The sequence below is a fragment of the Delphinus delphis genome, chromosome 19 (genome assembly GCF_949987515.2).
Source record: "Delphinus delphis chromosome 19, mDelDel1.2, whole genome shotgun sequence".
Lineage (NCBI taxonomy): Eukaryota > Metazoa > Chordata > Mammalia > Artiodactyla > Delphinidae > Delphinus > Delphinus delphis.
In genome coordinates, this window is record NC_082701.1 from 18,606,702 (window position 1) to 18,672,918 (window position 66,217).

The 66,217-nt window shown below is 53.3% G+C and overlaps 3 protein-coding genes across 4 annotated transcripts; all 3 read left to right on the forward strand.

Moving 5' to 3' along the window:
* Positions 1–7,920: 7,920 nt before the first annotated feature.
* Positions 7,921–9,087, forward strand: PYY (peptide YY). Its single transcript, XM_059996926.1, has 4 exons — positions 7,921–7,934; positions 8,351–8,538; positions 8,628–8,708; positions 8,859–9,087. The coding sequence occupies exons 2-4, from the start codon at positions 8,351–8,353 to the stop codon at positions 8,881–8,883; spliced, it is 294 nt and encodes a 97-aa protein (XP_059852909.1). The 5' UTR covers positions 7,921–7,934; the 3' UTR covers positions 8,884–9,087.
* A 7,633-nt stretch (positions 9,088–16,720) lies between these two features.
* Positions 16,721–17,353, forward strand: PPY (pancreatic polypeptide). Its single transcript, XM_059997617.1, has 2 exons — positions 16,721–16,911; positions 17,098–17,353. The coding sequence occupies exons 1-2, from the start codon at positions 16,721–16,723 to the stop codon at positions 17,351–17,353; spliced, it is 447 nt and encodes a 148-aa protein (XP_059853600.1).
* A 17,490-nt stretch (positions 17,354–34,843) lies between these two features.
* MPP2 (MAGUK p55 scaffold protein 2) lies at positions 34,844–60,329 on the forward strand. Of its 2 annotated transcripts, XM_059997431.1 has the most exons (14): positions 35,133–35,180; positions 36,407–36,527; positions 37,441–37,504; positions 42,292–42,410; positions 52,624–52,776; positions 52,886–53,035; positions 53,387–53,614; positions 54,397–54,528; positions 54,623–54,728; positions 54,810–54,878; positions 55,098–55,259; positions 55,879–56,081; positions 56,410–56,538; positions 57,817–60,329. In XM_059997431.1, exons 3-14 carry the CDS (start codon positions 37,474–37,476, stop codon positions 57,991–57,993), a joined length of 1,659 nt encoding a protein of 552 aa, XP_059853414.1. In that variant the 5' UTR covers positions 35,133–35,180; positions 36,407–36,527; positions 37,441–37,473; the 3' UTR covers positions 57,994–60,329. The 2 variants fall into 2 exon arrangements, with proteins under 2 accessions (XP_059853415.1, XP_059853414.1); XM_059997432.1 differs by lacking the exons at positions 35,133–35,180; positions 36,407–36,527 and adding an exon at positions 34,844–34,848.
* Positions 60,330–66,217: the final 5,888 nt, after the last annotated feature.

Below are 66,217 nucleotides of genomic sequence, written 5' to 3' on the forward strand. Positions count from 1 at the left end.
TTCAGGCACCCTCCTCTCTTTGGGTCTTCTGAGTCCAGCTCGCCTCGTCTTTCCTGCATAAATCACAACCACTATCCCACAATCTATCACCTACTCTTTCCAGTTTCACTAAATGGGCCAAGAACTTAAAGACGCGTGTAGGTGGTGCAGTGGTTGAGAGTCCGCCTGCCGATGCAGGGGACACGGGTTCGTGCCCCGGTCCGGGAAGATCCCACATGCCGCGGAGCGGCTGGGCCCGTGAGCCATGGCCACTGAGCCTGCGCGTCCGGAGCCTGTGCTCCGCAACGGGAGAGGCCACAACAGTGAGAGGCCCGCGTACCGCAAAAAAAAAAAAAAAAAAAAAAAAGACGCGTGTAAAGCTCTCCTATGCAGGATCTGCCTTGATTTTTTAGGATTTTCCCAGAATATTTTACAGTTTTCCTTCACATTTAATCTCACATTTCAGCCTTTCCCTTTGTTGAGTCTTTCCAAAGCATTCAACTTAGTTTTCAAGGAAACGACTCTTTATGCACTCATATTTCATCAGTGTGTGTAATATTTAATTGGATTATATAATTATGTGATAACAGTGAAAGTATAACTGGCATAAATTTCAAGAGAACATACTCAACTCACTCTTGGTAAACAGAAAACTCAACCCGGAGGGAGGGGAAGCCCTTGTGTTTTCAGACCATGGGGTTAGCAAACTATGGCCTGTGGACCTGTTTTGGTACATCCTGTAAGTCAAAAATGGCTTTTCATTAAAAAATATATATTTTTAAAATTTATTTATTATTTATTTTGGCCGTGCCGGGTCGTAGCTGTGGCACGCGGACTTCTTGGTTGTGGCATGCATGCGGGATCTAGTTCCCCAACGAGGGATCAAACCCGGGCCCCCTGCATTGGGAGCGTGGAGTCCTACCCACTGGACCACCAGGGAAGTCCCTACATTTTTCTTTTCTTCTTAAAATTGAACTATAGCTGATTTACAATGTTGTGTTAGCTTCAGGTGTACAGCAAAGTGATTCAGTTATACATATGTGTGTGTGTGTGTGTGTATTCTTTTTCAGATTCTTTTCCCTTATAAGTTATTACAAGATATTGAGTACAGAGACTTCCCTGGTGTCACAGTGGTTAAGAATCCGCCTGCCAATGCAGGGGACATGGGTTTGATCCCTGGTCCAGGAAGATCCCACATGCTGCGGAGCAACTAAGCCCGTGAACCACAACTACTGAGCCCGCATGCCACAACTACTGAAGCCCGTGTGCCTAGAGCCCGTGCTCCGCAACAAGAGAAGCCACCGCAATGAGAAGCCCGCGCACCACAGCAAAGAGTAGCCCCCGCTCACCGCGACTAGAGAAAGCCCGTGCACAACAACGAAAACCCAATGCAGCCAAAAATAAATAAGTAAACTTTTAAATAAATAAATGTCTATTAAGAAAAAAAGATATTGAGTATAGTTCCCTGTGCTATACAGTAGGTCCTTGGCTTTACATTTTTAAATGTTTGAAAAAGTCAAAAGAAGAATAATATTTCATGACATGTGAAAATTATATGACATTCAACGTTCTATGCCCACAAATTATATGACATTCAACGTTCTATGTCCACAAAGTTTTATTGGAGCCCAGTCACATCTATTCCTGTTTTGCATAGTTCTATAGCTGCTGTTGCACTATAATAGCCAAGTTGAACAGCTGCAACAGAGACTAAAATATTTAATATTTTGTCCTTTGCCAAAGACTTTGCTGATATCTGTTCTAGGGAGGAGCCTGAGCCTTGGGTATGTACCATGCCACAGGTGTCTGGCCACTGTGTTTTACAGAAGGACCTGCAAGTTTGGGTAAGGGGAGATCTCACAGGAGAACTACTAGCATAAAAAGTGAAAATCCTTTCTTTCTTTCTCGGCATTACTGCCTCGCAAACCTACTCCCAAGATATAACCAGCATCCATGGTGTGATAGTTTGGACAACTCCCGTTCACCCCACTCACTCACCATGGTCCCACTTGTCCTCCAACAGTGATTCGTCCAGGATGGAGGATCATGGGAAATCGAGAGTGCCTCTGCCCACTTCCCTACCGTTTGTCCCAGGAGATGACAAAGCTTCCTGGACTGTGGGTAATACCGCTTTGGAGAGAAATGGCCATTTTTCAGTGGTGTCAACTGGCCACTTTCACTCTCTGCTTCATTCTGTGCAAAGAGCCAGAGAGTTTTTAAGTAAGAGGACATTTATACTCATGACAAAATGAACAAACTTGCACTTCTGTAAGCACCATCACAGGAGCCAATATTTTCCTGGGCTGCAGCCACTAATCACAGTGGCAAAGAGAGTTTCACATGGGCGAATAAACGAGTAGCCTTAACAATCAGAGAACTGACATCCAGCCCCTACTGTAGATATCCTCTGATTTTTCCTCTATCTTCTCCAGCGGATTTTGTCAGCTAGATGAAAGGCTGTCAGTACTGTACGGACATAAATGGAAGTTGTTCTTGGGTGAAACGTGTGGGACGTTTGCAGCTGTGAGGAGTGTGTGTGCGTGTGCATGCGTGCTCTCGTGTGCGCACTTGACCAACATCTCTTGGCGGGATCATAACAACAGGTTCCTAACTGGACTCCTGCTTCTGATTTTGCCCCTCTTCAGTCTGTTCCCAACATAGCAGCCAGAATGCTTCTTAAAAATGTAAGTCATGGACTTCCCTGGTGGCGCAGTGGTTGAGAGTCCGCCTGCCGATGCAGGGGACACGGGTTCGTGCCCTGGTCCGGGAAGATCCCACATGCCGCGGAGCGGCTGGGCCCGTGAGCCATGGCCGCTGAGCCTGCGCGTCCGGAGCCTGTGCTCCGCAACGGGAGAGGCCACAACAGTGAGAGGCCCGCGTACCGCAAAAACAAAACAAAACAAAACAAAAATGTAAGTCATTGTGATTAAGATACACACACTACTATATATAAGACAGATAACCAACAAGGACCTATTGTATAGCACAGGGAACTCAACTCAATATTCTGATAACCTATATGAGAAAAGAATCTGAAAAAGATAAATATATGTATGTATATGTATAACTGAATCTCTTTACTGTACGCCGGAAACTAACACAACGTTGTAAATCTACTATACTCCAATAAAATTAAAAAAAATTAGATTGCAGTGGTGGTTGTACCACTCTGAATATTCCAAAAGTCACTGAATTGTTCTCTTAAATGGGTGAATAACATGGTATATGAATTATATCTCAATTAAAATTGTATCTCAATAAAGCTATCTTTAAATGCACAGACTTATGTAAAAAAAGTATAATAAGTCAGCTCATGTCACTCCTCCAACCAAAGCTCTCATCTCATTCTGAGCCAAAGCCATCTTATTCCTCCCGGCAGCCTACAAGGTCCTACATGATCTGATCCCCTGCTGCCTCCCTGATCTCAGCTCCTTCTGACTCTTCCCATTGCTCACTCCACTCCAGCCATACAGGCCTCCTTGCCATTCCTCAAACTGCCAGTGTACTCCCACTTCAGGGCCTTTGCCCTTGCTCTTTCCCCCACCTGGAACATTCCTCCCAAGGTAGCCTCGTGGTTTGCTTCTTCAGTTCCTCCAAATGTCATCTTATAGGTGAGCTCTTCCCTGACCATCCAACATAAAACAAGTCCCCCGCACCCCAGCATCCTTTATCCTCCTTACCTTGAGTTTTTTCTATGGTACTCACCATACTACACGATTCCTTGTTTATTCCTTTATTTTCTATTTCCTGTGCTGACTTAAAAAAATGCATAATGTGAGAGTTGCAAGTTAAGTTTTCTTTGGGGCAAAATGAGGACTATAGCCTGGGAGGCAGCATTTCAGATAGCTCTGAGAAACTGCTCCAAAGAGGTAGGGGGGAAGGTCAGTATATATGTGATTGTGGTGAAGGGGGAGTACATGCAATCAAACACATTTTTTTTTGCGGAAGGTTTCTGCTAGTCACGAGGAGCAGATGTCCCCATGAAGGATTTTAGTGTTTTTCTAAGTATGAGGAGATACAAGAATTGGACTCATAAAATCGGCTCCTGAAAATATCTAACTCTCTGAAGACCTGTTCTGCCAGTTTTTCCCAGAGCACAGAGTGCCTCATTTCTGCTCTCCACCCTGAGCTCCTTTCAGGGGGTGTTGAAAGTCAGCAGGTGGAGCAGCGCATGATTCAATCCTTGCAGGGGTAGATGGCAAAGTGCCACTGGCAAGTCCCAATTTGTAGATGACACCTGACACTAGAATGTAAACTCCACGAGGGCAAGGATTTTGCCTGTTTGTTCACTGCTCTGTCCCTGGTGCTTAGAACAGTGTCCGGCACAGAGTAGGGGCCTAATAAGTGCTTGTTGAGTAAGGATTGAATCACTCTTGCTGCACGGCCACCTGCTGTGTATAGACCCTTGGGTACGAGGCCTTGCCTGACTAGCGCTGCCCAGTGGATGGTATATCAGAGAGGGGCCTTGTACAGCGGAGGTGGGGGAGGGTGGGCGGGGGGGGGGGATGAAATTAACCCTCTGGGCTACTCTCTCTCTCTCTCTTTTTTTTTTTTTTTTTTTTTGCGGTACGCGGGCCTCTCACTGCTGTGACCTCTTCCGTTGCGGGGCACAGGCTCCAGACGCGCAGGCTCAGCGGCCATGGCCCACGGGCCCAGCCGCTCCGCGGCACGTAGGATCTTCCCGGACCGGGGCACGAACCCGTGTCCCCTGCATTGGCAGGCGGACTCTCAACCACTGCACCACCAGGGGAGCCCCAAGGGCTACTCTCTCTTGATGACTAGGCTTTGAGCCCACTGGGCAAGGGCAATGGTCAACTGGGGTCCAAGCCCATGGCCTCCTTGACCCCTGGGGTGGCCTTGCTAGGTGTTTTGAGAATGGGGATCAAGGGAACCCCAGGGATTCTGTCCCCACTTCCCTTTGAGGACAAGTTGGAGGCAGGTGCTAGTCCCAAGTCTACAATAACAACTATTTTGAAGTTTCTCCCCTCACAGATGTCAGCCCCCCACCCTCCAGACATGTCTCAAAGCGACTGAGTCATGGATCAATAATGGTGATGGGTGTGTGGGTCGGGGGGGTAGCTGAGCCCACTGATCGAGCGCTGAGGCATCCTCAGCAAATTGATAAACTCTTCAGTGAGGCGGTGGTGACTGATGAACCGATCAGCTGGCCCTGTCATTGTGAAGTGGGAGCCTGGCTCCTGGCCCACCCTGAGGGACCTCTTCCGGTCCCCTTTGCTTTCACTCTAAAGGTAAACGGGGAAGCCACTTCTTGAGAGGTTGAACCCTGAATCCGGGCCTTCCCCCGTGCCTTCTAACTTCTCCTCCCATCTATCCTCAGACACCCACTCCCCAAGGTGTGAGGGGGTTCCAGGAATGCCACAAATTCCCTGTGGGCATCTCATAACACCTGTCCTCTCTCTCTGCCTGGGATCAGCATGCTAGAAACCCCAGCTGGTGCTGCAGTGTTGGTAAACAGCCCCTCGCTCAGATGTCCCTGCCCCCTTTAGCCTGCAGGCTCCTTGTCTAGGCTTTGACCCCTGGGAGTATAGCTGTCCTCACCAGTCTCCCGGCCGCCCTCCCCATCCCTAGGGTGATCACCTGTCTTTTGTCTTCCCAAGGCCTCTGGAGGAGTGGAGTGCTTTTATTTCTGTTGTTTCCTCTCCAAACTGACCCAGGCTTGTTCCCCTGTATTTCTCTGTCACTATGTTCTTGGAACTCCTCAGACAGGGGCTCTACAAGGATGGTGCCTCCTCTCTCAGATTGGGGCTCCTCTCACCACAGACTGGGAGTCCCCAGGGATGTGGCCTGGGGTTCCTGGAGAACAGGGTTGTGCCTTGCCCCTCAGATGAGAGCCCCTCTGCTCTCTGAGGATGGGGTCCACGTCCCCTCGTCCTGGTGTCTTCTTCCACCTCCATGCTCGGCACACCGACCTGGCCTTTCTTGGGATGTGGACCAAGAAAGGGCCCAAGTGACTGATAAGCAGTCATTTCCGGAGAGTGCAGGTGACTGAACCCATAAAAAGGTAATTGAGAGAGCCCTGGACTCGCCACCTCCAGAGAGAACTCTAAAAATAACACCCATGGCCATCTGTCCTGGAGGGTGGTGGGGCTGGCCCTGAACTAGGGGCCTGGACAGCCCCCTCCCGCTTGTGTGGGCTGATGGGATGCCTGGAAGCACTGGAGGATCCAGCCAGGCCAGGGAAAGGGAGCTGGAAATGGCTTTATGGGAAGACTCCCCAGTAGCCCTCTCTTTTCCTGCTGGGGGGTCTGATGGGGTTGGCAGACCCCATACTTAGCTTCCCTCCCCCGACTCCCATGCCTGACTCCTAAACCCCATGGTTATCCTAGGTAGTAAGCCTTTCTGTCCACCATGACTGAGTGGGATTCTTCCTGGGGTCTGCCTCAGCCCTTTTGTCTTAGTTGAATCCTGGGTGACCTTGGCTCTTGTCTCCTTATCTCCTAGAGCTTTAGTTTTCTCATCTGTAAAATGGGGGAGAAACTAAGCTCATTGCGTTTTGGGGCCTGAATCATGTACTGCCCAGTACACAGTAGGTGCTTAATAAACAGGAGTCCTTTCCGGTTTCCATCAAAGGCCCTGGCTGAAGATATGTGCCCCTGAGCCCAGTGGAGATTGCAGTGGGCTGGGGATGGTGGCATGTTCTTGGGCAGCCCTGGCATCACTCAATCCCATAAGACACCAGTGCCCTGAGTGATACCTGGATGGAGACGGGGGCACACTGCCTTGCAAGGGATCGCTATGCCAGGCCTGCTGGACCTAAGTCTGTATGTGTCAGGCTGGGTGCACAGGTGGCTGACTCAGCTGCTTCTGGGGAGGGGACTGTCCTTTGCCTCCTCCCGCCCCTCTCCCCAACTCTTTTTTTTAATTTTAATTTATTTATTTTTATTTTTGGCTGCGTTGGGTCTCTCTGCCGCGTGCGGGCTTTTCTCTAGTTGCGGCAAGCGGGGGCTACTCTTCATTGTGGTGCGTGGGCTTCTCATTGGGTGGTTTCTCTTGTTGCAGAGCACGGGCTCTAGGCGCACGGGCTTCAGTAGTTGCGGCACTAGGGCTCAGTAGTTGTGGCGCGCGGGCTCTAGAGCACAGGCTCAGTAGTTGTGGTGCACGGGCTTAGTTGCTCTGCGGCATGTGGGATCTTCCCGGGCCAGGGCTCGAACCGGCGCCCCCTGCATTGGCAGGCGGATTCTTAACCACTGCGCCACCAGGGAAGCCCTCACCAACTCTTTAACAGAGAGGAGACACAGTGGGGTGTCCAGAGAGGCCTCTCCTCCAGGACATCATAAACAGGAGGTCAAGAGCCAAGGTCATAGCTCCCATCCCTGCCTCCAGTAGAGAGAGAGTTTTCCCCACAGGTCCTGTCACTCCTTGGCTCTCCTCCAACATATTACAGAGCAGGGGCTGAAAAGGCTGGCTTTTGGAAGGAGTGGTCACAGGTCCCGCAGGCTGGAAAAAGTGGGTTTGGCTTCCTGCTCCCCTTCCCCCCCGAGCCCCCACCCCCACCTGTGGACAGGCTAGGAAAGATGGAATCTCAGCCCTGATCCTAGGGGGTCATCCCAGGAACCTAGATCCAAATGCTTCACTTCCTCCGAAGGCTAGACCTGCTGTTGGGGGGCTGTAGGGTGAAGATGGGGCTCTGGCTAGGCACCCTATCCAGAGGTACCTTGAGTCCGAGTGTGGGAGCTCCCCCCCTCCCCGGCTCCTTGGAGGTGGAGACATCACGCACTGTCTGGGTGTAAGCTCAGCGATCTGGCCTGGGGTGGAGGGAGGAAGGAAGAAGAGCCCTCCCCCCTCCAGCTCCCCCTCCCTTTTCAGGCCTGGATATAAGCCCCGGAGGGAAAGCCCTGAGCTGAGTAGGCCACAGCCTGACCTGCAGCAGCCCAGCCCTTGGGACTCCTCTCGCCTTCCATCTCCTGATCATCTCCGCCTCTGGAGCTGTCGCTGTGAGTGGCCTTGGACCCAGGAACGGTCTGGTGCTGGGGATCCCAGGCTATCTGGTGGGGAAACTGAGGCTAGGATGGGGGAAACTGGGACTGAGTGGCGGGAAGCTGGATTGGAAGGGGGCCAGCCGACGTGGGAAGGAGAGAGGCGGGGAAGCCCCCATTGCCAGCATAGCCTTCTTCTTCCATCTACTCTTCTGGGTAACACGGGTGGAGGCAGGCAGGGCTTATGCCCCTCTGACAGATGAGGAGACTGAGGCCAGAGACGGTGCAGTGCCTGAGAACACACAGCGAGCAGGTGGCTGACCCTTGGTCGGGTACCAGCCCCAGACAGGCCGCTGGAGCGTGGGCCCCACGGCAGCCTCAGCCTCCTGCCTCAGGGGTAGAGGCTCGGGCTGACTCCAGTGCCCCTTCTCCAGATGGTGACGGTGCGCAGGCCGTGGCCCGCCATGGCCACAGTGCTGCTGGCCCTGCTCTTCTGCCTGGGGGCGCTGGTCGACGCCTACCCCGCCAAACCCGAGGCTCCCGGCGCACACGCCTCGCCGGAGGAGCTGAAGCGCTACTACCTCTCTCTGCGCCACTTTCTCAACCTGGTCACTCGGCAGAGGTGAGCTCGTGCGCGGGGTGGGCGGGGCGGGGTCGCCACTAGGGGCGCGGCCGGGCCTGACCCCGCCCACCTCTGGCCCCGCCCCGCAGGTACGGGAAACGTGACATCTCGGAAGCTCTCCTCTCCAAACTGCTCTTCCCCGATCCCGAGGACCGGCCCGTCAAGTCGCGGTAAAAGCGCCCCACCACACGCCCTGTCTCCTGGAGCGTGGCCTGGTCCTACTGCCACCCTGGCACCGCCACCTAGTACTTTCCCCAAGTCTCGCCTCCCCGGATCCGACGCCGGGCTCCGTGTGATTCTTTTTCCTTTCCCTCCTACAGACCAGAAGGCGCCTACCTGTGGTGAAGACCCCCAAGGCCTCCTGAGAGACACGCTGATTCACCAACCTCATTTGCATGTTTGCTCCTGACCCCGGAACCTGGATTCCTCTCCCGCTTGCTGCGTCTGGGGAGGGTTCGGGGTGGGGTCCTCATTCCACTTCTCGGTACCCTCGCCCCTGGGCTGGAGGGCTGTGTGTGGTCCTTCCTTGGTCCCTAAATAAAGAGCAAATTTCACTGACGTGCAAAGCGTGCGTTTCTATTTCCTTTCCCTTCTCCTTCGTGGAGGTGGCATCCAGGTGGGAGTGGAGGGTGGAGACGAGAGAGCTGCGAGGATAGAAGACGGCACGTGAGACAAAAGGCGCCCCAGGCCAGGGCTGGGGTGGAGTGGTGGTGGGGCTCTCTCTGATCCGAGCTTAGAGAAAACGCTGCCACTCGGCGCGGGGGGTGGATAGCATCCAGACTAGGGTCCTCTGGAACTCTCTAGTCCGGTGGGGTGGGGACAGGTTGGAAGTTCTTCAAAGGGGGTAGAGAGGAGCAGCAAGAATTGTTGCTGAAGGGTGAAGAGTGTGGAAAGGAGCATGCTAGGCAGCCCAGCAGAGCAGGTGGAGACAAAGGTGCCCCCATCCCCCAAAGATGAAGGTGGTTGGGAGCGTGGGCTTGACACCAACACCCCGGTTACCCCGAGGTGGTGTATTACTAACCCCCCCGGCTGTAGTGGCTGGGGGTGGAGATGGGACCCAAGATGGGGCTGTGGAGGGAGAGTTATTTGGGGGGTGAGGTGGGTGTGTGTGCTGGGGGAAGGGGTCATTTCTAACACCTCCGTTCCCTGGGCAGGTGGAGCGATGGGAGTGTGGAGGCTGCCCTTTCTCTCAGCAGCCGCCCTCCCCTTTCTGAATTTACACCCAGTAGATAAGTCACTAAGCATGCCCTCCTTGTGACAAGGCCATGAAGAGGCCCCTGCTCAGACACAACCTGCCTTGGAGTCCCTGGGGCTCTAACACCTACCCTCCCCTGAGCTGCCCTCCGGCCTCCCTGAAGATAGGGCAGAAGGGTGAGATGAAAGCGGGTCCAGGGCCTGGTCAGGTCACAGGCTGTGTGGACTCTAATGCTCTAAGCCCTTGCCCAGGCCACTCCCCCTGCCTGTAGATCCCTTTCCCTCTCTTCAGTCTGGAGATCAGCTTCAGGGTAGTGGCCACCTCATCCCAGAAGCCTTTCATGATTGCTTGGGGGGTGGAGTTAGTTCATTTCTCTGGTTTCCTCTCCCTACAGTATTGCCATTATCTGAGACCCACTTCCCATCACAATTTCCCCTGTCTTCTCTCCTCTACTCTATCCCTTCCCCCTCCCACCCCGTGCCCCAGGACAGGTGGGATGGGAGCACGCAATGGCTGCCACAAGCTTTGGTTCATTTTGTGGTTGGAGAAGTGGGAGGATGTGAATCTGTGTTGGCGTCCATGGTCCCCTGTGTGTTGGTCTGCTTGGGAGAGCCGTGGTCAGTTTGAGGCTAATAGAAGAGAACCCTGGTATCAATTATATGACCACGGACAATTTTTGCCCAGTTTGACGTGTCTGGTTCAGCATCAGTGACGTGGGTTTGCCTCACGTCCACTGGGGGGAGTGTTGAGAGGTGGTTAATCCACTGCTGATCAAACCCAACCAGTGTTGGAGCTGGAGGGAACCTTAGATGTAACATTAATGACGACAATATAAATAGCTACTTTTTTTTTTTTAAAGTGCTTACTGGGAATTCCCTGGTGGTCCAGTGGTTAGGACTCGGTGCTTTCACTGCAGGGGCCCAGGTTCGATCCCTGGTCATGGAACTAAGATCCTGCAAGCTGCGCAGGTGGCCAAAAAAAAAAAAAAAAGCACTTACTTATGTGCTAGACACTGAGCTATTTGTTTTACATACATTATATTGCCAGGGTATTGATGTGGCTTTTAAAATAGAGACAGAATTAAAAATGGCTTAAACAAGAAAGGAGTTTATTTTTCTCCCACATAAAATACGAGTGGCATCTGGGGAGTCGGCATCTCTGCTCCATGGGGGCATCCAACATCCCAGGTTTCTATTCTGAGCCTTCCCCACGCCCTCATCTACACGACTGATGATGGCCCACCATCACCACATCCATGTTCTAGCCACTGGGAAGGGAGAGAAGGAGAAAGAGGAGGTGCGCTTGTTATTACGCTGTGTAACAAGTTATCCTATAACTTAGTGGCTTAAATAACCACTGTATTTACTCATGATTTTGTGTGTCAGGACTGGGAAGGGCTTGACTAGGCAGTTGTCCCTTGGAGCCTCTCATGCAGTGGCTGTCAGAGGTTGGCTGGGTCTGGCAGGTGCTGCTGGCTGTCGTCTGTGATCCCAGCCTGGCACCTACATGTGGTCTCTCCAGCATCATGTCTTGGGGTAGTTGGACTTACACGGTAGCTGGTTTCCCCCAGAATGAATGCTCCAAGAGAACCAGAAGGCGGCTGCATGGCTGTATTAGTTTGCTAAGGCTGCTGTAACAAAGTACCACAAACTGGGTGGTTTAACAACAGTTCTGGAGGCCAGATCAAGGTGTTTGGCAGGGTTGGTTCCTTCTGAGGGCTGTGAGGGAAGGATCTGTTCCAGGCCTCTCTCTTTGGTTTCTAGATGGGTGTCTTCACTCTGTGCCTCTTCACATCATTTTCCCTCTATGTGTGTCCGCTTCTGTGTCTAAATTTCCCTTTTTTTTTTTCTGCTGTACGTGGGCCTCTCACTGCTGTGGCCTCTCCCATTGCGGAGCACAGGCTCCGGACGCACAGGCTCAGCGGCCATGGCTCACAGGCCCAGCCGCTCCGGGGCATGTGGGATCCTCCCAGACCGGGGCACCAACCCGTGTCCCCTTTCCCTTTTTATAATAACAATAGTCATGTTAGATTAGGGGCCTGCCCTACTCCAGTATGACCTCATCTTAATTACTTACATCTGCAATGACGCTATTTCCAAATAAGGTCACATTCTGAGGTAGTGGAAGTTAGGATTTCAACATATGAATTGGAAGGGGGGTAGCAGACCACAATTTAACTCGTAACAATTGCCTTTTATGACCTGGCCTCAGAAGTCACATAGCATTTTCCACTATACTCTACTGGTCCAAGCGGTCACAGGTTTACCTGCATTCAAAAAGAGGGGACTTAGACCTCATCGTAGAACTACTTGTGGGATAGGAAGTATTTTTGTGGTCACTGTTGGTGCCGTTTGCCACAGGGGGATACATCCACTGGTAAAAACAGAATGGCACAAGTCACTCAAATTCTCATCTCATTGCTTAAAACTTAGTCACATGGCCCTACCTCACTGCAAGAACAGCCCAGGAGATGTCTTCTGCTGAATGGCCATGTACCCGCTTTAAACTCTTTTATGATGGAGGGAGGAGAGAGTGGATATTGGGGCAGCTAGCCTAATCTGCTACAAACACCATCTCCTTTGAACATCATCTAGAAATCATTTGATCTTATCTCTTTATTGAGCAGATGGAAATTTCGAGGCCCAGAGAAGGGGAAAGACTTACAGGAGGCCACAGTGTTAGGGACAGAGGTAAGAGAGCCCACCCTGTGCCTGTTCTGATTCCACTAACTGTTAAATCTAAATGCTTCTGCCAGAAATGCAAAACTCCCGATATGATACACACCCCTTCTCCTCTGGTGGCATCTCCCACGATTCCTTGATGTGCGCCCCTGAGCCGCTCAGTCCTGCTGCCACCTCCCTGCTTCTGTGAAATAGCATCCCCTCACCCCTCACCATTCCTCACATCCACCTCAAGCCTCATTTCCTTCGGAACCTTCCTGGTCTGCCCTGAGTATATCTGTAGCCCGAATCTGAGTTCTCACACCAGGAGTTCTTCAAGGGCAGGGACCCCACGGTTGGTGCAATAGCCTCAGGGACAAAAGATCTGGATGTGAAAAAAAAAAAAAAGATCTGGATTTGAGTCCCATCTCTGCCATTCATTGGCTGTGTGACTGGCCTAGTCATTTCATTTCACTGCATTTATTCCTTCACTGGTTAAACAGGGATCCTTACACCTTAAATAATAATAATAGTTCCTGCTTTAAGGCTCAGAGAGGTGAGGTAAGTTGCTAAAGGTCACACAGCTAATGAATGGCAGAACTGGTGAGTAGGAGAGCTGAATCTACAGGTCAGCTCGGCATAGCCTGGCACATGCTTGAGTATCCCCCTTCTTTTCCTTTCTTCTCCTGCTCACTCCTAACCCATCTCAAAACTGCTCTGGCATCGCTCCCTTCCACCCCAAAGGAAAAACTCCCCTCCTTCCACAGCCAGCCCCTACGTTTTTCTTTCCTCCCCATTCATCCATCCCTCTCCCCCAACACTGTATTATATGGATTGGTTTAGCCTTCCTCTTCAGGAAAAATTCCAGCTGACAATGATAGGATTTGCTTTTGCAGGCACTGGGGGCAGGGAGAGCTATTGAGCACTCCTGAGCCTGCAGGGGACCCTGGAGGCAGATGGAGTCTCCAGGGCGGAGGGAAGTGGGGACAGAGCCCGGGTTCCAAATTAGTGACCTGAGCCCTTAGTTGGGCCTGAGTTGGTCCTAAGGGGGTGGGATAGGGGCCCAAGGTGTATGTGAGAATCCTCAGCCCAAGGGGTTTCCCCAGGGAATGGGGGACCCCCTGGGTTCCTGGTATCTGGGGGTGGCCACAGCTTAGCTGTCCCCACCTCTCCTGCTGCCATCCAGTGTGGGAATAAGACATTGGCCTAAGAGTTGGCCCAGGCTGCTCTGGAGGAGCTCTTGTTGTAGGGGGTGGGTATGGAGGGTGCAAAGCTGGTCCAATTCCTGCTCTTGCAGTCCCATATGTGGGGACCCCCGTGCCCCTTGCTACTGTCCACTCATCTTCACCTAGTGACCCCAGGTGTTTCTGGGGTCTTCCTCTCCTCGTCTCATTGAGCCCTTACGCCATCCCCAACGCTGCCCAATGGCCATCGTCCCCGTCCCGGAGACATAAGGTTTGGCAGGGGGAGAGAGATCACTTCCGCCTGCACTTACTCTGTCTGCAGGTAAGTCCTTAGTGCTTCTCCAAGCAGGGCTCCATGGCAAGCCCTGGGAATATACGAAGGTGAGTGAGAAGCATCGCCCGTCTGGACACGGCCATACGGCTTAGAAAGCACATCCACTACCCCTTCCTCCTCAGTTGTCACAACATCCCTGAGAGGACCCAGAAGAGGAATCACTTGTTTGCAAAGGCGAAAAACGAAAGCCGTAGGTTCAGCTGACCTTGTAGAGTAACTGTCATTTCTTAGGCACTGACAAAGCTGTGACAAAGCTATGTCCCCTCTGTGACAGGCCAAAACTATAGATGGCCCCAGCACTTGAGTCAATCCCCAGGTCTACCATCTGTCTGCAGGGGTTGGGAGCTGACCGGGGTGGTGGCCAGAACCGTCCCACAGCACTACAGTCCTGTGGGAGACCAGACCTGTTGAACCAGGGTTGGAGCCTGGCGCCCCCTGGTGGCATCCTGCAGCCTCTGCTGGCTTCACCAGAGGCCCTCCTGGGACCAGCCACTAATTCACCCTTGTTTTACCAAGTGGGATCCCGAGGCCAGAGAAGGGCCAGGGCTAGCGGAGAGCGAACGACCTCTATATTTGCTTTGCAGAATGTAAGTTGTTGTTGGGTGAAGCATTATTGTTCTTCTTGTTGCCAGAAGTCAGAACTGAGAGGAACAAGACAGAACAGTGGTGTTTCCTGAGGCTTCCTTAATCCTCATTATCTTGAGGAAAAGCAAAGCTCAGGTCCCTGCAGCATCACCTCCAGTCCTTACCCCCCCGCCCCCCCCACCCCACAACCAAATCCTCTCCTGACACACTCTTTTGGTGTCCTGATCTGGGACAGCAGAACCTCAGGGGTGAAAAGTCCTTTGCTCCCTACTCAGGCTTCTTTGAGTTATTCAGACAGTCACTTGTGCTCTTTGGCCTGAGCTGGGGAGGGGGCAGGGGGCTGGGGAAGGGACGCTGAGTAGGGGAGACTCAGAGGTTCCTGGGGGTGGGGTGGGGGTGGGGCTGCTGGTACTGGTGGGGTTGGGAATCTAAGCCAGAACTTGAGTCCTGGACAACTGTGTGATCTTGGGCTAGTGTCTTCGCCTCTGTGAGCCTCATGTTTCTCAGCCAAAAATCAGGAAATTATAGCAATATTTTAACAGCCCTACTTAGAAGAGTCCAGATTTTGGAGTTAGACTTTGTTTCAAACCCTGTATCTCCCACTGACTAGTTATGTGGCCTGAGGCTAGTTACTTAATGTCTCTGAGACTTAGTTTCTGAATCTGTAAAATGGGTTGTTGAAGGAACTCACTGAGGTGACTGAGCTGGGAACACTTTGGAAAATTCAAGGCTTTCCAAATGATGCTGGTTTTTATCACTTCCCTGGAATGGGGGAGCTGGGAAACGGCTACTAGATATTGGCAACCCCCTCCCCCCGGGGCACATCAGTTCTCATTCTGCATCCTATACACCAGCCAGGGAGAGGGTTTCTCCCTGCCTGGGTCCCCACTCCTTTCCACATTCCCTGGTTACCTGAAGCATCTCCCCCGTTCCCATCTTGTTCTAATCACAAACTGGAAAGGAAGTCCTGAGTCTCCAGTCTTCGTCCCTGGAGTCTCTGAGCCACAGCCTCCATTTCCGCCCTGAGGGAATCTGTTTGAGGATTTGGGTTAATCCTTGGGAGGCAGGTGGAGCTGTTCCCAGGCCTGTAATCAGAACCTGCCAGTTATCCTGATGTCCCAGAACCCCGTCCTTCTTGAACGAAGCCTGCTCTGGTGCCCGAAGGCAGAGGGGGGCCTACAGGAGACTGTTGTCCATAACTTTTACCCATTATGCGCTAGTGTGGCACCCAGAACACTTCCCTGTTCCCCTCCTGTACCTGGCCCTAGCGCTGTCGTTGTGGGCACCCGGGAGACGGTGGGAGGAGGGGCTGAGGGCTGGGGAGTGAGAGAGGCTGACAGGAGGCGGGGACTCTGGGGGGCTGAGGACTATATAAGGGCTATGGCCGAGGGCAGGGGGATCCATCCAGCCTGAGGCAGGCACCCGCTTGGTCCGGCACCCGCTCCCTCAGGATTTAGGGTAAGTGTGCTCAGCCTGTCCTGAGCTCGGGGTCGGGGGGCTCTGAGGGGCTCGGGCTGGGACGTGGGGAAGGAGCCGGTGCCTTGCAGGGCTGGGGGCCTCCGGAGGCCTGAGGTCCTACGTGGGTCCGGCTCTACATCTGGACAAATCCAGCACCCTGGAAGAGCAGCCTGCCGCTGACTAGAAGACTGCAAATGTGCGGGGGGCAGGGGATGGTGGCTGTGAACACAAGTCCATGCGTGTGGCTGGCCTCTTGCTCACAGCGACAGGGGCTGTGGTGTTCTCTCCAGGACCCGCATCAGCATGTCTACCCCTGGTGGGGAGGCTGGGGAGGGTGGGAGCGCAGCACACCAACAGGCAATGGATTCCTGCCCTTTGGTTCACAAGTTCATTCTGTGTGCCCCCAAACTGCAGGGGAGCGGGTGTGCCCCTACTTCCCAGCAGCCCCTCTGCTCCAACTCCCACCCCGCACCTGCCTCTTCAGAGCCGTCAGGCCCTGGATGTCATGAGTCCTGTGTCTCTTGCCCCACGGCCCCACCTTCTCTGCTACACTTTTCTGCTCTGCCCGGGCCCTGGCTAAGCTCCGCCTGCTGCGCTGCTCCTGAGAGGGGCCGTCGTGCTCTCCAGGGCAGGCTCTAGGAGGAGGGGTGGTCAGGTCCCAGTAGCCCTTTGCTCTTCGTCCCAGGCTTGGAGAAACGGGTGACGGGCTTGGGGCTGGGCAGGAGGGCTCCGTGCTACCACTGTCTCCCTGCTCCTTGCCCCTCAGATGGCCGCCTCTCACCGCTGCCTCTTCCTGCTGCTTCTGTCCACGGGCGTGGCTCTGTTGCTGCGACCACCACTGGGTGCCCGGGGGGCCCCGCTGGAGCCAGTATACCCGGGGGACAATGCCACGCCAGAGCAGATGGCCCAGTACGCAGCGGAGCTCCGCAGATACATCAACATGCTGACCAGGCCCAGGTGTGTGCGAGAGAGGGCGAGAGACCCCTGCCCTAGACCCTTTCACGCTCTTGGGAAAGCAGAGCATCTCTACTGATCTGGCCTGGGCCCCTGTGCCCCGGGCGGGATGGTGCCGAGGGGTGGGCACGAGGCCGGAGAGCTGGCACCCCGGCACAGCGTTGGCCCCAGCTACCTCTCCCCTCCCAGGTATGGGAAAAGAGACAAAGAAGGCGCGCTGGACTTCTCGGAGTGTGGCTCCCCCCACGCAGCTCCCCCCAGGTGGGCTTGGTTCCCTGCCCTGTGTGTCCAGATGCCTGGGGCGGAAACGGGGGTGTGTGTCAGGGGTGGGGGAGAACAGGGGCCTAGGGCTGGCCTGAGGTCTTCCGAGGGCACGAGGACTCCCCACTCATGCTGCCACGCTCTGCCCTCTCCGCACAGGCAGCTCAGCCCGAGGGACTCGTAAAGCCACCTCCTGCCCCTCTGACTCCAGGGCAGTGCCGGCCCAGCTCGCCCTTCCGCACCCTTTGCTCTGGCCGCAGCTTGCCCCCTGCTCCCACGCAGGCTAAATAAAGCACATCAAAGTCATAGGCTCATTCTCTGTGTTTCTGGGGACCCCAGGTCGGGGCAGGGGCAGGCCAAATGCACAGGAAGAAAGGGGGAGGCAAGGGGGAGGCGAAGGGAACAAGGGTGTTAGGAATGATCCAGAACGCCCGTAGGGTCATCAGAGCCATCCAGCTCAACCTCTCCACTTCACAGAGGGGCAAACTGCGGCCCAAGGGGCGGCAGGGACTCCCCCAAGTTCATTCAGCAAGTCAGTGAAGCTTGAATCATCCCGTTTCAGCATCCCTAGACCCTCCTGATCATTGGCTTCATGGCGGCCCTGCCCCCAAATGCACCCCCATGAATGCTTTCCTATAGCCTAGGCAGTAGGTGAAGTGCTCATTTATACTAAAGTGTCCTTGGCATCGGGGCAGGCGCGACAGCCCAGCCCAGAGGAATGACTGGGGTTAAGACAGTCACCGGCTACACCTGTGGCGTCGGAGCTGCCCTCCTCTGGGCAGTCAGAGGCGTGTCACTGTGCGTGTTCGGTCGAAGGGCGCCTCCTCACGGCACGGTGCCCAGCAGAAGCACGGCCAGAGGAGGGGGACATGGTGGGGAGGGGTCTGGAGATGGTGTCACGTGAGGTTGTTGGGAAAAGGAGCCTCTGTGTGCCAGGGGCATTTAACCCTCTCCGTGAGGGGGGAGAAACTGTTATCCTCGCTCTACAGAGGAGGAGACCGAGGCTCAGAGAGGTCCAGCAGCTTGTCCAAGGTCCGACAGCAGATGGCAATCTAATACAGGGATACAACATTGGCTTTAGAGTCAGATGAACCTGGGTTAGAATCCAGGATGTGCCACGTTCCCTGTGCGCTTTGGGGCCAGGACATAACCTGAATGATAGGGTTGTAGTGAGCAGGACGTGAAATAATGCATGTAAAACATTTAGCATGGCCCTTAACCCAGAAAAGTGCTAGCAGACGGGAGCTTCTGCAGGGCAGACTTGCAGCCAACCAGATGCTTCCATAAAGCATGGTGGACAGACGAGCGGAGGGATGGGCTCCGGAAGGCAGGCTTTCCTTGACTATAAGTTTCATCTTTGAAGAACCAGAAAACTGGAAAGGACTTGCCCTGAGAGGTAGTGAACTCCTGGATGTAAGAGCTGTTTAAGTAGTCGCAGGAGGGGAGGCCGCAGGAGGAATTCGGCCTTCCAGGGAGGAGGCTGCATTGGCTGAGCTCTCCGGCCACCTCCAGGAGTCCAGTCAGTGGATTGCACACTCCAGCTCTGGGAGGGTGAGGACCATGATCCTGCCCGGGGAGGCCTGCACTGACGAGGGGTCCCAGTGGCCCTTGCCAGCCCTCGCCCTTCTCAGCCATCCTGAATAGGTGGGGATGGGCTGATGTGTCTGCGACTGGGAGGGAGTGACCTTGTCTCTCTCCTCTTTTCCTGGCCTGGGAGCACCTGTGGACAGGGGTGGGGGGAGAAGTGAGAGAATTCAAACCTTCTTGGTTCCTGGAATGGCTCCTTCTGCCTCCCCTACACGTCCTGCCTGACGAGATGGGGCTTGTGGGTTCGGTGGACGAGGGGGTCCACTTTTCTGGGCTCAGCACCTCACACTGACCCCATGGCAACACACCACACTGTGGTTCCCCTCAAGTCTTGGCTGTCTGGTGTGTGCAAACGACTTGAAAGTGGAACTAGGCCCTGAAAGGCAAAAGGCTGGAGAGGATGCCGCCACTGGGCAAGCGCATGGCTCAGGCTGATTCTTACATCCAAGGGGGTGTCCGGGAGCGGGGCTGGTTTCAGCAGGAGAATAGAGCTTGAGTTTGGATGATGGAGCCTTAAGTCCCAGAATTTTCCCTGGCAGCTAAGGGGATGGGTTCTAGGTTGGGAGAGGTGTAGTTACTTCCCAGGAGCAGGAATCGGGACTCTGCTCAGGACATACCTGAATGTGACAGTTGGATCAGGAAGGGGCCTCTGCCCCTGCCCCCAGGGGAGACAGCTTCTCGGGGACAGGCCTGGCTGAGCTCCTGCCCTCTCCCTGCTCTGCTCACAGCCAGAGGGGCTGAGAGGGTCCCCGGGGGGGGGGGAGGGAAAGCCAGGACCTTAATGCTCTGCACACCGGGGGGCTGCTTGTTCCTGTGCCAACCCTGACCTCCCAGGCTGGCATCAAAGCTGCCTTGCTCGGGGCAGAAACTTGGGGGGCGGGGTCTGGCTGAAGCTCCTCCCCCGAGGTTGCTGGGACCCACTTCTCTCACCTCTGCTCTCCCTCTTGTTTAGGGCCCCCCCGCCGCCCCCTCCCCCGGAGTGGTGTAAGTGTCTTAGGTGGGGGAAGGTGGATGGGTCGCAGGGAGGAAGCAGGGAAGACCCCACAGCTGAGGTCTTTTTCCTTCTACTGTAGCAGCTCCAGGAACCCCTCTCCCCTCTCCAAGGACAGGTCCCTTCTTGCCCAGGGCCCACAGAAGTCAAGGAAGCAACAGAGATTCCGTTTCTCTTTATTGTTCTCACCGGGGCCGGGCTGGGCAGGAGTTGGGCCCCTCTCAGAATATAAAGAGGGTCGGTGGGCAGGGAGACTTGAGTTGGGCTTCTGGAAGTCAAAGCCCAGCCTGGAGAAGGACGTCCCCGGGGCCCTGGATTCCCCCCAGCCCTCAGGGCTTCCTTTCGCTCCCGCCCAACCTGCCCCCAGTTCCGAGGCCCCTGACTGGTGCCAGCCGAGCCCAGCCTCTCCTACCTGGGGCCCCGGGAGGAGGCTGCTGGTCGGGGTTTCGCGGCGTTCCGGGGTGGCGGGTTCGTGGTGTTCTGTCGGGGGAGTTTCGTGGCGTTCGCTGCTAGGGGTTTCGTAGCGTTTGCTGGTGGAGTATTCTTAGGGTTGTTCGCGTCGTTAGAGTTCTTAGCGTTCTTGGACTTCATGCTGGGGAACACGTCTTTGCAGAGGCCATGCGGCTGCTCTGCGAGCCCGGTTCCGGGCTGCGATGCGCAGGGAGTGGGGTGGGGTAGGGTTGCGTAGCGGGGGCAGGTGGTGTCTGTTTCCTCCCCTCCCCCTCCCTTCCTCCCTGCCCACCTGCTGTTGAAGAGCTTCCCTATGTACTTGTTGAACTGGCCGAAGTTGGGCAGCCAACGGGCAGCCCTGGGCCTGAGACGCTGCGGCACTTGCACTTCCCCACGGCCCCGTCAGGTCTCAGCAGCAGCAGCGCAGGCACAGCAGGGCGAATGCGCAGGCGCAGCGCAGAGCCGAAGTCTGGAGCGGGCGGGGCAGAAAGGGGCGGGGCGGTCACGTGACGCCCGGCCCTCCGACGCGTGGCGGGGTGGGCAAGCTGGGGTGCCCAGACGCTCAGACCCAGGGACCCTCAGACTCTGGGACATAGACAGGTACACTACTGCCACAAGGGACTTCCAGGTGCCCAGGCCGAATGGTGCACACCTGGCCATGCACAGTGATGAGCACAAAGCACCAGGTAAACGGGGACCCTGGCGATGGACTGGGAGGCACACCCTGAGATGAACGCACCAGGACGCCATAGAGCCATCGGTCAGCTCCCTAATCTCACTGACTTCCGTGACTCCTTCCTCACCCCACTCTGGCCTCTTTGCTGTTCCTCAACAATGCCAGACATGCCGTTCACTCTGCCTGGAAGCCTTCTTCCAGATATCCGTATGACCAACTTCCTCGCCTCGCCTTCACGAGTCAGCTCAAAATTCACCTTCTAAATGGACCCTACTCTGACGCCCTTATTTAACACTGCAACTCATCCCTTCATCTTGTTCTACTCCCCCCGCCCCCTCGCCGCACCTTCTAACTTACTATATTCTATGCTTATGTTTTCTTGTCTTCATCCCCAGCAGTAACCCCTCCACCGCTCCACCAATGTAAGCCCCATGACAGCTGGGCTCTTTGCCTGTTTTGTTCACTGATGTATCACAAGCACCTAGAACAGTGCCTGACATTTAGTAGGTGCTCAATACTGCGTGTTAAATGAAAGGCTAACACAGTTGCATACAGGAATGCTAGCCCGAGGATCCCCACGCACACCCAGCCGTGCACAGAGAATTTCGTGCTGGCAACACACAGGCACACCCAGTGATTCACATGCTTTGATGCCCGTACACGTACTACCTACCCCCGGAGCCCCTGAGACCCTCAACCCTCTCTTGACCAGGAACGCCTCCCCTCCCCACCACCCAAAGCAGGGACAGGAAGCGCTGGCAGCTGTCTTGGCCATCAGACGGGCAGAGGGGGCTGCCCTGGCCTCATTCATGACCTTAATGGCCTGAGGAGGGGCGCTTGGTGCCAGCCTCCGTCCCAAGCTCCTGGAGAGCACAGCTGACAGGGACCAGCAGACATTCCCATGGTGCTGGGCAGGTGCAGAGCGGCACGGCAGAAGGGTCTCTGGTCAGGACCTCCCAGCCCCTTTACATTCCTCGGCATCCATGTCCCCTTTCCCTCTAAGTCTCCACCTCCTCCTTCTCCTGCCCCTGTGTCATAACCTGGGAGTTGGGAACAGGGAGAGGGTGGGGGTGGAAGCACATGGGCTGCCAGCTGTCCTGACCAGGGCACAGTCCCTGCCAGAGGCCCAGAGGCCTGGGTGGCAGAGGCAGAGGCACTGAGGAGTTGGGGAACTTTTTGCTCCAAGCCTACAGATCCTAGAGAGGAACTGTCTCGGGGGTTGAGAGGGAGCTGTGCTTTCCCCAGAGGCTATTTTCAGGGTTGGGAGGGGAGCTATGTTGAGAGACCAGGCGTTCCTTCCCACCCAGCTGGCTCCAGGGGGCCTCCTTTCCCTGCAGGGCTGCTGTGAGGCCTCAGAGCCCCTGCTCCTGGCTTCTAGGCCTCTGGCGTGGGGAGGGTGGGGGGTTGAAGGTGAGGTTTCTGTCTTCAGGACCAGAGACCTCACTGCTCGTCCTGGGTATTTTCCCGGCCTGCCCTGCCACTCTGGAGCTCCTGATGGATGACCTGCAGAGCCTTCTGAAGGGTGGTGGGTGTTGGCTGCCTGCTTGAGGGATGGACTCAGGCCTTGGGCTGCCTCAGGTCACAGAGTTTTGGCTGTGTGGCCTGTCAGGGCCCCTGTAACGGCACAACATTACTGCTTTTCTGGGGTAAGGTTGTGAAATGTAGGCTGATGCTTCTTCATGCCCATCCCACTCCCAGAAGGGGCACAGTAGGAAGAGCAGGGGCTTCTGGGTAGGAATCCTGACTTCACTACTTCCTGGCTGTGTGACCTTGATTAAGGGACATTATCTCCCCTGAGTCTCTGCAGCCTTGTCTGTGCCATGGAGCTGGTTACACCTAGAGCACAGAGCTGTGGTGAGGATTGAGTCGGATGATGTATCTGAAGCCCTTGGACAGCTCCCGGCACAAATAAGTGATTAGCGTGTGTGAGCCCCTCTACTCCCCGATGCGCTCTTTCCCCCCACCCCCATTCACGCTTCTCCCTCAGGGGAAGGGGTGAGAAACTCAATGTCAATGTCACAGAAGTTTATAGGATGGCTCAGTAGCCAAGTGAGACCAGGACTACATTTCCATGGAGCCGAGAATCTCCAGAAAAAGCAATGAGATTCCTATGATAAAATTCCATAGTACAAGGCGGGAGGAGAGATCTAGGGGCCAGTGTACCTCAAATCCCAACAAATAGGCTATTATTTATCCTACTTAGGCACAAGCCCAGCGCTGATGCCCCCATCCCTGAAAGAGCTCGAATATGTGTCCTCTTGCAGCTTTGGCTGTGAGAACCCAGGCTGCCCTTACAAACCCCTGGGCTCTTCCTCCAGCCCCAAGGGCCCTCAGTCCCTCACTCTTCCGGGCTCAGTTCATGCCAGGAACCATCAAGTTCTGAGGGATGGTGCTCGGCTCCCCTCTTTCCTGGCCCAGAATAAGAGAAAATGCTCGATAGGGTGAGCAGGTTGCAGGAGGAGGCATAAAAGACACAATATTATTATCAATAACAGTAGCTCTGTGAATATAAAGTTATATATTGTTGATAACTGATAATCATCGCAGTTGCTCAGTGCTGGGTACCAGGAGAAGCTTTCTGTTGCAGCATCTGTAATATTGATGACCCATGCAGGCATTGTTAACTCCTCATTTGAGAAACAGCCTCAGAGAAGTTCTGAGACCTACCCTCTTGGATCTGGAGAAACAGGCCCATCTTCTTGGAAAGCTACCCCCAGCCAGTTACATGCCTCTCTGTCCTTCAGGCCTCGGGCCATCTGCAGTCCTGAGTCCCCCTCCATCACCTCCCAGTCCCTTGGTCCATCAACTGCTCTTAACTCAAGCAAGACTGCTGGCCGTGCTCTGCGCCCCTCCCCCACTCCCAGTCTCCTTCCATCTGCTTGGCTCTGTTTCTCCCAGGGACCTTTGCGAGTGAACTCTTCTCCGCCGCTCCAGTCAAGACACAGGCATCAGCATCAGACTGACCTGGGCTCCAAGCTTACCGTGCTGCCTGCTGGCTGTGCATCCCTGGATAAGTCACTTTACTTCTCTGAGCACGGTATCCTCAGCTATGGCGGCCACAGGGTTATTGGGAGGCAAAGCTGAGAGAAGGCTCCTTAGGCTTTCAGCCCCAAATCTGCCTTGAATTCTGTGAGTTGCCCCTGGACCCTTCAGAGAAATTCCCTCTTTTGCTTAAGCTGTCTTGAGTTGGACTTTTACTTGCTACCAAACCAAAGCAAACTGAAAATTCTTTGATTAATAAGCCTCCCATTACTTCCTGGATAAAGCCCAATCTTCTTAGCATGACATCTAAAGTCCTTCGCAATTTGACCTCAGCCTACTTAAAAAAAATAACTTTAAAAACAACTTTATAGAAATGTTTAAACACAAAACTCCGCTCATTTTAAGTGTACAATTGGATGCGTTTTGACAAGTACGTAATCAACCCCACAGTCAAGATACAGAACATTTTCATCACCCCAGCAAGTTCCCTCCTGCTGCTTTCCAGCTCGTCTGGCCAGAACCGGGCATCCCCTCAGGCTGAGAATGTGGCCCAGGATGGAAGGTTCTGGAGGAAACAGTTGTCTGTGGTGACTTAGGAGAAAATGTAGCTATCGTGTTAAGAAATTAAGTAGGTTATACATTGAGCCCTCATTAGTAGACTATTAAAATGACAAGAATGCAAATAATATCATCTTAAATTGAGGCTGGTAAAAGAAATGCTGGTCTGGAAATTACTGGTATTTTGCCTTGCAGGAAAAATGACAGTCAGCTTACTAATTCCCACTCTGGTCTGGCCCAGGGGAGGCCTCCCTCAATAAGAGTGCATAGAACAGATGGTGCAGCCCCTGTGGGAAACAGTCTGGCTGTTCCTCAAAACGCTAAACATAGAATTACCATATGAACCAGCAATTCCATTCCTAGGTGTGGACTCAAAAGAAATGAAAAACTATGTCCACACGTAGCAGTATTATCCATTATAACCAAAGAGTGGAAACAACCCAAGTATATATCAACTGATGGATGGATAAACAAAATGTGGTACAGCCATGAAATGGAATGTTATTCAGCTATAACGGAATTATGTAGTAGAGAACTGAACCTTGCAAAGTCGATTGCTGGTTGTCTAGGGTGGGGCGGTGTCGGGGGATGGAAGGTGAGTGCTAAAGGGCATGAAGTTTCTTTTGGGGGGGGTGATAAAAATACTCTAAAATTGATCGTGGTTGTCAGTTGCACAGCTCTGTGAATGTACCAGAAACTACTGAATTGTACAGAGTAAATGGGTGAATTTTATGGTATATGAATTATATCTCAGTAAAAATTTTATCCCCCCAAAAATAGTGTGAGTGGAATTGAAGCTCCTAGAAAGGGGACTTTGCTGTGTTCACTGGTGTGTCCCAGTGGCTGCAACCCCTCCAGGAGGACAGGTGCTCAATAAATATTGTGCAATAAATATGCCAAGTGACCCCTGGCACTGAAGCAGGGCCCTGAGGACTCCCAGTCTGGAATTTTCCAGACCACTCCCCTTTGCAAAAACAAGAGCTGTTCTTAGAGCATCTGTACCTCCACTCTGCTTTGGGACCCAGCCAAAAGGCTTAGCCAGATTGCGTTGAGGCCTGTGGCCTAAGAGTGAAGGCAAGACAAAGAGGATGGGAGGGACATCAAGAAGATTGACCTACTGTGTCCCAGGCATGGGGTCAGCCCCTCCAGCCTCCCATGGGTTAGCCCAAATACCCACATCATCAAAGAGATTCCTTGGGACGAAAGATTTGAGTCTGAGGCTCTCAGATCCATGGGCTGTGAGGAGAGAGCCAGGCCTGTCTCCTTTGGAAGGAGTCTCAGGCTTGGAGGAAAGGATATTGAATGCTCCAACCAAGCTCAGACAGGAAGAGCCAGGCTCAAGAATTGACTGCCACCATTTCTCTCTGAGACTCTCTGATCCCTCCCCAGATGCTTTGGCCCCATCTGGGGGGTGGCCTGGCCTGCCCTCCCTCATCCCCCTGGGAATGTGCAAGGAAGTGAAATTCACATCCTGATTCTTCATATTCTGTTACTCGGGCAAGATAGTTATCATGTGTTCACTCAACTAACGTCAGGCATCTGTTCTCCTCCAGGCATTGGGCAGTGTTCACGGGACAGGGAGTGAGTAAGGCACTGTTCCCTCTGCTGGAGTTCAGTCTAGCATAAGAGCCAGACGTGGGCATCACCTGCCAGAAGACCCCTAAACGCCGTCACAGCCGCTTGAGCAGAGCAAGAGCCCCAGGAGTCCAGAGCAGGGCAGGGATGGGACCAGAGAGGCCTCACAGAAGAGGAATTGCCAGAATTGGGCCTCAGGGGGGATTTTGCTGGGCAGAGGAGCAGAAAACAGCTCATTCCAGACAGAAGGAACAGCACAAGCAAAGGCAAGGTGTGTGTGTGGGGGGGGCGGGATGTGAGGGTGCAATCCAGGAGGCCACTGGAGTCAAACAGGTAGAGGGTCGGACAGGTACAATGATCAGGAACAGCAGGAAATGTGGCTGAAAAAAGTGGATTGAAATGCAAATGGCCAGAACAGGGGAAAGATAAACAAACTGTGATACATCTCACAAAGGAAGAGTACCACTCAGCAAGAAAAGAGAACAAATGGCTGAGTGGTACTCCATTAACAATATGGAGAAATGTCAAAAACGTGATGCTGAGTGAAAGAAGTCAGACACAAAAAGAACACACTGTTTGATGCCATTTATATGAATGGCAAAACTAAAATAAAATAGGCAAAACTAATCAATGGAGATCAGATCAGAGAGCAGCATCAAACTGCCACTGGCATTTTTCACAGAATTAGAACAAAAAATTTCACAATTTGTATGGAAACACAGGATACCCCAAATGGCCAGAGCAATCTCAAGAAAGAGAAATGGAGCTGGAGGAGTCGGGCTCCTGGACTTCAGACTATACTGCAAAGCTACAGTGGTCAAGACAGTATGGTACTGGCACAGAAACAGAGGTATAGATCAATGGAACAGGATGGAGAGCCCAGAGATAAACCCACGCACATATGGTCACCTTATCTTTTTTTTTTTTTTTTTCGGTACGCGGGGCTCGCACTGTTGTGGCCTCTCCCGTTGAGGAGCACAGGCTCCAGACGCGCAGGCTCAGCGGCCATGGCTCACGGGCCCTGCCGCTCCGCGGCATGTGGGATCTTCCCGGACCAGGGCACGAACCCGTGTCCCCTGCATCGGCAGGCGTGGACTCTCAACCACTGCGCCAGCAGGGAAGCCCTGGTCACCTTATCTTTGATAAAGGAGGCAAGAATGTACAATGGAGAAAAGACGGCCTCTTCAATGGGTGGTGCTGGGAAAACTGGACAGCTACATGTAGAAGAATGAAATTGGAACACTCCCTAACACCATACACAAAGGTGAACTCAGAATGGATTAAAGACCTAAATGTAAGGCCAGACACTGTCAAACTCTTGGAGGAAAACATAGGCAGAACACTCTATGACGTAAATCACAGCAAGATCCTTTTTGACCCACCTCCTGGAGAAATGGAAATAAAAACAAAAATAAACAAATGGGACCTAATGAAACTTAGAAGATTTTGCCCAGCAAAGGAAACCATGGACAAGATGAAAAGACAACCCTCAGGGTGGGAGAAAATATTTGCAGATGAAGCAAATGACAAGGGGTTGATCTCCAGAATTTACAGGCAGCTCATGCAGCTCAATGTCAAGGAAACAAACAACCCTATCCAGGAATGGGCAGAGGACCTAGATAGACATTTCTCCAAGGAGGATATGCAGATTGCCAACAAGCATATGGGGGAATGCTCAACATCATTAATCATTAGAGAGGTGCGAATCAAAACTACAGTACGATGTCATCTCGCACCGGTCGGAATGGGCATCGTCGAGGAAGCTGCAGATGGTGAGTGCTGGAGAGGGTGTGGAGAAAAGGGAATCCTCATATTGTTGGTGGGAATTTAAAAAATAATAATAAATTTTTTAAGTTTATTTTTTCATGTTTAATGTGAAAATGAAGATCTCATGAAGTTTACTTATCACAGTATTAGGCATTACTTAATATCAATTTTGATAGCTATAGTAACATCATCTAAAAATTACATGACGATTGGTGGCACGTTATATGCTTTTCAAAACTGCAGTAAAACAGAAATAACGTGAATGCAAATACATATTGCCGAGGACCTAGGGATCACACTCAAATGACTGGATGGCAAACTTTACATGTTAGCAAGATAAAAAGAAATTGCTAAATCTTTTTTTCCCCCTGTATTGAAATAATGAGTCTTAGATGACCAAATAACAAGATCCAAGATACCTTAAATCAAAATATTTACGAAAAGTTCAATAATGTTTTAGAGCAAACAAAAAACAAAAAGGTGAAATTAAGGAGATCATTTGTATTCTAAATTTAATTTTTTCTGTTGGTTCTTAGTTACAAGCATTTCGAAGACTCTTTAAATAATACTTTTAAACTCCTAGTTAAAATAAAATGAGGTGAGGTAATATTTAATTAAAGCAACAAGTTATACCAGTTATGTAAAAATATCTTCCTGTTAATTTCAGAGCTATTTTGTACCATTCAACAAGGAAGAAACTTGAGCAATTATCTCAAGATAATGCTGCGTCATCAGCGGAGCAGTGGCGAGATGCGGTCGTGCGAGACTCCTGCAGACTCGTGCAGGGAGAGGGGAACGGGAAGGAGGTGTTTTTTGTTTTTTTTGTTTTTTTTGCAGTACACGGGCCTCTCACTGTTGTGGCCTCTCCCATTGCGGAGCACAGGCTCCGGACGCGCAGGCTCAGCGGCCATGGCTCACGGGACCAGCTGCTCCGCGGCATGCGGGATCTTCCCGAACCGGGGCAAGAACCCGTGTCCCTTGCAACGGCAGGCGGACTCTCAACCACTGCGCCACCAGGGAAGCCCAAAGGAGGTGTTTTGACTGAAGTTTTGCTGGCAGGGAACTCCCTCCTGTCCCGTGATCCCCAGACCCAGGAGGAGGAGGACAGCTCCCTTATCGTGGTATCACAAACTAACAAATGCCTAATGTGTCCCTTTCCCAGCTCCCCCCTCCAAATGGGGGTGCCTCTAAGAGGGATGTTAGCCTCACATCAGACCCAGGAGAAGCAGGAAGGAATTTGACGTTGACTTAATAAAAGTGTCTGATGAATAGATAAATGACAAGGACCGACTCTATAGGGAACTACGTTCAATATCTTGTAATAACCTATAATGGAAAAGAATATATATATATAACTGAATCACTTTGCTGTACACCAGAAACTAACAGAACATTGTAAATCAACTGTACCTCGATTAAAGAAAAGAAAGAAAAAGATGTCTGATGAAACATTATATACATATATATAACTTAAAATTCATAAAAAGAAACATCTTTCATCATGCGGATCAGCTGTTTTTGCATGTCCCTGTGTAAGGAGAGGACCGTCTCTCCCCTGAGTGAGGGGACGGAGCTGACTCCTCTTGAGGGCATCAGCTCTGCCCCTGCTCTCAGAGGCTGTGCCAGGGACAGCGAGGACCAGAGACCCTGGAGCCCCCAGCTGGGCGTGGCCAGGGGCCAGTCATGGACCTCTCTGGGCCTCCGCGTCCTCAGACACCAAATGGAAGCCCCCTTTGCAGGGTGGGCACTAGAGAGCACAGATGGGGCCATCAGTTCTTGGCGGCCTCTTCTCTTCCCTTGGGTGTGAGGGCACATTCATCTGCTCTCCTCTGGGTTCCCTCAGCTCTTCCTGCTGCCCTGAGTCCATAGCTACCTTCTCAGGCAAGAGGCCTTGGGGGTTGTCTCTGCATCCAGCTGCCCGGCAGTCCTCACCTGTCCACGCCCCAGCCCCAGTCTAATGACCAAGGGCCTCAGGCCACATCTCCTGCTGACGATCCCTTACATGCACTTATTGCCAGCCTTGGCTGTCCGTTGGAATCCCCTGGGGAGCTTTTCAAACTTCTTTTGCATGGCCCCGCACCCAGAGCCTGCACCCGTGTTAACCAGTACCCACTTGATGACAGGCGCTGCGCTAGGTGCTGGAGTTACAGCGGTTAATAAGATATATTCACCGTCTTCAAAGAACTTCACAGGTGTGGAAATAGGTATTTATTTAGTGCAATAATGAACATTTCAAGAAATATCTATCAAGAGGTTATCTCTTGGATATCCCTGTTGGCAAGAAGGTTTTTATCTCCTTTATGAGCAGAGCGGAAAGTGGTCTCCTGAGATACACAGATTGATGGAGTTGGAAGGGAATTTAGTTAACTAGTCCCTGTGCCCCAACCTCCCATTTTACAGATGAGGAAACCAAGGCCAAGAGGCTGAGTTTTCTGTGTGGGAGGAGGAAAGCGGTCTCCGAAAGCCAGAAGGCTCTTGCATTGTGGCATCCCCCGCCAGGTGCCCTTGACAGCTGCTAAGCTGTTCTCAATCCAGTATCTGATGCCAAGTGAATAAAAGATTTAGGGCGCATTAGTAAAAGTATTTTAATCAAGTCTAGATAAATTCAAGATTAGATTAAGCTGTGATGGATAACAGCTAAAGATTAGCAAGAAAGGTTACAAATTGTTTCTAGGTATTTATTTCTTTTAAGGCTGATGATTATATGTATAATCTTAATCTAAGTCAAATTTACATGTTATTTAAGTTCAGCTGTTTTTGTGAGCTATCATATTTTTGTAAGTTGAAGAATAATTGATGGAAAACTAAGCAAATCTCTTTACTAACCAAACCTACTAAGCCTGGCTCTGCCACTAGCTTGCTGGGTGATCCTGGGCAAGTCATTGAACTTCTCTGGCTTTCAGTTTCTTCATTTATAAAATGAAGCTAATAATAGTAGCTATGAAGTGAGGTGCAGCATGTATAGCAGAGCCCGAGGCCAGATGACCTTGGGTCAAATCCCAACTCTACCACTTAGCGTAATGCCTTTGGGTAAATTGCTTAACCTCTCTGCACTCAGTTTCTTCATCTGTAAAATGGGGTGATAGTATTCCCCGCCTCAACATGCAATTATGAGGCTCAAACAAATTAATACATGTAAAGAGACTGGAACTGTGCCTGGCAGTGTGCTTACAAATGGTGGCTCTGGTGGGGATGATGTTTAGAGCTCAGAGCATCAGCCCACAATTGTAGGATAAAATTTAAACTATGAGCAAGGTCTCTGAAAATCGAAGAATGCAAATTTAACCAGTGGGGTGAACTGTGACTAAGCAGATGCTCTAGACTCAGGGGAAAGAAAAGATGCCCTGCATTTATCCTAACCCCAGCCTCCTTTCACTCCTTCATCTTTGACCCTCCCCCCATTCCTGCCCTGTCCAGGGTCTATAGGGGCACTCAAAGGCACTGTTGGCGTCTCCAGCAATGGACACTGGGTTTTGGGGTTGGCTAGCAGGACTTCCTCCCACTCCCAGGGTCTGCACTGCCTTTTGCGAGCTCGTCCTCACTCTAGTGATAAGCTACTTATTCCTGGGCCCCTTACATGGTCCCCACAGCAAAGTCCTTGGCACCTTGGTTGGGCACTGGAGGAAGAGGATAAGAGAGGTGGGTGGCACAGATAGGGCTTGGCAGGATGCCACTAATGGGTGTGTGGGCAGCAGGAAGGGGACATGCTTTCTGCACCAGATACCTGGGGTTTCAGAAGCCCTGGGGTGAACCACCGCCTTCCCCAGGAGGACCTGAGGCCAGTTATGGGTACATCAGACAGCCAGAGACAGAGGCGAACCACCCACTTCCCAGCTGGCACCTAGTGAGAGCCTACTCAGACCTACTCCCAGAAAGGAAGTACATTTATGGGGCACTTTCTGTGTGCCCGGCACTGTGGCAGCCACTCTATGTCCTCTCCCAAGGTGGAGGCTGTTATCCCTATTGTGCAGATGAGGAAATTGAGGCTCAGAGATGTTATGTAACCGGCCTAGGACACGTACACCACGTGGCGGAGCCAGGATGTCAGCACAGAACCGTCTAGTTCCAGAACATCCCACCCCATGGGGTTGTGGCAGAGTAAAGCAAGAAGGCAGAGCAAAGTGTGACTGTTGGGCCAGGGGTGGGGAGTGGAGAGAAGGGCCAGGAGGCTGCTTTCGGGAGAGGTTTTGCACCTCCAGACCAGCAGTCTAACGTGGGTGCAGGGCAGGTTGTTGTGTGTCTGGTGGTGGTGGTGGTGATGGTGGAGGACGTTTCAGGCTGTCTTGAGGTTGCGACGGGAGCAAGTGGTCAGGACACTTGGTCCTCCAGGGAGGGTTTGGTTTGGTCCTGGAGAGGAGGCAAAGCTACCTGTCTAGATGCCCTGTTGAGACTGGGATTGAAGAGAGGGTAGGGGCGCAGCTTTTTCTTTAGAAATTTGGTTTCCAAAGTGGGGAATGCACCTAGGGGTGCATCAGATGATCCTTTAGGGTGTGGTAAGAAAATATTGGAACTTCTATTCATAGTTTAAAAAATAATCCTGAAAAATTTTTGGTGCGTGAATGATTTTTAATATACATATTAGTTCAATAGCATAAATATAATACATAAACATAAATATACATACAGTGACGGTTCCAAACTTTATTTATTTATTTTTTTACTGAGAGCTACAGCCAATAGAAAAGGCTTCCAGAACAAGACTGGCGAGTTGCAGGGGTCGGGGAAAGAGATCGGAGTGGGTGGGTGTAGAAACAGAGACTGGGGATAGCTGTTGGCGGCCCCTGCTGGTCACCACCGGAAGTGCAACATCACTCAATACAGCATCCTTCAGAACACCCACTCCGAGTTTTCTTTCTTTCTGTGCCTTGAATCCCAAAGCCTTGGAATGAATATCCACCAGAGGAAAACCTTGATTTTAGGGGAAGCAGAGACACTGCCTGCACCCTTGTGACCTCTGGGGCGGGGGCAGGGAGGAAGACAGAGCTAAATACAGACCCCAGAGGGAGAGGACTCTTTCCCCTCACTCCCCCCATGCCCCCCGCCCAACTCCCCCACTCCCCCTTACTCCCCCCCACTCCCCCATCCCTCGGCCAGAGGGGCAGCCCCTAACTGCCATGGGATGCACTGTGGACCCCTCAACCCTGCTTCCCGCCCCAGCAATTCTATTTCCCACTAGTAGCACCCTCATTCCTTTGGGGCCCTGCTTAGAACACTTACTGCACCTCTGTTATGACATTCAGTTATACCGCCAGAAAGTGATTTTTGTGTCTGACACCACCCCTCCCCGATCTCCACCTTCAGGAATCACTGACGCTGGCGCTGAAGCTGGTATCTGACTCACTATCACTGAAGCTGGCACCCTATCTAGAACAGAATAAGAGCATCCTGCTCTGTAGCAGGAAATGTTTCTCCCTTCTCTGTAACCTCATGGGGCTGTTGTGAGAATCGAACAATATATCAATTGTAAGATTCTGAACAGATGTGAGGAGCTGGCATTCTATAAGGCCCTTATAAGGGAGATGCTTGTTGACTGACTAATGGGGGGAGGCAGCTTGTAAGGGTAACGAATTGGGCTCCAGCTTCCTAGAGGGCCAAAATCTGGGATCCCACCTTGTCCTGGTGACCTTGAGTGAAACTGAAAGTTTGCTGTGTGTTGCTATGGGGTAATAGTCACGTGACTGAGAAGAAGTAATTAATATTTTGGAGAGATTCAAGATCCTTCCACTTCCCAACCAAACGCAAATAGCCAAGTGCTTCACTGCCCAGAGGTGGACAGGTGAGAGTGGACAGTAGCCTTCATAATGGGAAAGGGACTTCTTCCTGAATTGAATTAGGAGGATCTTCTGGCTTGAAGGCAGAAGAGAGGGCTGGAAGCATAGTGCTCCAGCAAGCTCTTTGGTTGGAGACAGAAGCCTGCAATTCCAGTCCCCGCCATCTGGGGTCGCTAACCAACGTTCTTCTCCTTCCTCAGTAACAAGGGCAGAGAGCACCAAAAAACATCAGGGTTTTCAGTCGAGTTTGGCCTGGTTCTGTGCCTCTTCCTTTTACCGATACCCAAACCTCTCCGGAGCTCAGGGGCGAGTTGAGTCTCCTGGACCCGGGGATCAGTCCCATTCTTCCAGGATGGATTTCCAAGTCAAACCCATTTCTGAGATTTCCAAGCAAGTTTCCAGGATGAAGTTCATTTCTGATCTTAGGAGCCCTGCATGTTCTAGAGGGCAGCTGGAGGGGTTGGGTGATACTGCGGCCAGAGTAGTACCGCGGCTGGCCCCGAATGCTCCACGCACTTAGCGAAGGGTGGTCTTGGGGCTGAGCCTCCTGTATTCCAAGGCCAGAACTAAGTGCAGGTCTAGGGTGGAGCCAGAAGCCGGGCGAAGGCGAGCAACTGGATTTAAGTCTTTCTTTATTTCTTGAGATGGCACTCTGAGCAAGGGTTACCTCGTTCTGTACTCCGTAGACAGAGGTGTGGACCAGCTCTCCGGTCCAGGCTTGAAATAGGGTCTCGACGTTTCCCCCTTTTTTTTGCAAATTCGCCGAGAGGATCTGGGATCCAGGTAGCCACCACTGAATCCTTAAAAGTTGCCCCTGAGCCCGAGGCCCTACGGGGGTGCATCTCTTGCTCTTTGGGGGTTTCCCTAAACTCCTCCTGCTCCCTTATCCAGTTGGGAAGCAGGATAATGAGGAAAGGTGAGGCACGCTTGGAACTGGAACGCAGGTCTAAGCTGAGAGAAGGGGGCGGGTAATCTTTCACCATCGCCCTTTTAAGGGATCGCTGGGCGCCGAGAGTAGGTACAGGTCCCAGTCCTTGCTTCCCCGAGTAGAAAGCAAGTTGGGGAGGAGGGTGGATCCTGGACTGTGCAGTGTCTCCCAGACCACCACCTCCCGGCCTACCCACTAGCTGCTCGGAAAGGCTACTTTCCTCGGAGTGGTCCCGCGGCATCTATATCCCCCTCCCCTCCTCTCTCGGTCTCCGCCCCTTCGCGCAGAGAAGGCCTCGCCGCTTTAAGACCGGGGGTTGCGATTGACAAGCAATAAACGCGGAGCGCCGGGCTGCGCTGGAGCAACCCCGAGCTAGGGGCCTCTCGGGGCGCAGGTAGGCGCCCCCCAGCCCCCGAGCCAGCACCCACCCGAGGGCCCTCTTCGTCCTGGCACGGCGCTTGGGGCCCTTTCTCTGAGTCCCACCTCCCCTGGCCTCTTCCCTCAGGCCAGTCCCCTCCCTCTCACCCTCCCGCCCTCACCCCCCTTTCTCGGGTGCTCCTAGAGAGAGACCAAACCCCGCTGCCCATTTTCGCTGGCCCCCGCCCCCGCGGCGAGGGCTCCTAAGTGACGTCAGGCACAGAGCTGGTGAGCTGTGAGGGGCCCGGGCGTCCGGGCGGCTTCTCTGGGGGCCGTGCGGATTCTGGGGACTTCGGAGCCAGGCATTACGTAAGAACCGCGCTGTTAGCTCTTCCGGGGTTGGGGGCGCAAGACAGAGGTTGCGTTGGTCCCCTTGGCTCCCCTGCCACCTTGGGAGGCCAACACCTTAATCTTTCCTGGGAGGGGGTCCTGGGAAGGGGGTGTGATGCTTCTTCGCTTCCCAGGTTGTAGAGGGGGCGGGTCTGGGTCGGGGGGCAAGGCTAGGATCTGGAGACCTGGGAAGGGATCGGTGCCAGGAGCGAGGACCCAGGGCCAGAAAGTTAGGTCAACTAAGGTGGGGGAGCGGGGGGAGAGTGAGGACGGGGTGGGGGTGGGGGCGCAGCCATTCAGTGACCTCATCCCCTAGTCTCCAGCGGGCGTGCAAGCAAAGAGCCTACTTTGATGGCTCGCAACACACCCCCCTCCTCCCAGGTCCTAGCGCCCAGCGTTTTCGGGCTGGGCTCTTGGAGCGGGGTGGGGCGGGGGGCGGGGGCGCTCTGATAGTCGGTGCTTGCAGACCCGCCCGGCCACCGAGACCCAGTCTGTCTACCCCTCCCCACGACCTGTCGGTCTTCGAAGTGCCTTTGTCAGACCTTTCTCCTCTCCATCTCTTTGTACGGGTATTGACGGAGCTTGGAGGAAACCTCCCCCTTTCTCGGTGGGCCCACAACATCTACCGACCCTGGGTAGTGTGGATAGCCTGGACGTAGGGGTGAGAGGGCTCCTGGGCCCAAGGTTTTGGAAGCTGAGGTGCGGGTTCCCAGATGCCTGGGCTCCGGACCTTGGCTCAGAGCCAGGCTGGCTTGCCTGGCACTGCGTTCTCCTGTGGGCACAGCCGGGCCCCGCCCTCTCGGAGGCTTGGGTGGGGGGAGGGCAGAGCTAGCCGATGCCGTGGGAACCGACTCCCCAGAGGGAAAACCCAGGCAGGCTAGGCAAGACTTCTGGGGACAGGATCCTCCCTGCCTCTTCCCACCTTCCACCCTCGGGGGAAGGAGGACATCGGGAGTTCTCTTTGCCAGCAACCGTCAGGGAGATTAGCTCCAGCCAGGAGAGGGCTGCAGGTTCCAGGTCCTTGGGACCTGGGAGGGGGCAGGAAGGGAGCCCTCCTCGATACTGTCTAGGAATAGGACAGCAGGGTTTGGCGCCCGGCGCACTAACTGGTACAGTGGATCCTGGGCATTGCTCCCAGCCTGGGTGCTAGCCTGACAGGGGGTGCCCTTCCTCTCCCTGAAAGCTCCTTTCTTCCTTGTTCTCAGGGGCAGATGCAGGAGGAAGGGGAGCCATCCTTCCACTTTTGTAATTTCTGCTACTTGAGCTCAGATGACCAGCTCAGGCCTGGGAAGGTGATAGGAGGAGAGAAGATTTTATTAAAATCAGGTAGTGGTCCCTCTAGGGACCTTTTGGTGGGGGAGGTGAAGTTGTGGCTCCCCCACCCCCAGGGCCCAGTAGCATTCAGTCCTAAAGTGGGCACTGCCAGCTGCTTCCCTGCACTCCCCCACCCATGCTGTGAGCCACCGCCTCCTGTTGTCAAGGCAACCAGGAATTAGGGTTTTCTCCAGCAGCACAGGCCTAGGAAGGCAAAGTGAGGAAGAATGGTGGGTTACCCACCTGCACCCTCCCCTGGAGAATGAGGGATCCAACCCCAGCTTGGGGAGGACCTGGGATGGGAACTGGGTCTGTAAACTCCATGGCTGGTTCTGCCCAGAGCCCCTGCTCTCCTTGTCCCAGCTCCAGCTAAGAAGGGGCAGGGGGAGAAAGAGGAAGCAAGAGAGGCCTTGGGGATGAATGACATCATTTCTGTCAGACAGATGGACAAACGTTTGCGGAGCATTTACACCGCACTAGGTCTGGGATCCAGAGGCAAAAGAAAACTGATGCGGTTCTTGACCCATGGAGCTGCAAGTCAGGGAACACCCATCTTTCCTGCTTTTGACTCAAACTGGACTTTTTCCCACCCTTTCTCTCTCTCTCAAAAAAAAAAAAAAGACAGATGGTAGGCAGAAACAATTTTTTTTGAGTCATAAAACCTGGGTTTTCATTGTAGCTCTCTTTATTAGCTTTGTGGCCTTGGGCAAATCAACTAACCTCTCTGATCCTCTGTCTCCTCCTCCTTGGAGAAATGGGCATGTAATATCTGCTCTTCCTGCCTCCCAGGACTGTGGGATCATTTAGTGTCAGGGCAATGCCCTCTCCCCTACCTCGCTGGGTGATCCTGAAGGCGAGGCCCTTCCTGATTCCTTCCCTTGCTTTGCCCTCGTGACTTCTCAACCTCCTGTCTCCCCTCCTCCAGGAGAGCCATTTCAGAGCCCTTGCTGATTTCACCATGCCAGTTGCCGCCACCAACTCTGAGTCTGGTAAGAAGGGAGTGGGGATGTCAGTGTATATCAGTGGTTCAGAGGGTGGGGAGCAGCAATCAGGCACTCCCACAGCTCCCCTGGAAGAACAAACTACCCCTGCCGCAGCTGCTCCACCCAGCTGCTCGGCCATCTCTTTGGCAACTTCTATCACCCTGCTGCACCCGCCCCAGGGTGGGGCTGGAGACACAGCACAGCTCACCTCCAGGGAGGCCAGGGGAATGCATGCTCTGGAGAAGTCCACGGTGCAGTGCCCACCAGATGGGTAGAGTGGACTGTCACGTGCTAAGATGGGAGTGTGTGTGTGCTGGGGCACAGGAAGCTGTGCGTGGAGAATGCCAGGTCAGGAAGCCTCGACTTAGTTCTATAGGACGTTTTAGGGCAAGGGTGTGGGTCACCCAGACAAGCTAGGAAGCCTCAGGAACAAGCTGCTTAAATTCTTGGAGGCTGCGTCTCTTCTGTAAAGAGGTGTAAAGGCTATGACAGAGAAAGCACGTTACCATTAAGAATATTCAGTTATTATGCTGTGCTGCTGAGTTGTTAACCTGTGGCCCTGAGCCAGTCACCTCCCTTTTAGGACCTAGGTTTCCCCATCTGGAAGATGAAGTGATGGGAGAAGAGCAGTGTTTTTAACTTGTATTGGTCCTGAATCCCATTGAGAATCTGATGAAAGCTGAGGGTCCTCATCATAGACAAAGTCTTCTATGCACAGAATCTGCATTCTACTCCAGGGCTTCAGGGATGCCCCCTTAAGTGCATTCAGAGACCCACCAGGTGAAGGGCCCTGTGCTAGAGGCTTTCTAAGGGCCCTGACAATTGTAAACTGCTCTTGTATTGCTCTGATTTCTCTGAATTTTCCCCTGCCTGCATGCCTCCTACCCATGTAGCCCCTTCCCTCCCTCTAGGCTCTGCTGCTGCCTCTGCAAGATGTTTCAGGCCCCCCAGTTTGGTTAGATTGAGTCGCCTGTTCCTCTCCTCTGACAAACTGAACTAGGAAAGTGAAGGCTGCTGTGAGTGGGCCAGAGCCTAATCTGTGACACCCTTGTCCCCCAGGAAGGGCCTGTTCTCCATGCAGTGGCGGGACTGTACCAATGTCCCCCAGCTTCTGCAGTCTTGGAGGGCTCAGTGCCTCCCCCTGCTGCTCCAGCCTCCCTGGGCCCCTGTGTAAGCTGCTTAGGGGTTAATTAAGCCCATCCCTGAGCCTGTGATTAAAGGCCTCCCAATCTGGGACTGTTCAGTAAACCCATTAATAGTGCCTGGGAGGGGTGTAGAGGGAGGGGAAGGCCCAGCAATTTAGTTTCCCTGCTGCAGGCCTCTTGATAAGCCCTGGTGGGGTGGGGGACAGGGCAGGGAGTGGAGCCCGGTGGGGGGGTGAGGGCCTGCTTCCTCTGAGGACTCCTGGGGCACCTGCTGCCTTGGGTCTTGTGCCATGGGCTGCTTTGCCTTTCCATATGCAAAGGAAGAAGGATAGGAGCAAGCTGCTTAACCTCTTGGGGCCTGTGTTTCCTCCTCTGTAAAGAGGTGATGGGAGACTCAAAGCATAGGAGTCTTGTCTTTCCCTCAGGTGGCCCTCTGTGCCTGCCCTGGGGCTGGACTTGGCTCCTGGCCTCGAAAATCTAATGGTGGGTTCTGCCCCTCCTCATTTGGTGGTCATTACACTTCCCATGGGCCTGATAGACAGCTGCGCCCCTGCCTCTAAGGTCAGGTTCACCCTCCCCGGCCCCTCTGCCTTCCCCCAGAGGTCCTTGCCTTGGGCTCTGCAGAGAGTGAAGCTAGCAGGGTCTTTCTACCCTTACCTACGTGTCAATATGGCCACTATCATTGTGGAGAGAGGGAGATGGTGTGGGTGTATTCCTCTAGCAGAGGGACCCCAACTCTATTTCTAGTAAGGTGGAGGAGTCCTTTTCCTGAGGGTTGGAGATACATGGGTGTTGGCATGGGCTGAGAGTTTAGACAGCTTACCGCTGGGCTCCAGTCCATCAGCTCTGCCCTCTCTTCCCCCTTCAGCTGGTTCCCTCCTTTCTTTGAATCAAGGCTAGGATGTGGGGCTTTCAGTTGGAGCTGTCCCTTTAAATCTCTGGGTTAGTGTCCTAGTGTGTAATCCTGCTTGCTGCCATGGCAACCATGGGTGTGCTGTGACCTGGTGTCACTCCTCAGGGAATGGCAGTCTGGTGGCAGCAGCAGCGCCTAGTGGTGGCTTCATGGGTACAGGGTCTCAGAGGAATGAATGGTGGCTCTGGGCTGGGGTAACTTTCAAATCCCCATCCACCCCCTCCCCCCCGGACCCCCTGGTCTCTGCAGCGTGAATGCTTCCTCACCTTTTCCCTTCCCCAACCCCAAGATGCCTGACTTGCCCACGGGCATCACCCCCTTAAGCAAGGGGGAGCGCAACTGGGAGATGGGGAGGGAGAAGCTGCTGCTGAGATGTGGGGTCAGAGGGCTTGGGGCGCCCTTCCCTGCCCACAGTGGTGTCACCCCTTTCCCTCTTTCTTCTCCCCCTCACCGCTTCATGGCTAGCAGCTGGGGGAGGCATTTGGGGCTTGAGGTATTTGTCCCATGCCACAGTGGTGCCGCAGCCTCCTGGCGGAGGACCGAGAGTCGTTCTTGGTGGCTTCCTTAGATCCGGAGGGGGTCATTGTAAAGGAAACTGGGCTTAGAGAGGGGACTGAGAGGTGAGGTCGGAAGGCTCAAGAGGAGGTGGCATGGGGTGTAATAGAGGAGGGACTTGCAGGAGGCGGGGCGGGAACAAGATGGGGCCAAGTCCCCACCCACCTTGGGTTTCTCACGGCTGGGCTGGGAGGGGAGGGTCTCTGAGCACCGCTCCCGTCCTGAAGGGGCTGCACGCTTAACCCCTTCCCCCTGCAAACCTTCTCTTAGCCGCCTCCTTCCCTTTTAGTGGTAGGTACTAAAACTGGGGGATCCTGCCACCCGTGGGACAAGGACCCTCCCACCGCCCCTTCCCCGCCTCTCTGCTACAGTCGGGGCTTTGGCCAATCAGCAAGGCGGTCAGCCAGCTGAGCCTTGCTATTGGCTGACCCTGCAGCGGGCGCTCTCTGAGTCCCGCCTCCTCCAGCGCTGCCAGCCCCTGACTGGGAAGGCGGCGGCGGCGTGGAGGCTACTCCGGGAACCCTGGGCCGGGTCGGGGGCAGCCATGGCCGGCAGCCCGGGCTGCGGGGCCTCTTTGGAGGGTATATCCCTGGGCTCCTCTGAGGAAGCCGAGCTCCGGAGGGAAGGTAGGGAAAGGCGGGGTGGGGAGGCTGGGGGCTGGTCCTGCGGGCTTTGGGGCATCTGGAGAGAGTCCCTAGGAGCGGGCTCTCTGGGAGCCTAAGGGTCTGGGGGCGCGGCCCTCCGGGAGCGCTGGCCTGGGCTGAGGGCACCAACTACCCTGGCTCAGTCCTCCCGTTGGCTGGCAGGCTGGGGAATCTCTGTGTGAGGATGACTGGAGAGGGAGGGTCCCAGGATATCCTGGCAGAGCGGGAAGGGTCCCTGCCCTGGCCTCTTTCTGAGCCCACTAAGGGCCTTGCAGGTGTCTGACCAATGCCAAGCCCAGGCCTGAGCAGAAGGGGTCTGGAGGGCAGGTGTGGGTGTCTTTTCTGGAGAAGGTGGGAAGGATGAGGGGGAAGAGGTTGGGAGGCCGAGAGTCCCTGGACAGTAGCTGCTAGCTCCAGTCTCAAAGCCTCCTGCGTCCCACCCCCATTCCGTCCTGGAGGAGGGGGGCACGGCCGAGAGCCGTGAGAGTTGCCAGGGACTGTACCCACTACCCCTCCTCCTCCCCGGTTTGGGTGCTGTTATGCAGACGTAGGCGTGGGTAGCAGGGTGGCACAGTAATGATACCCCCTGCCCATCTCTGCCCCCAGCTGGGCACACTGTGCTTCTCCCTTCCTTCCCCCAGAACCTGCCACAGCCAGGAGCTCCCACCTCTGCTGGTGAGGGAAGACAGCCCCCACCTCAGACCTCAGCAGTGGCCCAGCTTCAGGTGTTCTCATGCCCTTGCTTATGTCCCATCCCAGGCTGAGGGTTTGCTGATCCCTGGGATGACTTGGTCTGCCCTCTGCCCTTGGGTGTCCACAACCATCCCAAGCCCCAGGGTGCCTGTTTCCCCAGCTCCTACCAGTGTTCCGGGCCTCAGCCCTGGCTTCCTATGACCTGTATTAAGTTCTGGGTCATTGTCTTTCAGAGCTGAAGGGCCTGTAGATAGCAACCAGTTTAATCCACCCATTTTACAGGATGGAAACACTGAGGCCTGTGAGGGACAGTGACTAGTGCAAAATCACTCTGAATTAGTGGCGCAGCTGGTACTGGATACTGGGTAGGCTCTGACCTCCTGCATGGTTGCCTGCTTGACTTGCACTCAGGGACGTGCTCTAAGCACTGTTTCTCATCCCTGAGCCCGCCACGTGCAGGTGGCTGAGTCCTGTGGCTTCAGCCCATCCAGAGGTTGAATGATGTGGTTCTCTGGTTTAGGGCAGAACCTGGAACCTGACACCTGCTTTCTTTTCTCCCCTCCCCCCACCTCAGAGTCCACTTCCTGGTGCCTGGAGCCTTCCACCTGCCCAGGCTAACATTACCTAGGGCCTAGAGAATGGGCCAAGGAAATTGCCCCTCCCTTCTTAGGGCCCCTGCCCCAGGCATTCAAGGAGTCCCAGGAGTGCCGGGCAGGGAAGTATGTGCTGCCGGGGAGGCGCTGTCTTCTGTGGGATGTGGGGTAAGAAGGGCAGGGTTTCTATGGTGTGTTTGGGTCCCCTGTGCTCAGCTGGTGTGTCTCACTGCCTGCTCCTTCCCTCCAGCCATGCAGCAAGTCCTGGACAACCTGGGATCCCTCCCCAATGCCACAGGGGCAGCCGAACTGGACCTGATCTTCCTTCGAGGCATTATGGAAAGTCCTATAGTGAGATCCCTGGCCAAGGTAGAGTGCTCCAGGGAGGCTGACACAAGGGCACTGTGCCTGGGGAGGCATAGGGTGTGGGGGGATGTCAGCCACAGGGGTGCTGGGAATGGGGCACATGGCACCGGAGACCCCCAGAGGGGGGAAAGCATGGACATCCATGCCCAGGTGATGAATCTGAGACACTGCAGGCAGGGAGGCTGCCCCCACGCCTGACTGGTGAGTGTGTAGATGTGCCCACATGGATGGGTGTTTGGTGACTGCCAACTTGTAGAGGGTATGATTGGTTAGGGGTGAGCATGCCTGTGCTTTGGAATCTCCAGAGTTCATCCTGCTTAGCTTTCTGCCTTTGGGCATTTTGTGCGGCCATCTATCTAAGGTCACCTGCCACATATCAGGTGGGGGAGAGACTCACTAAAACAGAAAGTTATAAAACACTTTGGTAACAGCAGTGATAGAGGCAGATGCGCTAGGCGTTTGGGGAGTGTAAGGGACGGATGCCTGAACCAGCCCAGGGCGGGTAGGGAAGACTTCCTGGAGGAAGGGCCATTTGTGCTGAGTCTTGAAGTATGAGAAGGAGGGGCAGGGCATTCCATGCCATGGAATGTTGCTTGAGCAGAAACAGAGGTGAGAAAGAGCCAGGGGTGTACAGGAGCTGCAAGTGTCAGCGTGAGGCCGGAGCTTTAGGTGTGAGACAGGGAGTGTGAGCTGTGGAGATGGCGGCTGGTGCAGGGCCCTGGGGGCTATGCCTGGGGCTCGGGCATCGTCCTGTGATGTCCTGTGAGCAACTTGGAGCCTTTTGTGGGTTTTAAGCATGGGTGTGGTGACGGCACACAGGTGTTTTAGGAGCATCGCTCTGGCAGCCACAAGGAGGATGGTTGGAGGGGCATGGCTGGAGTTGGAGAGACCAGCGTCAGGGATGGCCCTGAACTAGACCTGTGGTAACAGGGCTTGAGGGAGGGGAGGATGAAAGAAATATTTAGGAAGTAAATTGTCAGCACTTGATATTTGGGTGTGGAAGGTGAGGGGTGCGGGTAGCCACGCACCTGGGGTTCTGCACAGGGCAAGTGTAAGGCTGGTGCTGCCTTCACGTGAGATAAGAAGCAAGGACAGACTGGGGAGGGGGCGATCCTTCGCTGCGGAGGATGAGGAGGACTCCCAAGGCTGGGAGCCGCAGGGAATCATGCTAATGGCTCAGATTTCTCCGGGGAGGCGGGCAGTCTTCAGCTGGCCATCAGGGGTCAGGGGTTGAGTGGAGCGGGGCGGAGACGGGGATTTGGAAGTGAAGGTTCAACTAATTAATAACTGAAGGGGAGAGAGGGAACTCACCAAAGCCGGGGAGCGGGATCGACAGGGCTCCAGACTGTCAATCCCAGGGTGGGGGTGACTCAGGCCAGAGACACAGAGGGTGGCTCTGGTCCAGGGCTTGTGCTGGGTGGGGGCTGTGGGAGGCTGAGATGCAGGGAGAGGTGAGAATGGTCCAGAGCATCACCTCTGGGGCCGAGGTTGGGAGGGGAGGGGAGAGTGGCCAGGAGCAGACAGAGGGGCAGGGAGAAAACGGAGGTGAAGGCCTGGGGGCTCTCCAGATTTGGGGATAGAGCGTATAGCTGGAAGAAATGAAGGCCGAGGTCAGAGAGAGGGTTGGGAAGTGAAAGATTTCCAAGGAGGACAGTTCTGGGGGTGACATGACAATCTAGGATGTGGCTGCAGTGGACGGGAAGGTCATCGATGTTAAAGAAGTCTAGGAATTGGGACTTCCCTGGTGGTCCAGTGGCTAAGACTCTGTGCTCCCAATGCGGGGGGCCTGGGTTCGGTCCCTAGTCAGGGAACTAGATCCTGCATGCCGCAACTAAGAGCCTCCAGGCCGTAACTAAAGATCCTGCATGCCGCAACTAAGACCCGGAACAGCCAAATAAATATTTTTTTAAAAAAGAGACATCTAGGAATGGAGGGCTCATGGGATGGGGTGTCTACACAGGTGTTGTGGCGGGGGGAGACTAGAGGCAGTCCCAGGGTCTCCAGTGAATGGTGGTGAGCGTAACCAGGAAGTTGGCAATGACAGTGATGGCGGGGAGGGGGAGGGCGGTACAATCAGGTGATGGGTCTTCCACAGGGTGAGGGTGGGGACTCTGTCACAGGACAGCTGTGGTCGGCCCTGACATGGGGCGTGGAAGGGAACTAGGCCCCCTTGCTACAGGGGATGCTGTGTCCCGGGGACACAGCCCGGTATGTTATCATCTGTGGAATGGCTGAAGACCAAGGGCAGTCGTTAACGATGGAAGATGAGACGGGTGAGAGGGTCGCTAGTGGGAGGTTCTGGGGAAGAGAAAACTGAGCAGATTGTAGGGGACTGGAGAAAGGCAAGCTGCTTCTCATTCGGTGGTCAAGGATTGGATTCATGTGTTAAAAATCAAAACAAGGAATTACGCATGTTTCATACAGAGAGATTACGAGCTCCTTGAGGACAGGGATGTCTGCTTGATTTGCTACTGTATCCCCAGAGCCTGGAACAGTGCCTGGCACATAGTAGGTGCTCACTGAATATTTATTGAATGAGTGAATACAAGAGAGTGTGTAGAAAAAGCACATAACAGACCTCTGAGTACCCACCTCCAGGATGTGAATGCCGGCCATGTTTGCTTTAGTTCCTGCTCTTCCTTTTTAAGAAATAAAAGCGTGATCCAGTGAATGCCTCTCCCCTTTTCCTCATTTCCGCTGCTTCCCCTGCCCACAGGTGACCCCTGGCTTGAGTCGATGATGCTGTTCCCCTGAATGTGTGCCTGTCTTGCCTATACACATATTTAGATATAAACAACGTGCCCCTGTTATATGTGGTTTTAAGCTTTGCGTAATGGAATGATAGCGTAAGCAGCTGTGGTTTTGAGATTTCTAGTTCATATAAGTAATATAGTTATTGACATGCGTAGAGATATAGATTCATCTGAACTGCTGTGTGGTATTCCAGTAGGTGAATAGAGCCCAGTGTACTCATTTACTGGTTCCCCTGCTGAGAGACAGGCACCCTGTCGCTGACTTGCCTCTGTAAAGCGCAGAGCTGCCGTGAACATCCTCATATCCATCTGCTTCTGCACGTGGGTGAGAGTTTCTCTAGGGTGGACACTGGGTAGTGGAGTTGCTGAGTGTGCACATCTGAACCTCAACATCTGTAACCTTCCAAAGCTGACTTCACGGTTGGATTTATTAAACCACATCATCTCTGAGTCACTCTAGCTATTGCTTCTACAGCGGGACAGCCAGTGAAATAAGGAGGGGCTCTCGGGATGCAGAACCTCTGGGTTAGAAGATCCTGTAGCCAGCACCCTGCAAGGTGTGACCCTCCCACCCCCACCCCCATAGCATTCCTCTCTGATGGCCTTGTGGAACCCATTTGACAGCTCTCCAAAGATGGGATTGCTGGCCGGATGGCTCTGTCCTTCACTTAGTCACTGTCATCCATCCTCTATTCAACAAATATCTATGGCGTGCTCACCAAGTCCCAGGCACAGAGCTAGGGCTATGGCAATGAACTGTCAGAAAGTTTATCCTTCTCCTGAGGGAGCCTGAGTCTGTCATTTTCTCACTGAGCCCTGCCATGTCCCAGTCCTGGGACCCCTGCCTGATTGAGAAATTACCAATGTGCTGTGTCAGACCGTAAGTAAACTCCCTTCTCCAGAAGTGTCCTTGGGGTAAGCCGGCCAGAATTGCCTCCCAAGAAATTCCTAGAATGGTTCCAGTTGTGCATTAACACAACAGAAGGGAGTGTGGGCACGTCTTCAATGCTGAGACCCCCGTAAGAGGCTCAGGGGCTAAGGCAACCCAGTGACTTCTCTCCATCTAGCTGTGAAACAAACAGGAAGTGAATCTCCATAAAGGCCCATCTGAGCTCAGTAGAAATCTTTCCGATCCCTTCATGCGCGACCCTTTACAATGCAACTTTGCCAGTCTTCCCATCAAAAGGGAGAGTTTCTACTCTTCAGTCTGGGCTTGACTGCGTGACTCGCTTTGGACAACAGAACCTACTTCTTATGTACACACAGATCAATTTCAAACCTATTAGACAAAGTACTTTGATCAAAGGTCCAGCTGCAAAAGCTTGGTGGCCCAGAAACCCACAGGAGCGGAGTCCAGTTGGAACCCCATGTGGTAGCTAGTCACCTCCTTCCCTTACCCTGATGACTCTCCTCTCCAGGGATGTGGCAGATGATGTGGGAGGGGCTACACTGGGTAGATCTGGGACCAGGGAGGAGCAGGTCCCTGAGGGGACAAACCCAGGGAGTTACAGGTTCTGAAGGAAGTCAAATTTGGCAGGCAGATCACATATCCAGAGGGTTGGCTACAGACAGCAGGTGACAGCCCTGGCAGGTGGGTGACATCTGGGAGCTCTGACATGGACCCAGTAACAGGTGTTCCAACAACGGACAAGGCCACGGCGAGAAATCAAAGGCAGATGACAGTCAGAAATTTAGGTAAACTGTTACCAGTGGGGACATCTGCCAGCTGGGAGGCCTGTGAACTAATCCACATGAGATGAAGAAGAAAAAGCACAGAGTTTGGAGTCAGAAGATTCGCTGGCTAGCTGTGTGACTTTAGTAGGTCTGAGAACCTTTCTGAGCTTCAGTCATTTCTTCTGAGAAACAGGGATAACGATGCTTACCTCTCAGAGTTGTGGTCGGGATAGGGGGAGGTCATGGATGTGGAAGCATTTTTAAACCATAAAGAGTTGTTATAATGCAGTCTTGGCCATTGGACTAGAGTTCATAGGGAAGACTCCAGTCCTGTGGCAAGGGGGAGGTGAGAGAGCTGGCAAAGCAAGGCAGGGCCTTACAAGAATGAGGGGCCAGGAGGGTCACTAAGATGGAGACTCTGACCAGGGGACATGACAAACAGAGGCTACAGTGGTGGGGAGCCCAGTGCATCAGTTAGCTTTCGCTGTGTAACAAACCACCCCACAGCACCGTGGCTTAAAACAACTTTGATTTATGTCTCATGATTTTGTGGATTGGTTGGGTGGTTTTTCTGGTCTGAGCTTGCTCAGTTGGGATGGGGTAGTCTAGGATAGCCTCAGTCACATGTCTGGTGTCTCAGCTGGGAAGACTGCAATGTTTCGGATGGTGTGGTCTCTCATCCTCTAGGAGGGTGGCCCAGGCTGCTTCACATGGTGGTCTCAGCAGCAGTGGAAGACCAGCCCCCAATCCCAGGCACTTTCCAAGCCTCTGTTTTGCATCACATTTGCTATTGCCCCATTGTCCAAAGCAGGTCACACGGCCAAATCCAGGTTGAAGAGTCCCTTTCCTTTCTGGCTCACCACACTCTGGACTTTCAGATTTTGAACTACTTAATTATGAGCCTGGGCTTCAAATGAGAATTCTGTCTCCTGATCAGAGAGGTTGGAGTGGGAAGGCAGAGGGAAAAAGATTTTCAAAGAAAAGCTGTGTGGCATTTCTGCATCTGCAGTTTACATCCGGCTCTGGATCGGGAGCTGAAAGATCTGGGTTTAAGGGCCGGCTCTACCATTAGCCAGGTGTGAACCTGGCCCAAGTTTCTGGTCTATAAGGAGCTTAAGCCCCTGCTGTGCTGAGGGTGATTTTTCAGAGCCGAATTAAGCAAATGGTTACCACAGAAATTCAAAACCACTCTCCTGGCTGTGGGGCCTTGTGCCTCCAATACTGTAGTGTGTGTTGTACAAGAGCACGCTTTCTAAAAACAGGCGCCCAGATAGTGACATCACAGCTGTGGGGACGCTCAGGAAACTTCGACAGGAGTCCCTGCTGTACACCCATGAGCTGTGAAAAGGAATTCATTTTACCCATTAGAGCCTCGGATACTTTATTGGGAAAATGGCCTTGATACTATTAATCTCACAGGGTCATTGTGACATTTAAGTGGAATGTCTGTCAAGTGTGTTATTTTACCATCAAACATGTATATACCCCCTGGCCCAGCAATTCTGCTCCTGGGAGAAACTCACATGTGCACCAGGAGACATAGACTGGAACGGTCATAGTAGTACTGTTTGGAATGGCAAAAACCTGAAATGACCCAGATGCCTTTCAAGGAGAGAGGAGATGAATCAGATACGGCATAGTCACACGATGGACTATCATACAGCCATTAAAATGAATGAACTAGGACTTCCCTGGCGGTCCAGTGGTTAAGACTGCACGCTTCCACTGCAGGGGGCGCAGGTTCAATCCCTGGTCAGGGAACTAAGATCCTGTATACTGTGTGGCATGGTCAAAAAAAAAAAAAAGAATGAACTAATGTGATATGGGAAAAAAGAATGAATCTTAGCAAAATAACATTAAATGAAAATTAATATTAAGTGAATATGTGTTCACCTAATATGAAAAATAAGAGTAAATCTTTGCAAAAAAAATAGTAAGTGAAACAATTTTTCACTTAATACTAAGTGAAAAAAAAATCAGGCCTCCAGGAATCATATATAGCACAATTCCCTTTTTTAAAGGTTAAAATAACTAAAAACAGTATTTATTTTAGGAATATACTGAATACATATAGATACAATAAAACTATGTAAAATGAGAAGCCAGGGCGTGATGAACACAGGGAATCAAGGTGGTGGTTTCTGAGCGGGAGAGGTGGGTGGATGGGTGTGCGGGGCATGTGATTAGATGTAGGATATGGTCAAGATCCTCCTTTATGATTTAAGTGGTGGCCACTTAGATCCTTGTTGTATTATTACAAAAGTACCTAATTTAATACCAACCAACTAAAAGGAGGCCGTGCACAAACCAATGATGAGAATACGTCATGAGCCAAAGGTATGATTAATCCAATTCTGAGTTCCCAAAGTCCCTGAAAAGTATGTGGCAAATCGTGACACATGTTGGGTGTTCTCAGTATTGGTCAATCAGCTGTTTGGGTCAGCCTGCTGCTAGTGTTTCTTTTGTATTTGAATGATTAAATGTTTAAAGTTTCCTCTGGCCCATGAAGGTTGAGCTTGGAGAGCTGTGATCTTCCATCTGTGGGTAAGACATCCGGGGGGGCCACAGGCGGAGGAATGGATCGGCCTAGGGGGAGGGGTCATTAAGTCAAAGGTGGGAGGTAAAAGGCGTGGGAGACACACTGGCTTCCTGCTTGGTTAAGTGAGGGCTTCCGGGGAAACTTGTCCTCTTCATCCATGGAGCAGAAGATGCTAAAGCTAAAATGGGCAACCTCGATGCTTCTCACGTAACCTGGGCCAGAGCTAGCTCCCGTCAACCTGAAGGAGCCTGGCCAGGGTCACCATGGTGAGATGGTTGCAAGCCTGAGTGCCTTTCTTTATTCTTGAAACATTTCCTGGGGCCTTGGGCTCTCAGCATTGTCTAGACACTGGTAACGGAGTCAAGCTCTGTGGGCTGTGCTGAGCTTAATGAGTGAAGATCACACAGGGTTTGGTGGAACCTTCTGGGGCATGTCTCTGCCCTCTGGCTTCTGAGGATCATCAAGGCATAACGGGGCTCCGAGTACTACTCCTTTGCCCCTTCAATTGTCTGTCTCCCCAGCAGGGAACCCTCTGCCCAGCCAGACTGTAGGAGTCAGGCTGAAATGCTGCTCCCCCAGCAGAGGATGATTTAGCGACAGTGGGGCCAGTATGCCTCCCTGTGTGGGATGCTGTTTCCCTGGCCCGTTTGGGGAAGAGAAGACAGGAAAGGAGCGAGCCTTTATTGAGCACCTGCTGTGTGCCAGGCACTGTGTCCATCTCACCAAATCCTCAGAGTATCCTTATGAGATGTTATTAAAATCTCCCCATCTCATGGGCTTGAACAACTTTCTATTATGGAAATTTTCAAAAATGTTTCTTGAACCCCCATCATCCATTATCCTACTTCAACATTTAACAACTCATGAACAATCTTGTTTTATGCATACCTCCACCTCCTCCTCCTCTCTCTCCTGAATTATTTTGAAGGAAATCTCAGACATAATTTTATCTGTATTTCAATTTGTATAGATAAAAGATAAAGATTTTTTTTTTTTTTTTGCGGGCCTCTCACTGTTGTGGCCTCTCCTGTTGCGGAGCACAGGCTCCGGATGCGCAGGCTCAGCGGCCATGGCTCATGGGCCCAGCGGCTTCGTGGCATATGGGATCTTCCCGGACCGGGGCACGAGCCCGTGTCCCCTGCATCAGCAGGCGGACTCTCGACCACTGCGCCACCAGGGAAGCCCAAAGATAAAGATTCTTAAAAAAAAACCACACTATCATTATCACACATAGAAAATTAAGGAATAATTTTCTTATGGATTTTTATTAAATGGTATTGGGATATCTGGATAGTCATTTGGAAAGATATCAAAGTAAGTCCATACCTTATACTGTACATGAAAATAAACTTCCAAGAAGATCAGAGATTGAGAAAACAAACCATACACATTCTAGAAGGAAACATGGATCTGTGTGTAAGGAATGCCTTTTAAAAAAACTATGCCTCAAAATTCAGATGCATAAAATGTTAATAAATTTAACTACATTAAATATATATTTTTTGCATTGACAAAAAAACATAAGCTGAGTCAAACGACAAATGACAAACTGGGGGTAAATATTTGCAAGACGTATTACAGATAAAGGGCTTATTTTCCTAATATAGAGAATGTTTAAAAAAGTGAGAAAAAGAAAGAAACAAGATCTGATGGAAAAATTGGCAGAAGACATGAACAGACAGTTCACAGAAAAAGATATACAGATGGCCTTTAAACATATGAAGAGCTGCTCAGTTTCACTCATAATAAGCAAAATGCAAATCAAACCCCACTGAGAGATGGTTTCTTATCCATGTGATTGGCAGACATTCAAAGGTTTGATCACACACTCTGGTGGCAAGGCTTCAGGAAAGTTTCTCAGCTAATGCTGGTGGGATGGCAAAGTGGCACAAGCCCCACGGAGGGGAGTTTGTCAATATCTAACAAAACCACATGTGTCTTTACTGCTTGACCTGAAAAAAAAAAAAAAAAAAAAGCCCTGAAAGACTAAGAGTGATTGGAGTCTGTTCTAGATTAAAGGAGAATAAAAAGATGTGACAACCAAATTTAACACGTGATCTTGGTTAGATTGTAGATCAGAAAAATAAAGCTATAAAGAATGTTTTTGAGACAATAGTGAGCATGGGCATGGACTGTCTTCTAGATAATACTATATTGTGTGTCAGTGCTGAATTTCTTGCGCGTGATAATGGTGCTGTAGTTTATATAGCAGATCTCCTGTTTGTTCTTAGGAGATTCATGCCGAAGTACTTTGAGGCGAAGTACTTTTTTTGGGGGGGGTATGTGGGCCTCTCACTGTTGTGGCCTCTCCCGTTGCGGAGCACAGGCTCCGGACGCGCAGGCCCAGCGGCCATGGCTCACGGGCCCAGCCGCTCCACGGCATGTGGGATCTTCCCGGACCGGGGCACGAACCCTTGTCCCCTGAATCGGCAGGCGGACTTTCAACCACCGCGCCACCAGGGAAGCCCGGCGAAGTACTTTTTGTCTGCAACTATCTTTCAGATGATTCAGAGGGAAAAAGAAGTCTGCATGTATATCCCTGAAATGGGACTCCTTTCTTCCCACTTAACGTAACATAACTCTCCCCGCTGGGCTCGTCACTGGCAAAGGCTTCCTTTTCCCTTTTCAGAGCACCTTGTCATGGAGCCCATGCTCATTGTCATGGAGCCCAGAGTCAGTAGAGCAACAAGGAGGTGCAGGACCTTCTCCTGGTACCACGTACTGATATCTTGTCCCGTTCTTCACTGGGAGCACTGGGCTCAAGGCTTGGAGACCCAAGTTAGAGTCCCTGTGACCTTGGGCAAGCTACTCCACTTCCCCGGCTTCCTTAATCTGGGCTACAGGGTGTCCAAGACCCCACCCAGCCATGATGTCGGTTGGAAGAAGCTGTCCTTGAACTCAGATGCTTATAGGGTTCTGGAGGCTGGGGAGTTTGATGATGTTAATGGTCCTCTGTGGCAAGAGATGGAAATGAAATTTTATCCTTTGGATTCTCTCTTCCCTAAACTGAGTCCCAGTCACTGTCTTGGGGGAGAAAGGAGAAAGCAAGGCACCTGTGCGCACGTGTGAGTGTGCTTGTGTCTGAGTGAGTGAAGCTCTGAGACTGATACCAGGAGCAGTGCTGTGGATGGGGTCTAAAGTCAGCATTTGGCGGTGGGAAGATGCCTGGGAGCTGGTGGGGGGGCACTGTTTGGTACCCCAGGGCTCTTGGGGAAGCGTCGAGTTTCACCTGTCCCGCCCCCGCCCCCAGGCCCACGAGCGGCTGGAGGAGACGAAGCTGGAGGCCGTGCGGGACAACAACCTGGAGCTGGTGCGGGAGATCCTGCGGGACCTGGCGCGGCTGGCCGAGCGGAGCAGCGCGGCGGCGGAGCTGGTCCGCATCCTCCAGGAGCCCCACTTCCAGGTTTGGTCCTCTCCCGGGCTGCTGGGGGGCTGGCGCCGGCAGGAAGTTAGAACTGGGGTGGGAAGGGACCTCTGCCCCATGGTCCCTCCTCTTCCCCCCGCCTCCCCAGTCCCTCCTGGAGACGCACGACTCTGTGGCCTCAAAGACCTATGAGACACCGCCCCCCAGCCCTGGCCTGGACCCCACGTTCAGCAACCAGCCCGTGCCTCCTGACGCAGTGCGCATGGTGGGCGTCCGCAAGACGGCTGGAGAGCATCTGGTGAGGGCGCTGGGCGGCGCCAGCGGTGGAATCTCGGGAGGGGGGGGTTGAGAGTGACCGGCGGGGATCAAGTCTGGTCAGGAGAGGGCTGAAGATGAAGACGGGATCAGCTCTGCCCAGCGTCGGGCGCCAGCACACCCAGGAGACCGCAGACATTGTGACTCTCTCCATTCTGCCCACTTTCAGTCCACTGGTGCCCCTGTAGGTAAAGAATTTGGGCAGAAGATGGCAGAGAAGGTCGCTGTGAGGGCGGGGCTAGAAGGGTAGAATGGAGGGGCTCTTAAGAGACCCATTTGAAGATTCTGACTTGGAGCAGTTGGCGCCTCATCATACCCGCCCTCCGTCCCCCAGGGCGTGACATTCCGCGTGGAGGGTGGCGAGTTGGTGATCGCACGCATTCTGCACGGGGGCATGGTGGCTCAGCAAGGCCTACTGCACGTGGGCGACATCATCAAGGAGGTGAACGGGCAGCCGGTGGGCAGCGACCCCCGCGCGCTGCAGGAGCTCCTGCGCAACGCCAGCGGCAGCGTTATCCTCAAGATCCTGCCCAGCTACCAGGAGCCCCATCTGCCCCGCCAGGTGGGCCCCTCCACCAAGCCCCTCGCCCAGCACAAGGCGCAGGGAGGCGGAGCTTCCCAGCGGCCAGGGTCACGGGCCTCCTGACGGGAGCCCCTCCTCGCCAGCCAGTGTAGTCAAAGCAAGAGGCATCTGGCGAAGGCGGCCACGCGTTCGCCCTAGTCTCGGGCACTCATGCGCACGTGTAAGGGGTGTGCGCGCATCTCAAGCCTGGAGTACCTGAGTGTACAAATGAATCCCTGCATCGTGCGCAGCCCTCCGTGTGCCTGCGCGTAGGCACGGGTGCCCAGAACTGGGTCACCACGTGTTCTATACAGATGCCTTCAGGTTGGTGGATTGTGGAGGTCTCGCTGCTCTGCTCACCTCTCCTACTGGCTGTCTAGCCTTTTGCCAGAGCCCTCTCCTCCGAGGGAGGGTGTGGGGGATGGAGGGATCTTGCATTAGGTGCCAGGATCGTGTTCCTTACCAGGTGATCCCACCTTCCTGGTGGGTAGGGCCAGGGCCCCAGGCCTGAGCAGACCCCCCATCCTTCTGAGTCCTTTTGTTGTGGATGCAAAGGGAGGCTGGTACCAGGGAGGTGGACCAGGCAGGCCTGTGGCATCATGCCTTTAGATGGGCAGTGCCAGGGTCTCTTTCATCTTTGTGAGGGGAGGGGGCAGGAGGTGAGCTGTGTGACACTCCTACCCCCCCCACCCTCGGGGTAGGGGTGGCATCAGGAATGGGCATCGCCCCCTCCAGCCTTGCCCTGCTTCTTCCCTTGACCCGTTGCCAAATCCCTGGCCCAGGTATTTGTGAAATGCCACTTTGACTATGACCCAGCCAGAGACAGCCTTATCCCCTGCAAGGAAGCCGGCCTGCGCTTCAATGCTGGGGACCTGCTTCAGATTGTAAACCAGGACGACGCCAACTGGTGGCAGGTGAGCCCTGGGCACCCATGCTGTCTCTCCAGGTATGGTGTCGGCGGGCAGTGAGGGCTTACTCAGGCACATCTTTGTCCCACGGTCATTTCAGGCATGCCACGTAGAAGGGGGCAGCGCTGGGCTCATCCCCAGTCAGCTCCTGGAGGAGAAGCGGAAAGCCTTTGTCAAGCGGGACCTGGAGCTGACACCCACCTCAGGTACAGTCCTGCCCCCAGACCTCTAATCTGGGACCTGATGTGGCCCTGCCTGGCCTCACTTGCTCGTCTCCTTATGGCCAGGGACCCTGTGCGGCAGCATTTCAGGAAAGAAAAAGAAGCGAATGATGTATTTGACCACCAAGAATGCAGGTGGGTGTTGGGGGCCCCCTTCCCCCATCCTCCTTCAGTGCTCCCTCCGTCCCCCACCAATGACTTGTGCATCTCCTGGTTCTGATGCTGCCAGTCCTGGCCCTCAGCCCTGCCCTGTCTTTCCCTCCTGCCCTCGGCCCCAGCCCTCTTATCCTTGGCCTCCCTGAGAGCCCAGCCCCACGCCCTTCACCTGATGAGCAGTGACATCTCCCTGTCCAGAGTTTGACCGCCATGAGTTGCTCATTTATGAGGAGGTGGCCCGCATGCCCCCCTTCCGCCGGAAAACCCTGGTGCTCATCGGGGCTCAGGGTGTGGGCCGGCGCAGCCTGAAGAACAGACTCATCATGTGGGATCCGGATCGCTATGGCACCACAGTGCCCTGTGAGTGGGGGCTGGGTCCTGCCGGGTGGGAGGCAGGGAGCAGGGGCTGCCCTGGGGGCCAAGGCTGGGCCCACTGAATGGGCATCTGCGTAGGCCCCAGGTTAAGTGATACCTTTGGGTGTGAGGTGTGTGGTGCGCGCCCTCTGTGGGTGGATGTGGGAACTGCAGGCTGGGGAGGGCGAGGAACCATTGGCCACGTGGGTGGTGCTAGCCTTACCTTTCCTTCTCTCATGTTTCACTTGCTAAAAGCCCAGCTGGGAACCCATGTGAAACAGGGCTATGAGCTGTGTGTGGCCTTGTGGAAAAGAGGGCTTCTGGTGACAGAACCAGAGGCAGGAACCTGAGTGCTGACCCCAGGTCTGCTTGGCCTTGCTGTGTGGCTTTGGGCTGCATATTGCCCTCTCTGGGCTTCAGCCTCCATCTGTAAGCACTGGGTTACAACAGTGATTTCTGAAGGTCCCCTCAGTATGGACGTCTCGAGTCTGTGGGCGCCAATGGTGAGGGCGAGGGCAAGGTGTGCGGGAAGGCAGCAGGGCTGCTTGGTGCAGGTAGAGCACGAGCACGTGTGTCTGAGGTGGTGTGGCCTGCCTGTGCCCATTCGGCCCCTCCTTCCCCCTAGACACGTCCCGGAGGCCCAAGGACTCAGAACGGGAAGGCCAAGGTTACAGCTTTGTGTCCCGTGCGGAGATGGAGGCTGACATCCGTGCTGGGCGATACCTGGAACATGGTGAATACGAGGGCAACCTGTATGGCACACGTATCGACTCCATCCGGGGCGTGGTCGCTGCCGGCCGGGTGTGTGTGCTGGATGTCAACCCCCAGGTACTGCCTGGCCTGCTCCTTCCCAGCCTGCTCAATACCTCTCTGGGTACTCTGCTTGCCCCCCAGTATTACCCCATATATTTCCAAGTACCCCCCTATAACCCCTCAACTACTGCTAGGGACCCAGCCCACCTAGAACCTCTTTCTCAGCCTCCTGGACCCCCAGTCACCCCATCCCTAGCCACCTGCCAGCTATTTTGCCATTCATCCCCAGGACTCATGTCCCAGAGCCCCAGGTCCACATTCTCATCTATTCCCAGGTACCGGTTCTCACCCCCATCACCCCAGATGTACATGGGGATAAACTCCTGACCCTCCTCTTCTGCAGGCAGTGAAGGTCCTGAGAACAGCTGAGTTTGTCCCTTATGTGGTGTTCATTGAGGCCCCTGACTTTGAGACCCTGCGAGCCATGAACCGGACGGCGCTGGAGAGTGGGGTGTCCACCAAGCAGCTCACGGTGAGGGCCTCTGAGGTGTGGTGGTGGGGGTCTAATGGCTGACTGGGGTGGTGTGGGGGGCCAGCCAGAGCCGAGGAAGAGAAGAAGGTGGTGTTGGGAAGGGGAGAGGCGCCCACCTGAGGTACCACTTGCGAGGTTAGACTTGCGAATGCCACTTTATAGGTGTGGGAATGGAGGTCTGAGCGAGGAAGTGAAGTGTAGAGTCAGGGACACAGCTGGCCCGGGGCACGGGAGCTTCTGCCAAGCCCCCTGCTCGGTCCATTCTGTGGGAACAGGGCTCCAGGGGAGCCCAGAGGGCCGGTGGGTGATTTGTGGGCAGAGGTGGGCTGTTTACAGCTGGGGGTAAGGCTGAAGGGAGGGAGGAGGCCAGAGGCTGGAAGGCTGCCTGGAGGGACCAGTTAGCATCAGGGAGGAGGCAGTGCAGGGAGGAGAGGCTTCAAGGCAGTTGTTGCAGGACTTCAGGGCACCCTTCTCCCGCCAGGGCCGCCTTGGAACAGCCTTCCCCAGCAGGTGTAGGGTTTGCAGAGCTCTGAACTCAGGGGTCCCTCTGCTGGCCACTTATGGTACTGCAGCTCTCAGGCCCCGGTCAGGGGCTCAGACCCAGGAGAAAGGTCTGGGCTGGGCTCCCCACTGCTGCAGCCGGCTCTGGCCACAAACAGAGCCTACTGGAGCCCCCGGGACACAGCTGGGTCAGTCCTAGAGCTCCTGCCTCGGCTTCAGTAAGTCAGTATTCAAGTTCCCTTCCCACCCTTGCCGGTCCGGCTTGGGCTGTGTCTGGAGAGGGGTTGCCTCGGGCCCTTGTGGGCGGCCCTAGGACCAGGCGTGGCAATTGCCTTCAGGCTGTCTAGGTACGGGGGCCTAGTCAGACTGAAGGGGGCGCTGGCTTTGGAGTCAGGCAGACCCCGTTCAGCCATTGGCTGGCTGTGTGGCCTCTTTGTACGTCAGTTTTCTCTGTTGTAGATGAGAATAATTAGTCCCGCTTGCAGAGCTGTAGCGAAGATTACGCTGGTCGCCAAGTGTTTAGTGCAGTGCTTGGCGCTTCCTAAAGGTTATTTCCTTCCTCCCTTCCCACCACCCATCTGTCTGTCCACGGTCACAGGAGAGCTGCCTTGGGGCATGCAGGGAGGGGCTGCTGCCTCCCCAGCCAGGGGGTCTGTGCCTGCCATGGTTGGTACTTTGGGCTTTGGGGAGGGGGCTAGACGGGGCAGGCTGTGGGACCCCTGACGCTGGGGGTGCCAGGCGGATACTGATGGGCGAGAGGTCCCCTTGTGCTGGCAGGAGGCGGACCTGAGACGGACAGTGGAGGAGAGCAGCCGTATCCAGAGGGGCTACGGGCATTACTTCGACCTCAGTCTGGTCAATAGGAACCTGGAGAGGACCTTCCGTGAACTCCAGGCCGCCCTGGAGAAGCTGCGCACGGAGCCCCAGTGGGTGCCCGTCAGCTGGGTGTACTGAGCCTGTTCTCCTGGACCTCGGCCCTCTGGGTTGGGACCCAGAACCCTGAATCCGTCCCCTTCCCAACCGTGAGCCCCAGCCATGATCCTCAGCTCCCGTTCCCGGCGCTCTGGCTCTCCCTGGGTCATGGCCCTAAGTCTGGCTTCAGCGCAGGAGGCGTGCACTGCCAGGGAGGTGGGTGTTCGTGGGGCACGTCTGTGCCCAGGTGCTACCCACTCCCGACGTTCATTGGCCACCTGATGTCCCTCGCTGAGGGCCGAGCCGTGCCCCGGAGTGTCGGAGTCGCCTCCATAATGCTCAGTCCAGAGAAGAGAAAAGCTGCTTTGGGACCAGGTGGTCAGTAGGTACGCTGCCCCCACCCCTCTCGCCAGTCAGTTTTTCTCCTCTGGACTGGCCACCCTGACCCCACTCCTGGGCTGCTCCTACTTCTCGCCCCTGCAGCCTAGGGGCAGGCCTTAGGCTGGTTCCCTGTGGCCAGGGGGCTACGTGGCCCCCTGGCAGCTAGGCAAGCCCAGGTGCGGTGCCAGCCTGGTACCATCCCGAAGGCTGGAGGAGCCGAAGCACCAGCCAGTTGCCGCACCAGGGAGCAGCGCGGTTCTCTGCCTCCTCGGAACGGGGCTGACTCCCGTCCTTCCCTCACACACAGCTTTTCACTGCCGAAGTCTCTCCACAGACTTCTCCGATGTGCCCCTGACAGGCCAGCTCTGTTCCCCGCAGGGCAAGGGCGGCAGGGGCTGCGGGCTCAGCCCAGGCAGGGGTGGGCTGGAGGCCGAGCCCTGTGACGAGGAGCCTGACGGGAAGCTCCCAGCCCTCCGTGGCCCGTGGTGGGGGCGTGTCTGGGCTCCCTGTCCGTGGTCAGTGTCCATTTTGGTCTCTGTGGCCGGGTCCAGGTGCCCACTCACATGAAGGCGGCCTGGGGGCTGGGGAAAGGGGAGGGCTGGGCCACGGGGCATGGCCTTGGAGGATGTTTGCACCCCAGCAGACTCCCTGCACACCTCCACGGGGCGTCATCCACCCTGGAGTCGCCACAGCTTATGGTTCCGCAGGCTGCAGTGCCTGGTCTGTGTTTCCGCCACTGGCGTGCGTGTCAGGCTGAGTTTTTGGAGAGGGGAAGCAAAGGGTTGTTGAGCTTTGGAGGTCACTCTTTGGGGCCCCGTTTCCGGGCTCCCCATCAGCCCCCCATTTCTTATGAGACCCTTATCCCAGATTCCAGAGGCTCGGCCTTCCCCAGATGTCTCCCTCCACTCTCCTGTTGTCCCCCGACCCTAAATGCCACCCTCCAGTCCTTGAGGAGGGCAGCTGTGTAAAATAGGAGAATCCCTTTTTTAAAAAGTCTGCTGTCCTTGACTTCCCCAGACGTCCCTGTGGCCCCTCCTGGGGTGAACCTGTCCTTGTAGGGGACCCCCCCATGACCCCACCCCCAGCCTTTGTGCTCCCCAGTTCTTCTGTCTAATCAGTCTTCGCTGCAGTGTCAGCCACGCTGGCCCCTGAACCACTGTGTGCCCATTTCCTAGGGAAGGGGAGGGAGAAGAAACAGAATATTTATTACAAAGTCAGAAGTATATTTATTATATTAGGGATCTCATTTGCATTTGCCTAGGATATGCAAATGAGATGTAAAGGTCAAGTCTGCTTCCATCTCATTTGCATAGCTCTGCCTCCACTATGCAGTCAGCTTTATGTTCCTCTTTTCCCTTTAGTCAGCGTTCTTTTAATTTATCCTCAATTCAGCTCTCTCTTGCTTCACCCTCACCCTCAACCCAAGGGGACTGGGAGTGGGAGGAGAATGGGGTGTTCTCGCGCTGGCCCAGGGCCATGGGGTTCTTTGTTCATACCCACGTCACCCAGGAGACTTGGGAATAGAGGCAGCTACCCCCTCCCCCTTGGTTAGCCTCCAAAGCACTCTGATTAGAAGACCATTCTCTGATGGGAGGTGCGGCTGGGCACCTTGCTGAAGGATTGGCACATGGCCCTTGAGGGTGAAGCTCCAGTTACTGTCTGGCACCTTCACTTCTGGTGATGCCTGTGGGTTGGGCCCCTCCCTTCCCGTCTCTATTCCTCTCTGAACAGCATTCTACCTCCCCTGCCTTAGCCGTACTCCGGGGACCCGTACTGGGTTGGAATGGGTGTGTGTGCCCACCGCGTTAGCCCTCAGGCTCCAGCCTCCCTCTTCCCACTGTGGACGCTTGTATTGAGGAACCTCAGGATTATGGGACCCTGCCGCCCCGTCCACACTCAGTCCCAGCCCAGCTGTGCTTCTCCTGTCCCCTCTCTCAGCCATCCAGTTCTTGAGCTTTCTCTCTGATTGGCTTTCTTTTCCTTTGATTAAATGTGAAAGCAAAGCTTCTGGGCTCTGTTTGTCTTTCACTGGGGTCGGGTGGATGGCTTTGGGAAAGGTTGAGGGTGGGGAGCACAGCATAGATGATTCTGGAATGGAAGCTGGAATGACATGTCTTGCGTTCTGTGATGTCTTCTGAAATTTCCCGTCTCGCCACTCCACGCTCCCCACCCCCAGAAGATGCTCTTGGTAAATGCTTGTATCGAGGAGTCTGAGCATCCACGGGGGCCAGGGGACTCAGGGGCCCCATGGCTGATCCACTCAGCTTCACCTGGAACTTGCTGTGTGGCCCTAGGCAGGTTCCTCTGCTTCTCTGGCCCTCAAGTTCATCCTCTGTAAAGTGTCACGGCCTCTCCCAGGACTAATGCTAGGATTGATTCTAGGTGCTTAACAACAAGGGTCGTAGAGAGCTGGTTGAAATGTCACCCCGATGTCACTGTGGGTGTGTGGTTGAGGGGTCAGCCTTCCTTCCCACCTGAGTTCCTCAGGGGAGCCCAGAATGCTTACTGAGGATTCTCAAGAGGGGGCTTTGGCTGTTCCCTTCTCCCTGTGATGACCAGGTGTGGAACGGGCCCCCTTTCCTTTGACTTCCCCCCAAGCATCCGTTCACACAGGGACGAGTGTGGAGCTAATTTGACTGATGACTTGGAGGCAGGCATAGGGGTTTATATCACCCACCTGACAGCCCTGATGAGAATTTAGACCCGAATATTAAACACCCCAATTCTGAAATGTCCCTTGACCATTCCCAGCACATAGAATGTTTTCCTGGCCAACTTTTTCTTCTTGGGTCCCCCTGCTTCCCTCCATGTTTCTGGGCGCTCTCCTGCTTTTTTCTCTCATTTCTGGACAACTTTCTCCCCATCTCCTGGGGCACCCCTGGAAACTCAATATTTCTTTACTATACCTAGCAACCCCACACTTGTAATTCTGTCCTAATCCAGTGGTTCTCAACCCTGGTCTCACATTAAAATTGCCTGTGGGGTTAAAAAATACAATTGCCTGGACCCCAATCCAGACAATTAAATCCGAAGTTCAGGAAAGGCTGAGAGCTTAGCCACTGAACAACGAATAACATCTCAGCAACCGAACAACTTTACTATTCATTTCTTTCTCACAACACGACTGATGGAGATTGGGTGGCACTCCTTGCAAGTGATTCAGGGATCCAGTTTCCCTAGTCACAGGGCCCTGGATTACTGCAAGTGAAGCTGGGAAATGTAGTCTTTCTTGGTGCTCCAGAAGAGGAAACAGGATCTAACCAGGACATGGGTTTGAGTCCTGGTCCGGGAAGATCCCACATGCCGTGGAGCAACTAAGCCTGTGCACCACAACTACTGAGCCTGCACTCTAGAGCCCACGAGCCACAACTTCTGAGCCCACGTGCCACAACTACCGAAGCCCATGCCCGTGCTCCGCAATAAGAGAAGCCACCGCAAAGAGAAGCCCACGCACGGCAACCAGGAGCAGCCCAACTCACTGCAACAAGAGGAAGCCCGTGCGCAGCAACGGAGACCCAACACAGCCAAAAAAAAAACACATTAAATAAATAAAAGCTCCCCAGATGATTCTAACGTGTAGCCAAGTGTGCCAACCACTGCCTCTCTATTTTGGACATCACTTTGTAGTGTGGGGAATTTCCTTTTAGTCCCAAACTGGCATCAGTTTTTCCTAATACAGGCAGTTACATTTCTAAAAGGAACTCTGCCCGTTTTTTTTTTTAAATCCTTTTTCCCTCTTGGCACGGTAGCATGTGGTTAGTAGGGCAGAAAGGATTCTTATCACACTACAGCTGGGAAGACTGGCCTGGAGGGGCAAGGGCTTTGCCTAATGTCACACAGAAAATTGTTGGCAGAGCTGGAACCAGGCTCTTGGACTCTCGGCTCCCAGCCGGGCTTCCCTGCCATGCTGCCTTCCAGAGATGGAGGGGGATTGATTAGAAATGGGGGTAGGGTTGTGCTTGGGGAAGGAGGCACTGTTGGAGGAGAAACATGGGCTAAGAAAGGGAACCACGAGGGATCGCGTGGGCTCCCTTGCCATCCCCAGACTCAGCTCCTCAAGAGACCCAGGGGGTTGAGAGCATCACCTTTAGACAAGCTCACTGGCCCGGCTTCCTCTGGGCTGGGTTTGGTGGGGACCACAGAGTTCTGGGAGAGACAAGTGCAGGCCATGCCAGCTGGTAAGGAGGGCCGTCTAGCTTGTTCCATTGATCTGTTTATCTAGCCTAATTGCCATGATCAGAGTTTTAATTCTTTAGAAACTTCTGTTTTACTATCTAGTAAGGAAAGTTTTCAATTACTCTCTTTTTTTATTTATTATTTTTAAAATAAATTTATTTATATTTTTGGCTGCATTGGGTCTTCGTTGCTGCTCACGGGCTTTCTCTAGTTGCGGTGAGCAGGGGTTACTGTTCATTGCGGCGCGCGGGCTTCTCATTGTCGTGGCTTCTCTTGCTGCGGAGCACCAGCTCCAGGAGCGAGGGCCTCAGTAGTTGTGGCATGCGGGCTCAGTAGTTGTGGCTCTCAGGCTCTAGAGAACAGGCTCAGTAGTCGTGGCGCACTGGCTTAGTTGCTCCGCGGCATGTGGGATCAGACCAGAGCTCGAACCCGTGTCCCCTGCATTGGCAGGCGGATTCTCAACCACTGCACCACCAGGGAAGTCCCTGTGGCTGTAACTTTTGCAGTTTGAAGTGTGACAGCAAAGCTGGCACAAATGTTTTTCCTTCTTCACAGTCTCCTGGATAGATTTGTTCTTAGACCGTTTGATGTTTTTCTTTCCTTTTTTTTTTTTTTTTTTGTTTTTTGGCCGTGTGGCTTGTGGGATCTTAGTTCCCTGACCAGGGATGGAACGGGGCCCTCAGCAGCGAAAGCTCGGAGTTCTAACCATTGGACCACCAGGGAATTCCCTTTCTTTCCTTTTGCAGTTGAGCACTTTCACCTTTTCCCTTAAAGGAAGCACGTTACGGCTTCTCTGTGGCAGATCCGAATTGCCAGCATCACTTCTCTGGTGCTTTGGGGCGATTTTGAGTAAAATAAAAGTTACTGGAACGCAAAGCGCTGTGGTAGCAAGACAGTCGATCTAACTTAGAGGGCTACTAAGTGACTATCAGGTGAAATACGCTGGACAAAGGAATGATGCGTGTCCTGGGCAAGACAGAGTGGGACAGTGAGAGGTTTCATCACTCTACTCAAAATGGCACACAATTTGGGGACTTCCCTGGTGGCGCAGTGGTTGAGAGTCCGCCTGCCAATGCCGGGGACACGGGTTCGTGCCCAGGTCCGGGAAGATACCACATGCCGCGGAGCGGCTGGGCCTGTGAGCCATGGCCACTGAGCCTGCGCGTCCGGAGCCTGTGCCCCGCAACGCGAGAGGCCACAACAGTGAGAGGCCCGCGTACCGCAAAAAAAAAAAAAAAAAAAAAAAAGGCACGCAATTTGAAACTTACAAGTTGTTTATTTCTGAAGTTTTCCATTTAATATTTTTGGACAGCCGTTGCCCATGGGTAACTGAAAGCGCCGATAAGTGGGGACTACTGTATTCATTCAACAATTATCTACTGAGCACCTTTGAACAAGGCGGGGTCCCTACATCCAGAGGCCCAGAGTTTACGGGAGCAGATAGGAAGAGGGTCCTGATCAGGACTCTGTCATGAGAAGCTGTTACGGCAGCACCAAGAAATGGCTCCTCAGTCAGTCCGTGGGAGCATCAAAAAGCATTTCCAAGAGGTGCTGATGCCGGAACGAATTCTCAAACATACGGGGATGTTTGCTAAGTGGATGAATAAATGCTTGTTGCACACTGAAAAGGAATTGGTATTTTGGTAATATTTTTGATATTGAATTTCTTTTTCTACTCTAGAATCCTGCCTCTGAGTGTGTGTGCACACGTGTGAGGGGAGGTGGTGGTCGTGGGGTTTTTGCTTAAAGCACAGATCACCTAATTCCCCACTACCTTCCGTTTACAAATTTCCAAGTTAGGAAGGGAGCATCCCCCCACTCCCCTTAGTCTGTCGTGCTACCTTGGCTTAGGGCCAGACTTAAGATACTCAGACTTTCCAGATTAGAATACTCCCCCTTTTTTTGCCTACTGGGGGGCTAAGGTGTGTCCTCATCTACTGTACTTAATGCAGAAAATAAAGCTGTGTTCTCTAAAGAGGGACACAAGACTGGGAGGAAACAAGAATATAAGAAGCCAACCTCTGAAATGTTATGCTGCCTTTAGCTCTTGTTTCTTCTCTGCTACACGGACTCCTGGGCCAGTGGGTCCACAGCGTCTGTTACCTTGTACACATTAAGACTCCCAAACCCTATTTTCAACTGCTCATGAGACATATCTCCACCTGGATGGACTTCTTAGAGATTTTCCAAGACCCAAATCCACAGTCGCATGTGCCTGCTGTTCACTTTCCATGTGACTCTCCAAGAACCCCATGGACCCCCTCGGGACACTGTGGTCATTGTTTATGTGGCTTCCCGCCCTCCATAACCAGGAGTTCCTAGAGGGCAGAGGCCAAGCTTTCTTGTCCTTTGGCACAAGGCTTAGTACAATTATATCAACCAAAAACCATTTCTTCGAACAAATGAATACTATCAGCTGACATGTTGACCTTTTCTTCCCTTAAAAAGTTATGAGTTGGGCAACGGCCTCTGAATTTCTGAACAGGAAAGGGATTTATAAGATGCAGTGTCATGTCATTTTACATGGAGGAAGTGGACCCTGTGTGTGTAAGTTCTGAACCCTGAAACCGGTTAGGAACAGAGGCTTCATTCCCTGTATCACCACTAGCTTAGTCAAACGTCAGCATAAATTCATGATGAAGGATCTAGAAAGAACTTAAAGTATGAGCTTTCTGGGACAACACAAAAGGATAAAGGTAAATTTGGCCCAAATGAGACAAACTTTAAACACACACAGACAAACACTCCCAGCTACAGCCCCACACCTGGGAGGGGTCCCGTCAACTAGAGGGATGGTTCGATCCACTTGTTAATTTCAATAGTGACTGTAATCGTTCTGAATAACAGATTGATAGACATTTTCAGGACTCTTGGTGTGAGTGAGTTAGAAAATTATTTTAGGCTGAGGAATCAAGGAGAAAAGCTATTGGGAAGTGAGACTGAGCCTGAGGAAGAGTGTATGGAGAGTTGCCAGAAGATGGAGCTGACGGTTAAGAGCGTTCATTGAACCCACTTAACCAAGGACATCTTTCAGTTGGTGGGAGTCCAGCTCATGGGAGCAGCCAAATATCCTCGAAAAAGGCCATGCTGGAGCCACAGTGCACTGTGGGAACCAGATGTGCCAGGTGTGAGGCATGAGTGTGCACCTCTGACCACCATCCCCACCTAAGGAGGAGAAAGTGCAGCATCCGGATGTTTCTATTTGTATCTTCTCTTATTTCGTGTTTGCAAGTCTTGGCACAGTGCCTGACAATTTCAGAAATTATCTAAGTGTTTAAGGCTGTTTCCACCCATTTTTTTCAGGGCTTGGTTTTCCTTCCAGAAACAGATCTTCCTCTCTCTGCAGTTTCTCATAAACCTGCCTTTATACTGTGTAGTACTGGTACTCAAGTGTTGGTCTGTGGACCATTTCATCTGTATCAAGTGAGAAAATTAAGTACAGGAGGATAGTTTATAATTAAGCTGAATATATCTAATTTTAAGGATTACCCTTTATTCTGATGTGGTGACTGTGAATTTTATTTCGTCACATGCCGGTATAAGAAACACCCCATTATTTTTCTAACTTGAATAAAATCTTTCCCTGAGTGCCTGCTCACCAGAGTGGAAAGAAATGATATCTCAATCCTGTTTTGGAAGGCTTCTTCCCTTCCCTAGAGTTACATAAAAATCTAAGGGCCTTACATGGTGCCTGGAAAATGGGAGTCAG

Bases quoted from the DNA above. Each gene is read 5' to 3' on its own strand.
- PPY (XM_059997617.1), top strand. From the start codon at position 16,721: ATGGCCGCCTCTCACCGCTGCCTCTTCCTGCTGCTTCTGTCCACGGGC. The intron at 16,912-17,097 runs GTGTGTGCGAGA...CTCCCCTCCCAG, and splicing joins AACATGCTGACCAGGCCCAG to GTATGGGAAAAGAGACAAAG.
- PYY (XM_059996926.1), top strand. From the start codon at position 8,351: ATGGTGACGGTGCGCAGGCCGTGGCCCGCCATGGCCACAGTGCTGCTG. The intron at 8,539-8,627 runs GTGAGCTCGTGC...CCCGCCCCGCAG, and splicing joins AACCTGGTCACTCGGCAGAG to GTACGGGAAACGTGACATCT. The intron at 8,709-8,858 runs GTAAAAGCGCCC...TCCCTCCTACAG, and splicing joins GACCGGCCCGTCAAGTCGCG to ACCAGAAGGCGCCTACCTGT.
- MPP2 (XM_059997432.1), top strand. From the start codon at position 37,474: ATGCCAGTTGCCGCCACCAACTCTGAGTCTG. The intron at 37,505-42,291 runs GTAAGAAGGGAG...CCTTCCCTCCAG, and splicing joins CGCCACCAACTCTGAGTCTG to CCATGCAGCAAGTCCTGGAC. The intron at 53,036-53,386 runs GTGAGGGCGCTG...TCCGTCCCCCAG, and splicing joins AGACGGCTGGAGAGCATCTG to GGCGTGACATTCCGCGTGGA.